We start from the raw sequence: 70,270 nt of genomic DNA on the forward strand, positions 1-70,270 counted from the left end.
GGATTCAGGCATTATGGGGGTCCCTGTCACCTGGCAGGATGAACCCAGGTAGTACCCTAGCCATTCCAGGGTTCTATGCTGCTGTGTGTGCAGGAATGCAGAAGGTCCCTTACAGAGATAAGCCCACCCATTCCAGCTGTCTTTCCTGCTACACTTCTGCGGGTGGGGAAGGGGAGGGGAGCAGGCAGGATTCTGTCTCCTTGCCCTTCCCTTCCCCCAATAAAACTTCCCACTTAAGTTCTATCTGCCTGGCCATGTTTGTCCCTTATCCATCATGGGGCCACCCACCAGGCTCCCTCTCATCACTAGGTTCATGTATTTGGTGCTGTATAGGAAAGCTAAGGGGCCTTTTAGGAGACAGGCACTTGCTGGAGGCACAGGGGATGCAAGTTTGAGGGCTTGGTCTCACCCCAGCCTGCTCTGTTTCCTGTGTGGATGAAAATGTCATTGGCCAGCTGCCTGCTCTTTTTTTTTGCCACAGCAGACTCCATCCCCCTGGATCTGTTATTTTGTCTTTTCCTGAAGCTAAGGACCGAACCCAGGGCCTTGCGCTTGCTAGGCAAGCGCTCTACCACTGAGCTAAATCCCCACCCCACCCCACCCCACCCCCCCGGATCTGTAAGGCAAAAATCAACCCTTTCTTCCTTGCTTTTGTGAGCGTGCTTTTTCAACAGAAAACTATGTAATCCAGCAGGAGTACACTGCTCTAATACATCTGACCATGTGGTGTTTATGCATTTGGAACTAATTTTATGGGAATTTGGATTCTAGGCAGAAAAAACTGCTTAAATGTTGGAAGCATAGATTAATGGGACATTCTGGTGGGAACTTGGAAGATAATACTCAAGAGAAACGTGGACAGCAGAGTCCTGGCTTTTGAGTTTGTTTTTTTTGGGGGGGGGGAGCTGGGTGGAAGGACTCTTAACCAGAAACTAGGGCTATGGGCCGGTATTTGATATTTTGGCAAAACTGCCTACATCCAGCCAGGTGATGGTGGCGCACGCCTTTAATCCCAGCACTCGGGAGGCAGAGGCAGGCGGATCTCTGTGAGTTCGGGACCAGCCTGGTCTACAGAGTTAGTTCCAGGACAGGCTCCAAAGCCACAGAGAAATCCTGTCTCGAAAAACCAAAAAAAAAAAAAAACACACACACACAAAACAACTGCCTACATCCTATCCACATCCTGAGAATTTACCTGAGGCTGAATTTTGAAGAATAACACATTTAAGACAGTGTAACACTGAGTCTATGGCTTGGCTATCCATGGTTACTCATGCAGGTCTACACAGCAAGGACAGAAAAAATAAAGGGTATGCCACTTGGAGAGGAACAGCTCACAATGCCTTATGCTGCAGCACAGTCCTGTGTCCAAGAGGCTATTACTTTCAGGTTATTGCCGGTATGGATGCCTGCTCTGCACCCACAAGACCATTCCCTAGCTCAGCCTCCGAGTGTGAGGAGGAAACAGTGGTTTTCTGCTCCTAGAAAGCAACTGCCTAGAGTAGTTTACCAGCTGCCATACAGAAGCTCCAATGGGTCAAGGCCCAGCCCCAGTTGGCCAGAACTGGGGGTATCATTAATGTGGGACTGCTGTGTGGCAGATTTCGAATTGGCAAAGCTAACACAGCACAACTGTTAGTGAAGCCTGGATGCATGAGACCACAAGATGGCGGAGATGCCAAAGCCATGGACATTTGACAGAAAACTGCATACAAGAAGTGGAGCCAGCCAGAGAGTTGTAGACAGTAAAGCTGGAAGGGCAGAGAGCCACCCAGACCCTTGAAACTGAAGCGTCCGTCGTTCCCTGGAGCTACAGGGCTGGGTGTTCATACTGCAGGGTTTTGGACTTTGGTCCAATCTTTCCTATGTCCCCATTCCTCTCTTTTGGGATGGAAATGTGCATTCTTAGATACATGTTGGAAGTATATAATCTTTTTTGATTTTAGGGGGTCAGTTAAGAATTTGCCTTAAAGTTAAGACCACTGGCTGCTCTTCCAGAGGACCAGGGTTTGACTCCCAGCATCTACAAGGCAGCTTACAACTGTAACTTTCAGTTCTCCCAGGGATCTGAAGCTCTCTTCTGGTCTCTGCAGGCACTAGGTGCATGCGTGCATGCGTGCGTAGGTGCATGCGTGCATGCGTGCGTGCGTGCATGCATGTGTGGCCAGGGCCAACAAGATGGTTTAGTAGGTAAAGGTTTTTACCCTTCAGCCTGATAAACTGAGTTTCATCTACGGAATCCACATGGTGGAAGCAAAGAATGGACTCCCAGTAGGCTCTTGACCACAACACATGGATCATGAAATGTACATATGCAAAATAAATAAAGACATTACAGCTCAAGGTTAGGAATAACAAACATTTATTGAGAAATGGAAAGTAATAAGCCCCTCCATCCTACAATGCCTTTCTCTCCTGAACAAGACACTAAGTAGTAATGCAAGGGAATGGGACATGAGGGTTGGCCCACCTTTTCTGTTTCCCAAGAGGACATTCTGAAATGCAGGAGGCCACCCCCACCCCACAACGTACCACACAGCCAGGAGGCTGAGGCTGACTCGGTTCAACTGTGCTGTACAGAACATGCCTGATTCAACAAGAGCAAGGAAACTGGGAAAGGCCTAGGCCATCCCTACTCTACACAAAGCAAAAGACATGCCAACTGTTCCGAGTAGCAGAGGCCCTAGTGTCTTGGTGTTCTCTTGGGCCAGGAAGGGCGAAACATGGGGGAATGTCTTCTAGTTATTGAGAAGAATTGAGTTTGTGCCCATTTAGAAGGATTTAAGAGAAGCAGACGTCTTTAAAGAGCAGAGTGCAGCACCCTAGATACCGTTGCTGGATTCCTTAGCTGGGCAATCTCAGAGCTGAAGGACTGATTTTGGCTCAAACTAGATCCTTCTAGATGCACAGATCTAACTCCAGGAGAACATGAATTAATTGAAGTCCTTTTTTCTGGGCTAGTTTTGAGAGGGTCATGGTGTCTCAGCTTCCTTTATTTCCTCAGCTTGTGCCTTTACAGCACAGCACATACTACTGGAATGAGTGCCCTTAGGATCCCGCTACAGCTATGACAGCTTAAAATGTCCTGTTCCCACTGTCAGAGGACTACTGACCAGCTTTGGAACGGTGCTGCCCAATCGTCGGCCCTGCCTAAGCTCCATAGTTCTGCACCAGTCTAGGAACACGCTGTAGGAAATAGCCCACCAGCTGTGGCAGTCGGCTCTACTCTCGGACCACTCACTCTAACAGAGACAATGCCATGGTGGCAGCTGCACTTTGGGCAACCCTGATTGCTGTTCTATAGATAACTGAAGCCAGAAAGGCACAGCCAGAGCCAGCCAACAGCTCCCATTCAATCAATCTCTCCCGAGTCCACTGTGCTGCAGCCTGTGGGTACAGCCTAGAAAAAGGCCCAACTAACTTGCAGCTGGAACCTGCACCAAAACCAGGCTGTGGTGTTGCCCTGTCAGTTGAGAGCCAAGAGGGCTAATGGCACAGGTTCCTTCCTGTGCTTCTATCTGGAAGCAGAGAGAACTGGGCCAGGGCCTTCGGCACAACTCTAACAAGGGTACATAAACTCTGGGAAATCCTTTTGGGTTGCCCAAGACAGCACAGGCAGCCAGGAGCTGGCAACATAGCCACCCTACCCGTCCCTGTCATAGAGCTCTGCACATTAGCAGTCAGGCTCAAGATAACAGTGGTGAGAAGACCAGAGGCCAGAGACCTGACCTGGTGACCACCGAATGGCAGGAGATCCCCATTCATTCTGTTTTGTTTGTAAAACTTCAACAGAACAAGAAAACTTCTGAAAACAAAAAAAGCAGTCTCTCTGACAGCCCTCGAGCCCTGTGTCCCATGGGGCCACAAGGCTACCCCAGGGAAACAGTGCACCATTCCTAGGGAAGAAATCAGCCTGAGGCCGAGGGTAGGGGAGGCACACAGACAAACACAGCCTACCTTGGCGATGAGCGGAGCAAAGAAGAAACACACTACAGAAATGTAACACACAGAAGGGCAAGGTGTGGAACAATATAGAAAGGTGGGTCCTGTCCAGTGAGGAAGCTCTCCCTGGTGCCTTGTCCCTTGCTCAGGGGGCTTCAGTCCGACGGCCCATTGGTCACAAGCTTTGCCTTGGGAAACAGAGCCACCCTCCTCTGCCCTGCTTCTGGCTCCCTCAATCCCCTCCTCAAAGTTTGATTTTGAATTCTGTGGGCTGTGTGGTCACAGAGGCCCCTGATGACTTGAAGAGAGCTTTGAGAATGGTGTCGGGGTCCACTTCGGCTGGAGGGTTGGAAGAGGAGGCAGGATTCCCCCGCCGAGGCAGCTCACTCTCCTTCTTCACTGAGGGGCTGTCACTCAGCCGCCTGTGAGAGCAGAGAACCAAATCCCTGTTAATTTCTCCTTAGGTGGGGCTGGGTCTCACCACTGTTGGGAGCTAGGCCTGGGGTGTAAGGCTCTCCATACCCTCTATCTGACTTCATCTTGTAGGAGACTTCTCTTTTTCTTATTTTCTACTAAACAAACGAAGACAACAAAAACCTAGCTGCAGCCCGCTGAGTGCCAGAGTTTCAAGTCTAGAAATACTGCATGTTCTTCTAGGTGGTCACACATTACACAAATATTTCAAAGTCTAATATAAATCAACTACAATAACTCTGGTTAGCCAATGACTTCCTAATTTATCACATCATAAAAACCTTCAATATTTTTTTAAAGACTGATTTATTTATTATGTATACAACATTCTGCCTCTATGTATACCCACACGCCAGAGGAGGGGGCTAGATCTCATTACAGATGGTTGTGAGCCACCATGTGGTTGCTGGGAATTGAACTCGGGACCTCTGGGAGAGCAGCCAGTGCTCTTAACCGCTGAGCCATCTCTTTAGTCCCCTTCTATACTTTTTAAATTTAAAATTATGTTTATATGTGTCTGTGCATGTGAGTGCTCACAGATGGTTTAGATGTCCAACATGGGGAACCAATCCTGTGTCCTCTGCAGGAGTAGCATGCACTCTTCTTTTTTTTTTTTAAAAGATTTTATTTATTTATTATATATACAACATTCTGCCTCCATGTATGCCCGCATGCCAGAAGAGGGCGCCAGATCTCATTACAGATGGCTGAGAGCCACCATGTGGTTGCTGGGAATTGAACTCAGGACCTCTGGAAGGGCAGCCAGTGCTCTTAACCACTGAGCCATCTCTCCAGCCCCCAGCATGCACTCTTATTACTGAGCTTTCTCTTCCCTTTCCAAAACACTTACTCCTGGGACAGTTTTACAGATCTGTCTAATCACTGTCTATTACCCAGGTTCAAATCCTGCCTCTGCATGTCCAAATCTATTCTAGGCCTGCCTGGCACAATTCCACCTACCTTGGCAATTCTCACCTTCTCCTTGGGTATTATTGCCCCTTTCAAGAAAATTCTATCCTGCCAGCCTCAACATTCTATGCACCTCAGGCTCCAAAAAGTCCTCAACAGTAAGCCAGGCACACGTGCCCAGGAGTGCTCCAGCACCAACTCAGCACAGTCAGTTACTTTTCACCTAGAAGTGTCAGTCACACAAAGGAGAGGAGACTGGTTTGCTTTCCACTCCCCTCAGAGTTCACTGTATTCAAACCTTGGAGACAGTCTGAGATAAACCGCTTGGTTCTAATTTGAGTGCCCCAATGACTGCTGAATATCAGAACAGAGATGGAATGGAGAACAAAAAAAAAGCTGTGATGAGGCTTTACCCCCAAGAACAGAAGAGGTGACTATGTAGAGCAAACAAGCAGAGAACTTTTCCCAGCTTGATCCCCTTGGCACTTACAGCAGGATGGGTTGGTCTGAGGTGATGACATTCCCATTCATATGAAGGTTGCACTTCATGGGTTGCCCTGGAAACCAAAAAAGAAAAAGGTTCCATCAAGAGACCTGTTCCTCATTAGAGGACAAAGGTCACCAACAGCATGACCAAGGGTCAAATCCTCCCACTAAAGCCAGACATTAGTTGCCCCAGCTCTGAAATCTAAGTATTGAGAGACTCATGCAGGAGGATTCCAAGTTTACACTCAGCCTGGGGTACCTCGTGCAGAACGAACAGAAGCTATCTAGCATGGAGATCTGGGGGCAGCTAACTGGCCATTTTCTGAATGTGTGTCCTACAGAGCTGGGAAGTCTGACCACTCTTTCACCCGCTAGACCCCTAAACTCCATCCTCGGAAAGTGATTTGAAAAGTCTGTCCCCATCTCCATGCTTACTCTTGCTAACAAACTCTTTGTCTTTTGTAAAATGTGTGATCGCTGAGTATGGTGTACTACGTGATGAGAATGGGCCTGGTTCAGTAAGTCCTCGCATAAGCCAAACCAATGCTAGTAGTACCTCTGAAAATCCCAAATGAACCTCTCTTTCCGGTATAAAGAATACAGCCTCAAATACTCATCACAGCAACAGAAAACACACTAACACATGTAGACACTAAGGAAACCTGAGAGTGTACGGGACCCTCAGTAATGAGATTAGGAAGCAAAAAGGTCAACTCTGCTTCACACTGGAGTCGGTGACTATGTAGGATGGGGATGGAACTATGTAGTGAGAAGCAGCTCAAATAAGTCTGTGAGACACACAGTAAGGAAAATTGGGACAATTCTGTCAATTATATTTTAAATAGACGCTGATTGGCCAGTAGCCAGGCAGGAAGTATAGGACAACCAAACAGGAAGTAGAGGTGGGTCAATGAGAACAGGAGAATTCTGGGAAGGAAGTCCTAGTCTGTACTCGTGACCCAGCCACAGAAGAAGCAAGATGTGACTGCCTCGCTGAATAAGGTAGCGAGCCACGTGGCTAACACAGACAAGAATAATGGGCTAATATAGTTATAAGAGTTAATAAGAAGCCTGAGCTAATGGGCCAATTAGTTTATAACTAATGTAGACCTCTGTGTGATTTCTTTGGGACTTAATGACTGTAAGAACTGGGCAGGACAAGAACTGGGTGGGACAAAAAACCTCAGACAACAAGAAATGTTCATACCATGACCCTACATGAAACAAATTTAAAGATGTATGTGAGACTCTCCCTGTCCAACAGGATCAAGCCCTGAGGCTGCACTCGCACAGTGAGTCACGGCGCAAAGGAACAGAGCTGTGTGAGAGCATTTCTGTACCAACCTGAAACAGGTTCTGACAGATTACCATGTGCGCTGCAAACCCTTGAGCAACCCTAAAGAAAAGTTCAAAATACACACTGAACTCATTGAAGGAACCAAAAATCTGATTATTTGTTGTGCATGTGGGTGGATCATTGAATCCACTTAAAGGAAAGCAAAGGTGAAACTGGACTGAATCCATATTGCTGACCCCAGGCCCTGTGCCATTCTCTGCATTACAGTGCCCTTGAGGGTTTATCCCCCCTTCCTTCCTTCAAACTGAAGGTTCCTGGTACCCCAAATGAATGAGGTTATCAGGGCCACTTCTGCAGGAGCAGTGCTAACTCTAAGTCTGTCACTTTTTTTTATTATTATTAATTTGTCTTTGATTTTTCAAGACAGGGTTTGTCTGTGTACCTTTGGAGTCTGTCCTGAAATTTGCTCTATAGACCAGGATGGCCTTGAACTCTGCTTGTTAGGATTAAAGGCATGTGTTACTGTTCCCTGGCCTCTGTCACATTTTGGTTATTCTGTACTGCCTGAAGCTGTCTCATTGTTATTACATCTGCTGTGTGATACAGTAAGATGCATCATCAGAAATGTGTGCCCTGGCTGCCCCACTGACTAGGCATTCCTGTCTCTTTCTAGCCTGCCTATCTTTGAAACATAATACTGAAATCAGACCAACTAATAACCTATATTTATAATGGATTTGTTTTGTTTGAACAAGGTCTAATTGTGTAGACTAGGCTGTCCTGAAACTACACAGTCCAGGCTAGATAGTCTCAGTTATGACGATTAGAAATGGTAACCTGGAAGGAAGGGCTGCATGTCTAGTTAATGCTGCTAAAGGCATAGGGCCAGAGGGGGACAGTGTTTACCAAGCACATGTGAGGCCTTTGGTTTAAACCCAAGCACTGAAAAAAAAATAAAACGAAGCTGTGCCTAGTGGAGAATGCTTGTAAACTATGCCCTTGGGAGGTAGAGGCAGGAATATTGCTTTGAGTTTGAGGCCAGACTGAGCTACGTGCGAGACCCTGTTGTTTGCAAACCAATAATATCACCCCATCAAGAAAAAGGAATAGGCTGATGGGAGATGCACAGACACAACACGCTGCAAAATAAATTTACCCACTCAAAGACCTGACCTAAAATTATATGAAGGACTCTTGTGCATGGTGTAAGGGTGAGCATGTGGAGGCCAGAGGTCAACATCAGTGTCTTCCTCTATTGCGTTTCACCTTATTATTCATTTAGTTGTTTACTCATTTAGTTACTTATTGTTTGAGGCAGAGTCTCTCACTGACTGGCTAGCAAACCTAAGGATCCACCTGTCCCTGTGCCAACAGTTGTGGTATTGCAGAAGCATGTAACCTTTTATATGGATGAGATGGGTAAGGGAACCTCAACTCAGGTCCTTATGCTATGCTTGCACTTAACCCACTGAGCTGCCTCCCTAGTCTTGTAATTACATCTTCTTTACAACTCAGGCTTGAGAGAGAGAATATGAATGAGAATGAGAATCCAGCCAGCACTGGATTCTCAGAGGCAGGTGGATCTCTGTGAGTTCAAGGCCAGCCTGGTCTACAGAGTGAGTTCCAGGACAGTCAAGGCTACACAGAGAAAGCCGGTTTCAAAAACCAAAAAAGAATCCAACTATAGACTTGGCAAAGACTGTATGGACATTTCTCTAGAAGATGCACACGTGGCAGACAAGCACATGCAAACCAGAGCACCTCCAAGGCTATTATTCTCTGCCTCCCTGATTCTAGTCCAGGGCCCTGGTCCTCAGCAGGTTCTCATCACATACACAATGAGCAACTAGAAAGTAGCATGGCACAAAGCTCCTCTCTACTATTTAGCTTGAGATATATATATAAAAAAAAAGTTGTTTACTCACTGGTAGATCTCACCCAGAAGACTACATATAGCCAAGATTCCAGGCCTCTGAGAAACCTGTGTCCTAGCAAGCCCAAATGAGAAGCTTGCTTTCCCAACAAGACCCTAAGATACTCATCCACAGGGATGCACTATGCACAGAGTGCATGTCACTGCCTCTTCCTGTTACCCTGAAGTCCCAGATGTCTACCCGGTGGTGGCTCCCTTCTAACTTACCGTCCAGACATCGGTTGTTGTACTTCTTGTAAGCAGTGATGGCATCATCCTTTTTCACAAAGACAACTTCTGCTACCCCAGGATGGACCAGCCGAGCACGTTTGAGGGCTCCACACACACAGAAAAGCTCCTGCAAAGGACAAGTGAGGTTGGGAAGAAACCCTGACTCCCTGCCATTCACACTCTCCAAGGACTGCTCTGCAGCCCTATGCCCAAGATTTCAGGGCAGATTCTTTTTTTTTGGTATTCTCTGCTTGAAGTGCTTGGGACATCCCATGAAGTCACCTCCAAGTTCTCTTTGTGCAGGTCAACAGTGTTTACAATTGTGGAATCTCGGAGAGCTCTGTGATAGAACTACAACATGGTGCACAAGTTCATTAAAAGCAGCTGCCAATGCATCCCAGGAAGGGGCTGTTGAAACTATGGATGCTCGTGTTCTACTGAGGGCAACTGAGAGTCATAGAGTGTTTGATGACAGAGGAGTTCCCAGGATTTGGCATGGTTCTCTGAGCACTAAAATCAAGCGAGTCCCAGCAAATTAGGCACAGAGAGTGGGTGCTGCCTTCTACCAGCTGAGTGATGACTTCTACTGGGCTGTGTGCTCTCCTAGACGGCTCCCTGCCCCAGCCTTTGGGGTGCTGTCTTTGCTCTAATCACCTTGCCTTAGAGAAGGAGGCAGAGGCCAGAGAGGGATAAGGAGACGTATGAGGGGTCAATCAGAACTTAAATCTATTTATTACATGCCATCATGTCTATAATGTTTTGAGACAAAAAGGCCATTGACAAGATCTCCAAAATGACTTCACTATGCACCCCTAGCTGTACTAAAACTCACTCCTTAAACTTAGAAGTCCACCTGCCTCTGCCTCGCAGGTGCAGGAATTAAAGGTATGCACCACCAAGCCTGCCCAACCCTACTGTTGTTCTTTTAATGTCACTTATCTACACAAAAAGTTGTAGTATTTATTACTGACAAAATATTCTGAGTTTTATTTTCCACTTGCATCTTTTCAAAGATCTTTCACACAAAGTATCTGGTAAACAGAAAGTGCTCGATAAGCTGTTATTCTACTGTTGTCGTGTTACCCAGGCTGGCCTTGAACTTCTGATACTTTTAGCTCGGTCTCCAGAATAGCTAGAATTATGAGTAGAGGCCATTTCAGCTCACGGTTACCTTTTTTTTGGGAGGGGGGGGGGACTTGTTTCTGGTTTTGAGACTGTGTTTCTCTGTGTAGCTTTGGCTGTCCTAGAACACACTCTGTAGAGCAGCCTAGAACTCAGACATCCACCAGCCCCTACCTCTCAAGAGCTGGAATTAGAGGTGTGTACCACCACACCCAAAAAAGTTTCAATTCTTTATAGCTTGCCAAGTCTTAACTAAAGCCAGAATGCTCTCAAGCTCTTGGGTGCACACTTGTGCATGTACTCTGAATGTTTGTCTATGTGTACTGCTTCTGCTAAAGAAGAAAGGGAGGCCTCTTAGTTCTAAAGCTGTCCACACAGCACTTTGGACTTCAGTTACCCAGCAAAAAATATGCTGGTCACAGGAGGAGCTGCGAGAACCTGAGATACGACTGCAGGGAGCAGCTGGACTCTCCAGCTGGACTCATTTTATGATCTGACAGTCCAAAGGGTGCTTGGGTTTCTAAATGAATGCCTCTGTTGTCTGCCTAATATCCACTGAGTGAAAAGAAAGTGCTGGCCGTTTCCAGGCTCACATTTACCAGGCACCTTAGCTATGCCCATGACTCTCAGAGTCAGGACAAGAAGGCAATCTACAGAGGTCACCTACCAAACCCTGCCAAGCTATCTTGCTCCTTCAGAAGATGGAATCACTAAACTCACAAAGGAGACAAGATGTTCCAAAGACTCGGGAAACACCAATCAGCAATGTTGTACAATGACAGTGGTCCCCATAAGCTCTTATGTTGGAATGCTTGGGCTGCAGTTAGTGGAACTGTTTGGGAAGGATTAGGAGGTATGGTCTTGTTGGAGGAGGTGTCATTGGCTTTGAGATTTCAAAACTCACCCTATTCCCAGTATTTGTTCTTTCTGCCTCCTACTTGTAGACCAAATTGTGAGTTCTCAACTGTTCCTGCTACCATGCCTTTGCTCCATCACTGTGGACTCTACCCTCTGAAACCCTAAGCCCCATATTAAATCCTTTCTTTTTAGTTGTTTTCCTCATGGTGTTTGGCCACAGAAAACAGCAAGAGGAACGTAACTAAGACAGGTATGACAGGGACCCTCCTAGCCCTGTCATGAAAGACATGCCATGATGTAGGCAGGCTGGACAGGAGGCTATTTAGAGGCCCCGTAGAAGAAAGCAAACAGTTGCACCAATGCTGTGCTCTCAAGGGCTGCCTCCAAGGCTCTTTCCTCATAAAGATCCCCTATCTCTGCCACCCCAGGACAGATCTGCTGAGCTCCCGTGAAGCCTCTGGCTGGTGCCCGAAACCTGGGCCTTCCAACTCTAAGAACTAACAAAGTAGCTCACCACACTGTACATAGTATGGCTTATAGTGAACACTTGCTTTATTTCTGCACAGTTATGGAATTCTGGTACATGCTAAGCACATGATGCCCAAGTGACTACCAGTCTCCAATGAAGCCCCGGACACTGAGTCTTTAAGTCGTTTGTTTCAAGTGTGATACTAACATGTTGGGGGGAATAAGTCCATCCTGTTACCCCACCAGAAGTCAGTATCTGTTTCCCTAACTGCACCTTTGGTGACTTGGCCCTGTATCCTGGGTGGTAAAAGATTTGCCCTGAGCCATGAGTATCCTCTGAGTTCCAGCAAATCCTTAATGATGTGGTCCTACAGACTTGTACTGCAGAAGCAGCCTGTGACCTAAAGGTCAGGCAGCTGTGACGGTACTTACAACAATGTCCTCCTCTGTGACTCGAGGGTGCAGATTATTCACAGTCATCTTGGTGCCTTCCAAGGGGCTGAGCGCAGGCTGCCAGAGACAAGAATGTGACAAGGAGTCAAAAGGCAGAATGTATAACACAAAATCACTCCAGGCACAGCAGAAACCCCATTCAGAGTCCATCTATCACACTGGGCCTCTTGGACTATAGAGGTCATCAGACTCCTGCTACTTCTTAGGTGTGCAGACCCATCAGACCCAAGCCTCTGCATGGAATGTTATCCATGCTCCCAGACTCAGTCAGCTCAGGCTTAGTAAAGGCATAGGCTTAAATTCCTAAGAGGCGCAACATGTTTCTTCAAGGTTCTCAGTAGCTTTCTTCTGGGACCCTCATGCCATGTCACTACACAGAGTGACCTCTCTCCAAGGGTCCTCACTGGCCAGCAAGCTCATTGAGGGTAAGGGTCTCCAGGTACTGGATTTTATTCACTTGCAGAAAGGGATGGCAAACATCCACTTCACAGGGGAGTTCTGAGGACCCGTGGGGTACACACAGCACAGTGACCACCCACACAGGCTGACTCTGGCTGGAATGGTAACTTTTACCTTACCTCAGCAGGTGGCAGCTCTTTGGGAGGCTCCTCCTTGTTCACTAGCGTCCGGGACATGTTGGTCAAGGCTTTGGTTCGAACAGAGGAGGGGAGAACAGGAGCTGTGTAGGCATCATTCTGAACCACTTTTGTGAGAGGGAGGGCCTTGGACATGGACAGCTTGGAACTGCTCAGTCCAGTCTACACAAACAGGCAGAAAGGAATCTGAGAAGCCAGAGACACAGTCTTTTTGTTTTGTTTTTAGAGACAGAGTTTCTCTGTGTAAACACCCTGGCTGTGCTGAAATTTATTTTGTAGAGCAGGCTGACCTCGAACTCACAGAGATCTGCCTGTCTCTGCCTCCTGAGTGCTGGAAGTAAAAGTGTGCCATGACTGCCAGGCCAAGACACAGACTACTGTCTGAAGGGCTAACAGCTAGCTAGAGCAAGACCCTCAAAACTTCCTAGTCCAAGCCTGAAGGGTGAGGTTATCAGTACTAGCAATATACACTGGGGTGTATGGATGTGTGTGTGTGTGTGTGTGTGTGCACATGCAGGCTCAAGATCGACAAGCGCATACAGCCCAAGCACTGACTGGAACCCTTGATGGGAGGGAGGCATAAAGAAGCCACTTTCCACAGGGGAAGAGGATTCCATACAGCTTTGAGCAAGAAATTCATCCAAGAGTCAGAGGCTCACCCACACTACTCAAACTTTTGGAAACCCTGCATTTACAGCTGATCAGAAGGCCAAAAGCCTGAGATCAAGCTCATTTCTAGATCAGCTTCTCATCAGCTTGCAGAATGGCTGGACACAGGAACTCTTTTTTAGTGATTAATTTTTATTTTCTATGCACTGATGTTTTGCCTGCATGCGTATTTGGAGCTGGAGCTGGTGTTAGAGACAGTTGTGAGCTCCAATGTAGGTGCTGGGAATTGAGCCTGAGTCCTCTGAAGAACAGTTAGTACTATTAACTACTGAGTCCCTAGGAACTCTGGTCCCTAGGAACTCTCCTAAGAAGGCATGGAACTCCTAGCTTCTGGTCTCTGACCTGGCAATACAGAGGCACCATGACTAGCCGTAGCCTCTGTGGCTCTAAGACTGTGAGGACAGGCTGGCAGAGCTAGTATGCACAGACCATTGGAATCAGTCCCCTCCTGAACGGAGGATATGGCCCCTTGGAAACAGAAACTCCTCATATTAACACGTCTAGAAAGATGCATGACACTAAAGCCAGGTGGTTTTGTGACTTAAGGTTTGCTGGCACCAAACAGGAAGAAAGGAGGGATTCCACAGCCAAAGAAGTAGATGAGAGTATGGGGTGGAGTCAGTTCACCAGGCTTCTAAGTACTGTTTTTCTGTTTGTTTTGTTTTTTTTTTCCTTTTTAAACTGGAATTAGCCAAAGACTAAGACAGGCAGACACCTCTAAACAGTCTAATTACTGAAAAGGCCTCTTCCCTTTATAATGAAATTAACTAGCATCACTCAACTTTACAACCACTATAAAAACTTAACTAGTAACCAGGAAATTACTTCACACTTGGGATCCTGGCCAAAGCTGAGTATTTGCAGCAGGACCCTCCTCAAGCTATCAAACACTGCTTTCTCACTTCTCTGCATGATGTCCAACCAGTACCCTTACCAGATACCGCCCAACTTTCTTGACTTGCTGGTAAACTTCGACTGCTTACAGTTTATCCAGCCTGCTGTACTGTTACAGTAGCAGAAAACAGACCAAGACAATTCCCTTCAAGTGTCTCAAACCCAACCCCTGGGAACTGCAGCTCATTTCATTTCACTGCTAAGGGATTTTTTTTAGACAGGGATTCTGTTTGGAGCCTGTCCTGGAACTTGCTCTGTAGAGCAGGCGGCCCTTGAACTCACAGAGATCTGCCTGTCTCTACCTCCCAAATGCACCAATACCACCCAGCTTGCTATGGGATCTTAAGCAAGTCCCAGACACCCCAGTCTCAGCAGTGGAGCTGGACAGTTAACGGCTCTAAAAAACTCACAGCATAATCAGTGAGAGGCCCTTTACTCTACAACTATACATCCACTGTAGAGTACCATACCATGTGGTGGACAAAGCTGCCTGTGGCTGCAAACTTCATCTGTTTAGGAACAGGTGCTGCAACGTCATCTTCTTCATCTAGGTCGTATAAGTTCTGAGAACAAAGAAACAGTAGTTGGGCTAGGGATGTTGCTTAATGATCCCTAGCACCCCAGAATAAACAAATCAGTCAGATTGATAAATACTAGTATGGCATGCAGGCCCACAACAAACATCTGAACCAAGAACAGAGAAACAGCTGCTGAAATGAACAAGGAACTAAGGAAGGAGGTGGACACATGAGTACAGGGGCCTGGAGAGACTTGGGATTCAAGTCCTTACAAAGTGACTCTTACCCACAGAACCCAACAAAAACTGTTTAAAACTACTGTGATTTATAGGTGCTTGGAAATTCTTTTTTGGAAGCCGGGCGGTGGTGTCACTCGGGAGGCAGAGGCAGGCGGATCTCTGTGAGTTCGTGACCAGCCTGGTCTACAGAGCTAGTTCCAGGACAGTCTCCAAAGCCACAGAGAAACCCTGTCTTGAAAAACCAAAAAAAAAAAAAATAATAATAATTCTTTTTTGGTAGAAATAATCCAGTAGTCCAGCCTGGCTTGAAACTCAATCCTCTTGTCCCCGGCCTCTCAGGTACAGAACACATGGCTAGAAATAACTTTTTTTGTTTGGTTTTGGTTTTTTTAAAACTTATCACAGTTATTTTTTTTAAAGATTTATTTATTTATTTATTTATTTATTTATTTATTTATTTATTTATTTATTTATTATGTATACAGTGTTCTGTTTGTAGGTATGTCTGCAGGCCAGAAGAGGGCACCAAATCTCATTACAGATGGTTGTGAGCCATCATGTGGTTGCTGGGAATTGAACTCAGGACCTCTAGAAGAGCAGCCAGCGCTCTTATCCTCTGAGCCATTTCTCCAGCCCTGGTTTTGTTTTGAGGCAGGATTTTTCTGTGTAGCTCTGGTTGGCTGTCCTGGATTTGGTTCCTAGTACACAAATGATGGGTTAAACTCCCGTTCCAGGTACCTTCTTCTGAACTCAGCGCCAGGCATACATGCAGTCCACACACAAACAAACACTGATACACATTTTAAAAACAAACTTAGAGAGGAGCTATAGCAGAACATCAACAGTTCCTGGCTTGGTGAGCAGGAACATGAAGGTATTTTTCTACATCAGGCACATGTAATGCTTATAACAATTTAGTAGTTTTCCTCTCTTCTACTGCCATTTATGCCTCTCCTTTCTCAGTAAGAAGCATCTTCCCAGAGGCTCAGGTGTAGGTGCTGAAATGGTACAATGTGTAGCACCATACACCAGGAGGCAGAGGCAGGAATGAACTAGAAACCAGCTTACATGAGACCCTGTCTCAAAAACAAAACAAAAAATGTTTCTATTTTTAGAGACAAGGTCTCCCTACATAGCCAAGGCTGTCCTAGCCCTTGTAATGCTCCTGACTCTGCCTCCCTGATTACACATATACCATACCTAGATTAAGACCGACCTTCCTTCCTTCCTTTTTTCGTTATTTGGTTTTGGTTTTTTGTTTGTTTTTTTGAGACAGGGTTTCTCTGTGCAGCTTTGGCTGTCCACTCACTCTGTAGACCAGGCTCTCTGGACTAAAGGTATGTGTCACCACCGCCTAGTTGTTTCATTTTAAAAAACAAAGTCTCATTCTATAATCCAGGCTGTCCTGAATTCACTATATATCCCAGGGCTCAAATTCATGGACTCTGGTCCAGCCTCCTAGTGCTGAGGTTAGAAATGTGAACCATCATGTCTCCAAAGAGGGTCTGCTTCTTTTTCTGCAATAGCATCTCATTACATAGACCAGGCTAGCCTCAAACTCACAGAGACTCAATTGCCTATGTTCCCTAAGCGCTAAGATTAAAGGTATGTGACATCACTCCTAACACAAGTTTCTTCTTAAAACTCACAAACTCTAAAGTGAAAACCTTGTAACACTTTGAAATAGGAGCCACAGGCCAGTCCTCAGTTGATTTACCCAAGCAGACCTCATCAAACTATATGCATGCATACACACTCAGGTGTGGGTACCACACACTCACACACCCACACCCACTCATTTTACCTGTTTGGCCTGGTGGTTATTGACAACATTGATCCTCATTCCAGCAGGATGAGCATGAAGTGGCACCATGGCCTTTTGCTGTGGAACCTAGAAACATCCAGTGGTCATAATCCATCCCAGAAGGTTCATGTGCATTCTAAGTGTAGGTCGACGAACTTGAAATATGTTGGCATGTACAAGGATCAGCCAAGGTCAAACAATAATAGGCCTGAAGAGCTTAATGAATTTGGTAAATAATTGGTGTTGCTACCCCTGTTTGAAACACTAACACATATTAAATGCAGTTTCCTTTCTTTCTGGAGCACTGGTTGTGTGGGGTGGCTGGGACATCGGACAAGCATTCTTACCTCCTGGGCACCTATCCTGTTCCTCCCATTGACTGGATGAGTGAATAATGCCAGATACACTAGTTCACGTTTCTTTCAGATTATTTTTTTTATATTTATTTATTTTGTATACAATATTCTGTCTGTGTGTATCTCTGCAAGCCAGAAGAGGGCACCAGATCTCATTACAGATGGTTGTGAGCCACCATGTGGTTGCTGGGAATTGAACTCAGGACCTTTGGAAGGGCAGGCAATGCTCTTAACTACTGAGCCATCTCTCAAGCCCCCAGACTATTATTTTTTAAAATAAAACTGAGGTAATTATTCTGAAGTTGAGTGAGGAACAAATAAGATAGAATTTGCTAAGTACCTGCCATAGCATGTGTACAACATGCTTTGTGTTCTCATTTTTTCTCTACTTTTGCCTCACTTTGGAAAGTCATTCATTCTTGTGGACCTTTCCTTTAAAAGACAATATTCTGTATGCTACAAGACTGTCTCTAATGTATTCTCCATGCCCTTTTCTAGGGCAGAAAGTGCTAAACCAACACTTGAAACAAAACCTTGCACTTTTCCATTCTCCAATGTTTCCTGCATACTTCTAGCTTACTTCCCAGGTTTCTGGAAATGTAGGCAGGAGCCAGAGCCTACCTGGATGGTTTTGGTGAGTTTCAGAGCAGGGGTCACTGTCCCAATGGGTGGGCTTGTGAAGGTAGCAGGGGATCTCCTTTTCAAGCTGATCTTCTCCCGGGCATCAGCCACCTGCCAGGGATTCTGGGGCACAGTGCTCTGCTGCTTTCGTGAGTTCAGCATCTCTCTGGCATCCTGTACCTTTCCTTTGATCCGAAACCGAGCATCTTTCTGCAAAAGCTTCTCTCGGGCATCTTTGACTCCAAGCTTCAGCCGAGCATCTGAGATACCAATCTTCTGCCGGGCATCAAATCTCTGCTGGAAGGTGGCTGTGCGAGTTGGCTGGCTAAGAAGACTATGTTGGATCCCAACTCGAGATCGGATGCCTCCAACTCCTGGTCTGGTGCTGAGCCTGCAAGTACAAAACTGTAACAGTAAATGGATCTGAAGACCAACAGGAGCCCATGGAGGAGAGCTAGAAACACTGCGCATAGAGCTTGCCCCATAACTCTCAAAACCCAAACATACCAACTTCTTTCTTTTTTTTTAATATTTATTTATTTATTTATGTGCGCAATATTCTGTCTGTGTGTATGTCTGTAGGCCAGAAAACGGCACCAGACCTCATTACAGATGGTTGTGAGCCACCATGTGGTTGCCAGGAGTTGAACTCAGGACCTTTGGAAGACTGAGCCATCTCTCCAGCCCACCAACTTCTTTCTTACCTCTGGCTTTTAACTTGCGTCATAAACAAAAAATTATGGCTAGTTCACAACAAGTTAAGACTGTTTCATCCCTGATCATGCTTTCAACCCTTTATGTACCTGGAGGTATTTGTTATTTCTGTTTTCTGTGTAGAAGGCAGTGAAGCTGCCTCTTAAAACAAATGGTGACACTATGTAGGCAGACACCTCTCACTAGGACTAAGGGAGCCAACATGTAGGTCTCAGCACTATAAAAACTAATAAAATGAAGATAAAGATTTAATAGCCATGCTGGATGGTGGTAGCACATGCCTTTAATCCCACGACTTGGGAAGCAGAAGCAGGTGGATCTCTGTGAGTTCAAGGCCAGCCCGGTCTACAAAGAGAGTTCCAGGACAGCTAGGGCCGCTACACAGAGAAACCCTGTCTTGAAAAATAAAAAAGACTTAATATCTAGGCATGGCAATGTTCATAACCACAGCATTCAGGAAGCTGAGGCAAGAAGACTGCTGCTGAGTTCAAGGATAGTCCGAGCTACATTGCAAGACACATCTTATATAATAAAATAATAATAATAATAATAATAATAATAATGGCCGGGCGGTGGTGGCGCACGCCTTTAATCCCAGCACTCGGGAAGCAGAGGCAGGCGGATCTCTGAGAGTTCGAGGCCAGCCTGGTTTACAAGAGCTAGTTCTAGGACAAGCTCCAAAGCTACAGAGAAACCCTGTCTCGAAAAAACAAAAACCAAAAAAACAGAAAACAAAAACAAAAATAAAAACCCACACAGGGGCTGGAGACAGAGCTCAGTGGGTAAAGGATTTTTTTTTTTTCTAACAGAGGACTTGGGTTGTTCCCAGCTCTGGCATGGTGGTTCACACCATCTGTAATTCTAGGTGATCCAATACCCTATTCTTCTGAGTTCTGAAGGGCACCAGGCTCATACATGGTACATGCACGCATTACATACATGCATGCAAAATGCTCATACACATAAGTAAAACTTAAAAAAAAAAAGAGTAACTCTGCAATAACAAGAACGCACAATTTCAACAACTCCTAAAGTTAGAAATGAAGGCTAGAGCAATGGTGAAGTGGTTAAAAGCTCTTGCTATATTCTTCCAGACCAGAGTTTGGTTACCAGCACCGGTGCCAGGAAGCTCACAACCAACTGCCTGTAACTCCAGCTACAGAAGATCTGATGCTCCTTGCTAGCCTTTTCAAGCACTGCACATAAACACATGTATACACATAAAAAAAAGATAAAACTATAACATTGTTTTTAAAAATTAGAAATGAGGGGCTGAAGAGAAGGCTCAGTGGTTTAGAGCGCTGGCTGCTCTTCCAGAGGACCTGGGTTCAATTCCCAGCACCCACATGACAGCTCACAACTCTCTGTAACTATAGTTTCAGGGGATCCAACACTCATACAGAATATATACAGGCAAAACACCAGTTCACATTGTAATAAGTCTGCACAAGAGGGTCCTTGGTGGCGGGGAGTCCGAACCAAAACCACGGTGAGTGAGAGACAAAGACTCCATACAGACAGAGCTTAAGAGTGGGAAGCTTTAGTGCAATAAAGGAAATGGGGGAAGGAAAGGGAAAGAGGGGGAAGGGGTGGCAGAGAGAGAAAGGGGAAGAGGAAGAAGAAAGAAGTAGGCAGAGTTTCGCCTTTTAAAGAGAGGGGATATGGCCTGCCCTGCATGATACACTCTGTCAGGTCCTCAAAATGCAGAACCAGGTTCATCCAAATGCTAGCACACATTAATCTTTAAAAACGAGAAACGAGGGCTGGAGAGATGGCTCAGTGGGTAAGAGCACTGACTGCTCTTCCAGAGGTCCTGAGTTCAATTCCCAGCAACCACATGGTGGCTCACAGCCATCTATAATGAGACCTGGCGCCCCCCTTCTGGCTTGTGGGCACACATGGAAGGAATGCTATACACATAATAAATAAATAAATGTTTAAAAAAAAAAAACGAGAAACGAGCCAGGCGGTGGCGGCGCACGCCTTTAATCCCAGCACTTGGGAGGCAGAGGCAGGCGGATCTCTATGAGTTCGAGACCAGCCTGATCTACAAGAGCTAGTTCCAGGACAGGCTCCAAAAAACCAAAACAAAAAACAAAAAAAAAAGAGAAATGAATTAAATTCCATTAAACAGGTCCCATTCCTGTGGTTTGAAAGTCAACACCTGGCCCTGCTGAGTAAAGTAAAGGATGGGAGTCTGCAGGTTTCTCCTGCCTGACCTACCTACTCTACCCACAGGCCTCTATCGATGCCAGCCAGTAAAAGCAACCATTCCTAAGGCGGGTATTCTGCCTTGAGATGTCTATGCCAATATCTCCTTTCTCAGAAACCCTCTCTGATTCTCCAACTTTCCTTTGTGTCTGTTACAGCTGTGCTTTCCTTGTTTTCTCCCCAACCCCTAAGCTGGAAGGAAGGGCAGAAGGGCATTTGACCTGCTTGCTTCAGATCAAGCTTATGTATCTCAGCATTTCCTACAAAGCCTCTGTCGGGCAGGCTGGCCCGCCTCTGTGACAAGGAGAAGAACAAAACAGCCCAGGAAAAAAACATATGTACTTAAAACAGGTAAGCTATTTCTAATTGAATATTTCATGGTGTAAAAGTGTTTATAATAAAACCAGCTAATATGATGCCCACACATGGAAAGGATAAAAGATCTCTGTTCAAAATCTCTCAATAATAATTCGAAAATCACAAGGTTTCGCTTTGTTTTGTCTTCTGGTTTTTCGAGAAAGGGTTGCTCTGTGTAACTTTGGAGTCTGTCCTGGAACTCGTTCTGTAGACCAGGCTGCCCTCAAACTCACAGAGATCTTCCTGCCTCTGCCTTCTGAGTGTTGGGATCAAAGGTGTGCGCCACCACTTGATTAATTTAAAATCTTCAAGAAAAGTTAATAGTTAAAAATTCATATTTAGGTCATCTCAATTTGCTCTAATATGCCATGTATAAACTCCTAAGGCTATAATGGTCTATTCATGCTAACAAAATCTGCCTTACAGATGGATGTCTTTGTCAGTGTTTAGTCTTCCCATGGACTATATCTATGGTTTAAAGTTTATACTAAAAGAGCTTCAACTCAAAAGTTGTAATTTTTAAAAAATTATTTATTTTATCTCATGTGTATTGGTAGTTTGCCTAAATGTGTGTCTGGGTAAGGCATTGGATCCTACAGTTACAGACAGTGAGCTGTCATGTGGGTGCTGGAAATTGAACCTGGGTTCTCTGGAAGAGCAGTCAGTGCTCTTAAACACTGAGCTATCTCTCCAACCCCCAAAATTATAATTTTTAAGACAAACTTAATGGAAAAAAATAAAATCTTAATTTTATAAAAATTACTTACTTTAAACAGTTAAAGATCACCAAGACATAGAAGTTAATGGTCAGTTACCTGATAAACGATCAAATTCTTTTTTAAAAAACATTTTTCATTTCTTTTCTTTTTTAAGATTTATTATGTATACAGTGTTCTGCCTGCATGTGTGCCTGCATACCAGAAGGGGCACCAGATCTTATTATAAATGGTTGTGAGCCAACATGCAGTTGTTAGGAACTGAACTCAGGACCTTTGGAAGAGCCGTTCCCTTGGATGGAGCACAAGCTGCATGCTTAGCCTCATTACAGGATAAGGATGCATGGGAAAGTAAGACCTGTCAATAGTCTTCTGCTCCTGTCTCTGGCTGTGTAGGCCAAACTAGAAAAGCCTCCTTATCTGTAGAGAAGATGAATTACTCCTCACTCTCACGTGACAGGGAAAGGAATTCTCTTGCCTGTGACATAATCTTCTTATTCAGTGTGAAGTGCTATTCTTGATTGGTTTAGGAAAAAGCTAAATGGCCAATAGCCTGGCAGGATTTCCAGGCACAAAGGGTGCTGGAAAAAAGATGGGCAGTCACAGGAAACGTGGAGGAAGCATGACATGTAGATGAGGTAACAAGGCATGAACCACATAGCAGCATGTAAATTAATAAAAATGGGTTAGGTTATAAGAGCTAGTTAGAAACAAGCCTAAGCTATTGGCCGAGCTTTCATAATTAACAAGAGGTCTCTGTGTCGTTATTGGGGAGGTGACTGTCCTGAAAAAGGAAGTCCAACTACAGAAAATAGCAACTGTTTTGCCCTCAAAGTCTCCAGAACAGACGTACGAGGATGCTGTGAACAAGTGAGCCTGCACCTAAGCCTACCATCTGACTGTACAGGATCTGTACACCATTTCAGTTGGTTGGGTCCTTTACCCTGGCTTTCCATTCTTCCTCTTAGTAAAAGCTAATTCTAGGGCCCACACCCTAACCACCCATGTGCCTGGTTAAAGAAGGCTGCCAGATATTCTGCCACCACACTCACAGTTGTGGACATTTATCCAGACTATCCGAGTGATGTCTGTAAAAACTGCCAGATAATCCTATAAAATGGCTCAATAGGGTTCTAGTTCTCTTTTAAATTGCCAATTAGATGCTGAATTTAACTAAATTTAAAGCTTCTTTTACAAAGCTTCCAGGTGCTTGTTTCTTATGTGGGAGTTTGGTGTAACTGCTAATTATAGTTACCTTCTCCTTCTTCAGAACTCTGGTACACAATCTGGCCAGTTGACAATTGTATTTATCTTACTGAACAAAACTGATGTTAGACTTGCCTCTAATGTTCCTACAAAGTTGTACAGTTATTACCTCCTGCAGTTTTCTGGATCTGTTACCATCTGTCGAATTTCACTGTGGTCCCTTGGAAGGACCCTCCTCCGAGGCGCTCTGACTACTGCCCTTTCCACATTGTCCCTTTTGTCAGCTCAAAGAGAAATCTGCACCCTAAACTCCTAAAAACAGTTTGGGTGACCTCTGAAGGGGGATCCAATTCCATCCAACTGTCCCTCTTTTTGTCACTCTGAACAGTTTTTGGCCCTCAGAACTAGAACAACCAGACTAAAGTCTTCCTAGATCAATTAAACTGTTTTACCAGCTCCTAAAAGCCCAAGAAACATTTCAGATCAGTTTAACACCCAACCTGGTTCTTTGGCTGCTGCAGTATTCTGTGACTAGGCCTGGCTCCAGGTTGAGATGGGATCTGTGCCCTCCTCTGAAAACGATGCTGCTTCCACACCAACAGATCCTAACTGGTTTGAGATGTGGCCCAAAGACACAGGGACCAAACAAAAATTCCACCACAAGCTTCTATGTATGTGTGGGCCTCTAGTTCCCTCCCATTCTGCTCCTACCCTGATCACTTCTTCCATCCTTATTATTATCCTCATAGTCACATTTTTACCCTCTTTTAAGTGTTTACCCTCTGAACTTCCCCTATATCTATCTAAAAGGTTCCATGTAAGCTATCCCAATGGCTCTCACCCTACAAGGGATGGGGCGCCAACACTTACAACATGGCCAACTGACCAATCAGATTAAGGGAGACCTGACCTTGGTACAACACATTATTAGGCACTTTACAACATCAAATAGATTCCCTGGCTATGGGGGTCCTCCAAAACCGCAGAGGACGTAATGACTGCCAACAGGGGGCACCTGTGCCTTCCTAGAGGCAGGATGCTGTTTTCACAGGAACCAATCTGGCCTAGTATGGGAAAATGCTAAACAATTAGAATCACAGAGAAAGGACACCTGACTACTTGGGGACCACAGACTGCCCCCTTGGCAGGCCCAGTCACTATGATTGTGCTAACTTTACTCAATGGTCCCTGACCTTTCAACTGTCTCACCAAGTTTCTCCAACAAAGACTATAAGCTACTATCCCCAGGAAGAGTATCTCTTAGGGCTCTAGTCTTGCTCAGAGACAGAGCACACTGTGCTACTGATCAGGTGAGAATGCACAGGAACAACACCTGACAAAGTCCTCAGCTGGTCACATATAAGTCACCAAGACAATCTGGACTGACATTTTAATCTATAGCAATGCCTTACTTGGTGACAGGGATACACTGAGAAAGAAACAGCTTAGCACTGCCATGTCACATAACCCCAGGGGCCACCTCCATGTATGTCACTTTTATCTGTACAGCAAGGGTGCATTTGTGGAAGAAAGGCTCTGGCAGTTAGGGATACAGGCACTGCTCCTGCTGGGAGTAGCTCTCTGCAATCTGATGCATTCATCCCCTGATTACAGGCATTCATTCAACTCTTTTCACAGCTTTGGGGACTTCTGTGTTCCAGCTTTTTATAATCACATCTCCTCTCCTGCATGAAAAGACAGTTATTCATCCCAGCAGGCAGCAGCACTGGTTACAAGGCAGGCGTTAGTCATCAGGGATTCTTCAAACACAACTGCTGGGTGGGGGCAGGTCTCTAACCAGAGTCAATTATGTTACCTGCCCCAGAACTGCTGAAGGCTCTCTCAAAGCCTCACATCCCATTGTAGGGACAACTGAGTTTCCTAAACACATTCTGTACATTTATCCTCGGAAAGGTGGAGGGCGGCTTTGAGCAAGACTCGTAGCTGCCCCGCCCTAGATAACATCAGTACTGCAACTGCGCAAGGGCTCCAAGCACCCCCAGGCACGCCTTGAGATCATGGGAAGAGCACTGCAGGCCAAGAAGAGGTACAGATGCCACTGGACCCTTCTCTCTCCTAGTCTCCAACTAGAACCTAGCATACTCTAAGGGTGTGTGGGGACTAGGAATGCCTTGCCTTCCTGATTCTGTGGAAGACAGAGCCAAGACCAGCTCCAGCGGTCATGAAGGTAGCCCCATGGGTTACATAAAGTGGATTTAAATACAGGAAGGGGAGTTGGGTTAGAGTATATGTGTGTTGACATAATTAAAAAAAAAAAGAACAAAATAATTATTTGTGTGTGTGGCCGGCCACGTGTGCAGCAGAATACAAATGTAGGGATCAGATGACAACTTTCACTGTGTTCTCTCCCTCTACAAAAGAGGTCTGGGGATAGAACTCGGTTGCTAGGCTTGGTGACAAGCTTTTTTACCTACTGAGCAACCTCGTTGGCCCTGATCACTTGGGGAGGGGGTCTCTTATTGTTGTTTTCTAGAGATTTTATTCATTTTTTAAATTTATATGTTTGATTAAACGTGCATATCTGTGTATTATGTGCACAGGGAGGCCAAATGAGGATATCAGATCCCTGGGTACTACAGTTACAAAGGGTTGTGTAGGGCCATGTGGGTGCTTGGAATTGAACCCAGATCCACTGGAAAAATAGCCAGTGCTCTTAACCTCTGAGCCAGCCCTGAGGTCATTTTTATACAAAGAAAACAAATAGAGTTTAACCCAAATTAGTAGCAAGACAAGATACTACGAAACATTTCTTTTTGTTTTGTTTTGGTTTTGTTTTTTTTTTTTTTCGAGACAGGGTTTCTCTGTGGTTTTGGAGCCTGTCCTGGAACTAGCTCTTGTAGACCAGGCTGGTCTCGAACTCACAGAGATCCACCTGCCTCTGCCTCCCGAGTGCTGGGATTAAAGGCGTGCGCCACCACCGCCCGGCTAGGAAACATTTCTTTACTGAAGTATTTTCAGACATTTCACTTGAAAGCCTCTTTCTTCCATCTTGGTTCATGTGTGGAGCTACATTTCCTTCAGTTTATCTCAACAAGGAGTAACAGTGAGGAGCAGACGTAGACCTAACTTCACTTTCCTCCCACCCACTGTGGCTCCAAGGACTCCTCAGGCATGATGTGCAGCTCTCAGCTGATCAGCTCCAGCACACTAACGGCAGTGATCCCAAGAACTAGACTAACCAGACTGAAGATTCTCACGTCTACGGCGGAAGTCAACAGGGCACAGCCAGCACTACGGGGCTGAGGGTCCTTCACACTGGAAACACTAGAGACAAGTGTGTGTAGGACAGCAGAGTCTACCAAGAAATGAATCAAGGGCCACTCAGACCACTCTGACTACTCCACAAACACCCACTCATCAAAGTGTCTTTCGTGATTAACCGGGGACCCAGATAATACTGTCCTTTCTATGAGAAGTTGCTCTGGAAGACACTTGACCACAAATGCAGTTGGTGCTGGGCTCTCCAGCTCCTGCTCGGACTGCTCCCCAAGGTCCTGACTGCAAGAAGGGCTAACAGGCAGGTGGGCTTACGGAGGCTGTTTTCCCTGGCAGCTTCTGGCTTTTGTTATATCCACTAGGAGGAGAGAGGCTGCCCCAGGAGCCACACACTCTTTCCAAGTTACTAAACACAAGACTCTTCTCAGGAGAGCTTTGCAGCATGAAAATCGAAGTTGCCAGAATAGTGATTCCTTCTAAAAACTATTACACAATATATTTATTGTGGGAAATGACATCACAGATATGGAGCCTACAGTTTGTTGACTGTGCAAGTGAAATGGAATTTCAACGAGTTTTAACCCTTGCACCGCCTTCTAGTCTTCCAGAATACTCCTGTCCCAATCCAATCTTCACATAAAAGCATAATTCTCACACTGAAAATCAGTTTATTTTTCTTCTTTAAGCCTTCAACAGTGACAGTGAAGAAAGCCACCACCTAGTGAGCACTTGGCCTGGGGAAACAGGCGTTACTTGTGTTTTAGACATTGGAGAGAGAGGACAGTAAAGCAACTTACATAGGATCACACGGGAAAGAGAAGCAGAAGTAAACCGTGGTCTCCGAGTGCAGACCTTCTTGCCTATCCTTTCCCCATGCAGTGAGTTCCCTGCTTCTCTTCCATGACACCTCCCACCACATCATGACAAAGTCTATTTGCCGTTTTCTGAGACAGGGTCTAACTAGCTCGGGCTGGATAACAATTGTCCTACCTGAGCCGTCCTAGTGCTGGGATGGCAGGCATGCTCCACCACCCTCAGCTCTAACATGGTAGGAACTTAAAAAGAAAATTATGGTTCAGATCTAGAATGTTCTCCAGAGAATTCATTGTGGAAGGGTTGGTTTCCAGCTGGACGTGCTATTTGGGGGTGGGGTGGGGTGGGGAGTGGACAGGGTTGTCTGTGTAGCTCTGGCTGTCTGGAACTCCACGTAGATCGGGCTAGCCTTGAACTCTGAACTCAGAGATCCACCTGGGACTACAGGTGTGTACCATCAGACCTGGTGGTACTAAGAAACAACTGCATCAGGAAAGATTAGCCTTACCAATGGATTACTCCACTAAATGGGCAGCTAGGGGGTGGGGCCCAAAAGCCGGAAGCAGATCACCTTCAAAGGGTGTATGTTTTGTCCTTTCCCCTCTCTCCTCCACTCTCCCCTCCTGCTTCTTGGCTGCCATTAGGTGAACACCTCCTGCTACTGCACTATTCGGCCCAGTAATTCTTTTCTCTGTTAGTTTACTATCTCAAGAATTATCATGCCAATGTCACAGCTAACAAGCTGCCAGGAAGACCATTATGAGAACACTGCCCTGTCACCACCTCCCAGCTGGACTCTCAAAACTTTTAATTGGCTTTCCATCGTGGCTGTCAATGACTATCTCCTATGGGTCATTTCATTATGGCCCAGAAGGCAGCGTTGACTGGGCGGTGATGGAAGCAGTAATGCTGAGATTAGAGGGAAGTACAGTTCAGTGTGGGAGACGAAAGTGTTCACTAGACACAAGCATGGGGAAGGATGAGCGTTCACGAAGCAGATCAATGTCTGGGAAACAGAACCTAACATTTCTACAGCAGGGTGTTTACAAACTCAACAATCTATAAATGTGTTGAACCACTAGCCAATATCACGTCTTCACATGGCAAATTTAAGCCACTGAAGGGCCCAGGGTAAGTCTGAACAATAGTCCACCTACCCAGCTTGTTCTACTTGCCCTATATACTCAGTCACAAGGAGAGCAGACGGTTAAAAATTATGACAATACCCCAGCTGTGTTCAGAACCATGTTAAGATAACCACAGATGTGTGTACGCAAACCCCCGTTAAGCTTACACAAACACTATGTTATCACAAGTGGTAAATTACAAAAAGCACTCCCCTCAAAGCCTAACCTCAAGAGTATGAAAATTCCTTTTACTCCCCTTCCTTGACTCCCTACCCTGCGTTTTTTTGTTGTTGTTGTTGTTGTTTTTAAGAAGCTGATGGCCTCTTCTCAGGGTCACAGACACACCCCAACCTACCTGTGGCCCTAACTTGTTAGGAGTTCTGGTAGCCCGTGGTGATGGACTAAAGTTACTTCTGCTCATCTAATTTTGGTAGCCTCGGCTTCAATATCTGCACGATTCCCAGACCCACAGTCCTAAAAGCTAGAGATGGTTACCAATATTTAAGAGTCTACTGAGTCTTAAAAACTCCAAGACATCCATCAGTGAACACCACCAATGCACCCTGTCGTTTTCCTTCCTTCTCCGTGGCCAACTCAGGCAGCAGTTAAAACTCTGAGCACTCTGTGGCTTGCCTTCTCGCAGGCTCTAGCTTCCCACCTGTGAAACGGGTAAAAAGTAAATCAACAGTACTAGCCGGGTGTTCGTAGCGCACGCCTTTATTCCGAGCACTCAGGAGGCAGAGGCAGGTGGATCTCTGTGAGTTCAAGGTCAGCCTGGTCTAGAAGAGCTAGTTCCAGGGCAGGATCCAAAGCTACAGAGAAATTTTGTCTCGAAAAACCAGAAATAAAATAAAATAAATAGCACGGGAGTGCCTGGAGCCCCAGTTACTCAGGAGGCTGAGGCAGGAGGACCAATAGAGTTCAGGAGTTCGAAACCAGCCTGGGCAACACGGAGGACGCCAGCTTCTCAAAACAGAAACTCGCCTGTCATCCCAGCACTTGGGAAATGAAAGCGGGAGGATCGAGGCATTTAAGGCCAATCTCTACGACACACCGAGTTGGCGGCCTGCTCCCGCTATGTGAGACCCCTGTCTCACGAAAACGGAGAAACAAAGCAAACCAAACAAAAAAAAATTACAGACACTATAGTGCCAGGAACAAGGCACAATGAATCTGAAAGCTATACACCGCCTCTCAGCGGGCCCGGGTTAACGACAGCGGCTAGAGAGAACCTGCAGAACTGGGCATCCCAACTCTGGGCTAGGGTCACGATGGCTCAACTTCCGTCCTCTTCACGCCGCGGGTCACAAAGCGCGAGCAGAGACTGCGCCACCGCGGTCCCCGGACCCAGTCGCCGAGTCGGAAAGGCCGGCCCTGCCCAGCCCTAGGCCCGCCCGCGGCCGGGCCTCCCGGGCCCGGTAACCAGTGGGCTGGCAAGCGGATAGGCCCGCGCGGCCCGGCCAATAAGGAGCGCGGCGGACGCAGGGGGGCGGGCGCAAGCGGCTTCTCGCGTCGCGCCCCGGGCTGCTCCCTCCTCCGCCCCCGAATCCCGCGAAGCAGCGGGCCCCACGAGCCCCTAACAGAGGAGAAAGCCGCTCACCGTCCCTTGGTCGCCGTTCCGCGCTTCCGGATGAGCTCATCCAGCGAGATGTCGGCCATCTTGCGCCGCCAAACCTAGCGGAGAACGGAGAAGCCGTCAGCAGCGAGCCCGCCCCTTGGCCACTCACGGAACGACGAGCAGCTTCCGACACCCTGACAACCAACTCTCGCGACAGTTCTAACGACGCTCGGAACGGGAGGGGATTGGGCCGCTCCCCGTGAGCCTTTGCGGTGCCCACTTCTAATCTGCATATAGAAGGCCGGAGCGTGGTAGATTCTTTTTTCCTCCTTTTACAAAGGAAGAGATAAAAGGATGCAAATTGAAACCATTAGAAAACTTTCGCGTAAATAAGTTTATGAGTTAGGCGGTCTGGAACTCACCACATTTGTGATGAGAATATAATTCCTTACCCCTGAGGCGCGACGGTTTACCTCTCATGCCTTAAACTTATGAGTAAGGAAAATAACGATTCGGGGTGACGCCCGAGTCCTCACTGCTAATGTGAGAAGAATTTTTGCGCGGGTAAAGGTTCCCCCCTAAGGCGACCCGCCTACTTTGCGGGATGCCTGGGAGAGGCAATCTGCCCGACCCCTACAGGCCAAAGAAAGTTAAAAAGATGACGAACTGCTCGGGGGTGAAGCTGTTGTAACCCGCTGTCCCGCGGACTTTGTTAAGGCTTTGATTTTAGCTGGAGAAACCACACTTCTGACACTCGAACCCGCAGTCCCGCTGCAAGAAGCAAGTGTCACCCTGTTAGGAATTCCGAACCCGCAGTCCCCGCTGTAAGAAGCAAGTGCCACCCTGTTAGGAATTCCTTTCCTTTTGACGAGTTCCTGATGTGTTTGGAGCGAATCGATTTTCCCCACCAATTCCATCTGCTAGGGATCAACACTTGAGCAAAGGGGCCTCAAGTGTTGGAAGAGCAGAGACTCGCTAGCCCATATGGTGGGAAACCAAGACAGAAAAGGTCCCGGCCCGGTCTAGCACATCTCTTGTTCTCGGAGAATAAGACCAGATCCCTTTCAAATCCCTCACTCCCTAATTTCGCATCCTCAGGCATCAGACAACACAGACATAACCTGTAGGGCCTGAGATTCCAGGTGAAGCACGCAAGATGTGCAGTTCCAGGGACATACTGGGACAGGTGATAGGAGGGGCTGCCCTGTGTCCCCTGCTCACTCGTCCTGGCTCCACTCTGGCCTTACTAGCTGAAGGCAGGTGGGGGTGTGTTTGTGGTTTCTTGTGTCTAGCCCCACCCACTACCATTTCCTGTCCCTTCCAGCCACCTGTATTCTTTTATAAGTATGTGTTCATTTACCAACTGTGCACATGCTAGGTGTCTTTCCCCCTCTCCCGACCTTATTATTTCTTTTAAGATTTATTATGCATATAGTGTTCTGCCCGCATGTATGCCTGTAGGCCAGAAGAGGGCACCAGATCTCATTATGAATGATTGTGAGCCATCTTGTGGTTGCTGGGAATTGAACTCAGGACCTCTGGTGCTCTTAACCTCTGGCTCATCTCTCCACCACTTCCCAGTGCTGGAATTACCAACACACACAAAAAGCTCCCCAGCCCCTCCAGACACCTGCTTTTCTTGATGTTTCTGGGAGCTGCCTCTGCCAGCCATATACCCTCAAACTCGTTTTCACTGTCTGAACTGCTGCCCCTGTGGGAGCAGGTATTGACATCCAGCGATCTCAACAGTGGTGGCTTTCCTGTCACCCAGTTGTAAGAGCGGCACTCACTCCCAACTGATCTGTCTCCAAGTGACTGTCTTCCCAATGTTACCAGTCCAGCATCTTACCCCATTGGATCCAGAGCTGGAGATCAGGGAAAGGCAATAAATAGCAGAGGCATCACAAGGAAGTCTCAACATGGGACAGTGAACCAGGAAAGAGCACAGATGAGCCCCCCACTCTGCACCTTCCACAGGGTTGTCCTGACCTGGAAGTGACTGTCATCAGTAAGGCGACAGGCCAAGGGTGGGCTTCCCATCTACTTTTCCCAGTTTCCAAACTCAGAACAGGCAATGCAAATGCATATCTGAAATAAAATACATGTCTATCCCACATGGCCCTCCTGCCCCTCCCTGGCAATCCCCATGCAGACTCCAGAAGGGTCAGTATTAGCAAAGTTTTATTTCAACTCTTTTCTGCCCATAAATGACTAAAAAAAGCCAGTGTGCAGGAGGCGATGCCACCTGCTGGAGGCAGCGCCAGGCACCGAGTCTGTCTCCAAGATAAGAGGCACTGCTCAGAGGCCCACCCCCAGGCTGGGGACCAGGCAGGAGCGAGGTTTGGGACGGAGGAACAAGCCAGCATGGTGGCTCCAGCCCGAGCCGGAGATCCCAAGGTCTACCACACTCTGGTGGGCTGACAACTTAGGGCACCTGAGGCTGTAAGGAGCGGGCATGAGGTTTCAGAAGGATCCATGTACTGTCCCAGGAACTCTTGGTCAGCAGATGGGGGGTGGAGGAAGTAGCCTGTCACTGCCAGACACCCTCCTAAGAGAACCTCTGGGTGTGGCTGTATAATGTAGTGTGAGGGGCACAGGCCACGCCATGGCCTGAGGCAGGTAGGTGGATGGATATAGGTGTAGACATGGGTCCTGGGACTGTGGCTGTTACCCTTCCCTTTTCTAGACTGTGATCCATGACAATGGGTAGACATGGTACCGACAGCTCTGTGTGTGTGTGTGTGTGTGTGTGTGTGTGTGTGTGTGTGTCTGTCTGTCTGTCTGTCTGTCTGTCTGTGTCTGTGATGTGTGTCTAAGGGCGTCATGAGACATTTCTGATAATGGCTAGTTAGTGCCAAACAGGAGCCTATGCAGAAAGTGGTCAACAAGGGCCACCTGATACAAAGTCCTGATCCCAAAGGGGCCCCTCAGGGGCCAGTACAGCTGGATGACCAGGGCTGGGCAGACCAGGCTGAACCCAGGCCCCAGTATGGATGTGAGCTTATGTTAGGTGTGGGACAGTAGTGGGGAAGGAAAGGGTGGACAGGTAGCTATGGTGAATACATGAGCAGCAGGCATGGTAGTGGCCAGCGTCCAGCCATCAGAAGGTAAAGCATCGCTCCTTGGGGTGGCCCACACGCTCCAGGTTTGGCAAACAGGCAAACTGGATCATGGGTGGAGGTCCACACATCAGTATCAGCGTCTCCTCCCCGGGAGGTGGGAGGTGGTCCCTGATCATCTCCTCATTCACGAAGCCCTGGCTGTAGCTCCAGTCTGCAGAACAAGAGAGCAGCTCAGTCAGGATGGAATCCCTGTCTGTCTGTCCTCTCCCAGATGCTATTCATTCCTAAACCCACCAGCTGCTGACAGCCTGCCACCAAAACACAAGGCCTTCCCGCTTGCCCTCGCCCACTCTACAATCTGGAACCCTGCCCGTGGCCCCCACAACTATCTAGGATTATTTAGTGCAGTGCTAGAATGGAGTTGGGCCCATGCATGCTAAACAAGTGTCCCGCCCAGGATATGGCATATGAGTTTCATTTTATAGAAACAGATGCCCAGAGGAGCCAGAACTGTTCATGGCTACACCCTCGTCTCCCTAAGGAGGTGCCCAGCCCAGGTTGGTCAGAGTGGTATTCTCGACACCTTGGACCCCAGCTGCAAGCTCACCGCCTGACTCCTCTGCCACCTCGGAGTCAGCCCACAAGAAGTAGGGTCTGGTTCACAGATGGATTCTGGTCCCTGACCTGAAACTGTTACTAAGTAAATGATGCATAGGCCAGGACTGAAATCCCAGCACTTGAGAGAGACAAGGAAAGGGAGGACGTGAGTTCAAGGCCAGTTTGAGGACTGGAGAGTGAGACTGTCTCACCATAAGTAAACAAAAGACTCCCGTAGATGGGGTGGCAAGTAAGAAGGGTCCGGGGTCCGATACTGGTGAGGCCAGGACAGACCCTGCCTGGGCTCTGGGCGGCAGCTGCTCCTTCCAGGTCCTGCCACCACCTCCCTCTTTCCTGGGCCTGTGTACACACTACTTATACATCCTTCCCATCCCTCATAATAGGTAATGCGGCAAAGGGAAGCCGGCACACGGTGGCTGGGGTGGGCTCTGGTTCAGTGTTGACTTTTAAGGACTGGCTGGTTCCGGATGCTCAGAACAATTCTGATACCTCCCGGTCCACCTGAAGGTACCTGCTCTGGGCCAGTCCCGGAGCTGTGCCCCAGAGGCACAGACACCCTCTAGATTGGTTTCAGAGGTGGCCAGGTGGAGGCAGCGGCCAAGCAGAGGGATGCTGGGCCACTGACACCTGCGACTGAGGCTGCCTCTGAGACTCAGGGCTCCTCCAGGCCCCTCATGGCCATCACTCAGCATTGTCTCTTGTTTGTCTCCGGCCTCTGAAACCCAGAGGAGCTTCCTCAAAGCCTTCAGCACCAACAGAAACAACACAGAAGCTCAAGGTGAAAAAGGCACGGGGGCCAGGGAGATGACCCAGTGGGTAAAGGCACTTGCTGTGCACGCTGAGCCTGGAGACCCAAGTTCGATTCCCAGAACTCAACTCCACAAACTTGTCCTCTAACCTTCACACGCGTGCTGTGGATGCAACCTGCACACGCACACACAATTACAACGTTAATAATGTTTTCAGAAGGCACTGAGTGACAGGGAGGCATCGCCTTCTGATATCTCCTCTAAGGGTCTCCAGGTGCTGGAGGCACCAGTACCGTCCCAGGAGACTCTAGGACTGGGAAGAATCCACTGGGTTTGATCAATCATGTCTTCCAGCTCATGGATACCGTGAGCTAAGTAACTGAACACAAGTATTTCCCTCTGCACCCTGGCTTCTGAGAATGCCAGGGTGACACACAAGGCCCACTGCGGCAGACATGCATCACGGCCAGTGTTTCTGTGTGAGCCTCATCCCTGACTCCACTTAGGCCAGCCCTTGTTTTTCTCCCATTTCTACATTCCGTTTGTACCCCTCTGACTCAGTGTGTGAGTCACTGTAAGCTTCCTAGGATTCCTCTGGAACAAGGAGTGGTGCAGCCAGACAGCTGCCTGGGAACGCGCCATCGGACAGTGCAGACGGGAACAGAGCAGAAGCTCACAGACATTTTTTGCAAGGTGTTTCCTATTCCAGGTCCCAAAGGCCCTGGGGAAACCTAGCATTTGCCACACGTGTGGGCTGCTGGTCCTGTGTCTGGGTCCTAAGGGCCTGCTGCTGCTTCCCTATGGGTCAGGATGGTACTGAAGAAATGGAAAACACTGGCTCATTACCCAGCTCTTACCCTACCTGGCCTTGTTATGAAAACCAGCCCCGCGAGGTGGTCTGCATTTCCACAGACCACCATGAGGGGGCAGCTCTGGCCCTGACCCCCTCTGGAGGGTGGTTGCCAGTTAGCAGCTCCCAGGCAAGCCCACCTCCCACAGGCACTTTCTTTATAGAAGAAAAGAAGCTGTTCAGACACCCACACCCAGTGCCCCACTGACTCACACACACGTGGTATTGAGCAGCTGTTTCTTCCCACTGAAACTCCTTCCTGCCCCGGGGTGGACAGAGGAGGCCAAGGCTCATAAAACTCTATAGGAATTTGGGAGACTCACTGGAGCCTCCCTGGGGTTACAAAAGGCAGGAAAGTGGTCTATGGAAGGGGAGTCTTCAGTGGAGCTGCCTGCAAGCTGCACTGGGATGGAAGGAATCATTCCATTGTTCTCTCTCTCTCTCTCTCTCTCTCTCTCTCTCTCTCTTTCTCTCTCTCTCTCTCTAACCAAGATAAATACAACAGTCTAACTTTTTGCCCTCCCCACCCCGGGTTAATAGAAACAGTCTATCTTTTTGCCCTCTCCACCCTGGATTAATAGAAACAGTCTATCTTTGATCTCTCTCTGCCAGGGGGGACTAGAAACAGTTTATCTTTGCAATCTTTTCCAGAGGGGACTAGAAGGGGGGGGGGCAGACAGTAGCGCTAGTTGCTGTTGTTTTAAGGAGTTAGGGTCCCAAGTGGCCCAGATTGGCCTTGAACTTGCTATGTGGTTGAGAATGATGAACTTCTGGTCCTCTTGCCCCACCTTCTCCTGAACACTGAGATTGTAAGCATATGCCACCAGGTCCAGCCTGTGTTATGTTGTAGGTCAGACCCAGGGCTGCCTGACTGCAGTGAGCCCACGCCAACATTGATGTGAGCTCTTAGCCCCTCGTTTTTCACTCAAAGCAGGAAACGAAGGACAGCTCAGTTCGCAGAGAGCAGGCTCACGGGACTTTGGGGGCCTCGTTCCCTCCTTCCAGCATGGGCCTGGCTCCTCCACAGCCCCTCTCCAGAGTGAGTGACCAGAGAAAATACATACAAAGACTGTTCTGATTACAAACCACACAGAAGCTGTCACCCAACCCCTCAGCACTGGCCCAAGGAGATATAGTGTGGGCTTCTCTGTCCAGTGGGGCGGCGTGGAGAGGGCAGGGCTGCCCTGTTCTGCTGCTCCCTAGCTGTGGGATGTGGTCACTTACTTTCCCTCTCTGGGAGCTGGTTCCTCCACAGCCATAATAGGCCATGGGTGCTGAAGGAGCCCGGTGAAGGCTCAGGGCTAAAGGTGGGTGCCTCCCACTCGACCTGGGGCTCCCTGTGCTCACCGTCCGGGGCTTTGTCCACTGTGTACCAGAGTTTGAAGCGAGCGGAATGTTCGTTCCTCAACTCCTCCAGCTCAGGCCGCAGCAGGATGTCTTTCTCGGACTACAGGAGACAGACCGCCAGTCAGGAAAAGTGACAGATACCTCAACAGGGACAGACCCAGGAGTGGGTCGTCATGTCCCTGTGGACCACACTCAGCAGCTCGGAGGCAGATGCTGAAGCTCACTAGAATCCTTGCCTGCAGGGCCCCTCAAAACAGCTGGCCAAACGGACCTTATAAATGGGGCCTGTGAGCCAGGTATGGAGACACATGCTTATAATTCCAGCATCTAAAGGCAGAAGCAGGAAGACCATGAGTTCAGGACCAGCCTCCACTTGTGGGTTTACAGTCCACTTAAGCTTTCTCTCTCTTCCTGGCCTAGGCAAGGTTTCCATGTAGGTATCAAGGTGTTTTTGACAGCTGTGCAGGGACCAAGACTTAGGACGGTTGAGACTAGACCGGAGACAGGACATGCTTCCCCTGGGTTACTGTGCCTGACACACGGGCAGTGCCGAGCTGGCCCTGATGGGTCCTGGGGACAAGATGACCTGAATCATATCTGGGAAGCACAAAGTCCCAGGGTCTGGCCTCTACACTGCTGCGACAGGTGGGACTCGGCCCGGTCTCCCCAGAGACATCACGAGAGTTCATATTCAGCCACAAAACAAAGGAAAGTCGCCAGCCTAGTCTACCAGTGAGAAGTGTAGGCTACACAGCAGGTCACAAAAGCCAGGCTTCCGCCATGCTCAAAGGCCTGTGTCATGGGCATCTCACCTCCGTCTCTGCCCAGGCCAGTGTTCTCCCTCTCCACCAGAATTCCAAGGTGAACTCTGCCCAGGGTGAAGGCAGCACCCAGTGTGCAGGAAGGAGTTTAGGAGTAGGGAGATGCCTCAGGGCTCCCTCTTTAGCAGCCCCCCCACACCTGCTGCCACCAGAATGTCTGCCCTAGCCCTCATTCCAGACATCCTCGGCACCTCTGCAGAGCCCTGGCCATGCCCAGAGCCTGCCTGTGCTGGGGACTGTTCACTGACCTGGTTGGCGAAGAGCAGGTAGCACACGGTGTGGTCGTTTGGGTCCTTCATGACAGCGCGGATCACTTGAAGCATTGGGGTGATGCCTATAAAACAAGGTCCCCACACACCGAGTGATGCCTGCTAGGGCACACTGGTCACCCAAGCAGGGAGAAGCGTGGGACACCGAGGCCCGGCCTCAGACCTGCCTCCCCCATCCTCACATCCTGACCCACCACAACTCAGCCGGGGCTCCAACCCTTACCTGTCCCTCCTGCAATCATGCCTACAGACTTCACCGTCCTTACAACAGGGTTGGACTTCTTGTCTGCGCGGATGGCAAACTTCCCTAGGAAGGGAAAGATGGGTGATTGAAGCAGCTGAGCCCTGTGGGGTCCAGCGCAGGGAGAAGACCACACAGCCCCAGCCAGAATGGTTCTGTGCAAATGAGTCCTCTCATAAGAAGGAGAGAGCACAGTGGGGCGGAGTGGAAGATACCCACTCATACACTGGCTGGCTGGTTTGAGGGCACCGAGTAAGCAAAGCAAGCCAGTCTGTAACTGAGCCTGGTCCCCGAAGCACGGCCGGGGCAGCCCCTGAGCAGGCCACTTACCCTCCAAACAGCCAATGACCAAGGTAGGGAGAATACCACTTGTCCCCATCTCCCAGCTTTCCCAGATACAGAACCCCCAGCTCTCCAGTTCCCAGGGATGCCCACTCCAATCACCTTTGCCCTGGTAAACCAGCAGCCCATTGGGGCCCCGGAATTCAATGGTGTCTCCGATATTCATGTTTTCCAGGTACTGGGACATCTTCCCTCCAGCAGGAAACTTGGGATGGGTGTCCTTGAAGTAAACCTGCAAGCCACACAGGTATCTCTAAGTCCCCACCCAGCCTTGGGGTACCCCAGCCTCTCCTAAGGTCCCATCCACCCAAACTTAAGCCTTCTACTCCTCACTTCACAAAGGCAAAGCTTCCACCTGCCCCGCAGGGCTACTAGCGGGAGGGCCATGCTGCACCAGCTGAGGTTCTATGTCCACATCTCCACATCTGCCAGCACAGTGAGGCTCTGGGTATCAGCTCAGCCCCGCCCCTCCCTCCTGGTACACTCTTCAGTAGTCACACAAACATCGCCCCCGACAACTTCCTTCTGGGCCCCTGTGGGATTACTGGCTTGGGAAAGGGGAGGCCTATGATACAAATGGCCTAAGAATATGGACACAGAGGAGCAGCAGTACCCCTGTCAGGGCTGGGCCATCTTCCCAGGGGCTGACAGGGAAGGGGAGAAGTGGGCAGAACACTGTCATAGGCTTACTGGTTGCACAGAGGGCTGACGGTGATCTGTAAGTTTTTTTCCCTTTAAATAAATACCACCCTATTAATCATAATTCCAAACTGGTGTGGCATTGTTTATGACTTACGCCTTCACTGGTACATCCAGGGCCAGCAGGAGCCATGGAGACTCAGGAGGGGCCAGTCAACAGCTTTTTGTTTTTATCCTCCCCCCCAGACTCCCCCACCTCCCTGCACTCTTTTTATCTGACCAGAGATTCCAACCCAGATGCTAGGTCCACGACCATTTCCTTTGTTTTTAGACAAAGTCCCAAACCGGACTGGGGCATATAGGACCCTGTCTAGTTCTATGGATGTCCCCACCTTTTATCCACCCCTCAAGGCTCTGCTTAGCACATTTTTTTCCTTTTTTCTGAGACAGGATTTCTTTGTGTAACTGCCTTGACTGCCCTGGAACTCACTCTGTAGATCAGGTTGGCCTTGAACCCACAGAGATCCACCTGCCTCCTCCTCCCCCCACCCCCCACTAAGAGCAGGCATTAAAGGTGCACACCACCATGGCCTGGTTCTGTTCAGCACCTGTCAGCTCTCGAGTCCTCGGACTTCAGAGCCTTTACACCTGGAAGGCAACACCCACTCCGCTAGAGGTTTTTCCCTTCTCTGCCACCTGAATAGGAAGTAGGTCTCCACACCCCGCCCTCCCACCTGCAGTCATACCCTGGGGACCCTACCTTGACCACCAAGTCCACGAAGCCCTTATCGTCATCGCTAGAGACGGGAGTGTAGGGCCTAATGACCAAGTTCCCATCGATCCTACTGGAGAGGTAGATGTGCTGGCCTGTAAGGCAGGGAGGGGTCATTTGGGGTCACGCACCATCCCCCCAGGTGCTTTTCTTCCCATAACCCTACACCTGTTTCACAATCAAACTCTGGCCCAGCCTTGGCTACCACTGCTCCCTCCCACCTCAGAGGGATTCCCAGCATGCCTCGGCACTGGTCTTAAAACCAATGCTGGTGCCACTGTAGGGGACACAGGCCCCCTCCCCCACTGGACTTTAGGGAGGAGATGAGCTAGGTTGAGCAGACTCACCAATGGGAAGGCCCAGGATGTGCTGAGGCGAAGGCAGGGCGAAGCGGAAGCGCCGTGTGTCGTGACTGATGATCTGTAAAGAGGCAGAGCTGCTGGACCTCAGAGGTCCCCACGGCAATCCCTCAGCAGTGACAGTGACGTCACCAGCACACATACTGGGGGGGGGGACAGTCACATGTCTGGCGGGCCTCTGCTTTTGCAGAGGCCACATAACAGGGGGGTAAAAGGAAGAATGAACATGTGGTCCCAAAGGGGGATAACAGACAATCCAGAAAATTCCACATGGTGGTGGGAAGGATCCTCCTCTACTCTCAGCTGGAGCCTAAGGTAACACGGGACTAAAAAGGAGCAGAGCTGAGACAGAACCATTATGTGCCAAACCTGGCAGCGGAAGGTTCTACAAGTCACTGCAGCCAAGAGCCCACAAGGAGTGAGTGGCTGAGGCTGAGCTATGTAGAGCCAGGAGCCATAGCAACCTCTACTGCCTGGGAGGTCCTGGGGTTGGCCACAGCCAAGAGCCCAAAGTCAGGCCTCCACCCTCCACAGACTGGGCACTAGGGCAGAGTCAACAGCTGGACTGTGGAGGCCACTTCCCCTCCAGGGATGGCCGCGGATGCTTAAGAGCCGAAGGAAAGGACTGAGAGACCTCCTGAGACCCCTGTGGGAAGATCAAGCAGTCTGCCAGTGAGTTCTAGCCAGAGCTGACTGTGGATCCTCTCCTGGCACCCAAGCTGGCTCGAGGAAGAGCCAGCATCTGCAGGGCCACACCCACAGGGGAAGCATCCACAAACGGCCGCAGCACTAACACCGTGTGTATGTGTGTGTGTGTGTGTGTGTGTGTGTGTGTGTGTGTGTGTAAAAGGCAGGTGTCCCCATCTTAGGTCAGACTGAGAAAGAAGGCCTTGGTCCTCAGGAAGAAGTCAGCACAAGGAGGAGGTTGTTGGGCAGGGGAAACCCCACCCTGCACATTTGAGCAGAGGAAACTTTGGAGAAGGCTCTCTGGGCACCACTACTCAGGGAAAGCTGTGGGCCACCTGCCTCCCAGAACCTTTGGGCTCAGTCAAATGAGGCCTCAAGCTGACTGGGAGCAGAGTCCAGCAATACTGACTGGGCCTAAGGGCCAACGGCAGACACCACCCTCTAGAGATTTTGGGGGGAGAAAGTACAGATAACTACTAAGACAGTGTCTTGCAAGACAGGTTGGCAGGACCACAAAGCAGGTTCACCTGCTGACAGGGAGGGGCAGCAGCAGGCTGTGGAGGGGGAGGGGAAGAAGCTGAACTCCAGAAACGCCAAGTGCCCATTCAGTGGGGACAGGAGGGTTCCCATTGTGCGGACTTGCGTCCTCATAAAGCATATAGACAGTCTCAGAAAACAAGCAAACAAACCAAACAGAAGAAACCAGTTTTGGATTCATGGAAACCCATCTGCATTGTGTGGGCAAAATGGAAGCAGGCTTCAGGCTTCCAAAACAGACTACTGGGCCATCCATGGGTGGGGAGGGGAAGCCCCACCGCACAAGCAGAAGTTTCACAGTGACACACAAATCATTAAATTAACATACAGCAAAGAGGGGAGGTGAAAATGAAAAACAAAAACAGGTAAAGAGGGCTGAGGTGAGGGGCAGAGCTCTGAGCACCTTGCTTAAAGCCTTGGGTTCCATGCTCAGTAACACAACAAGCCAAGAACCTGACAAACAGGGGCGGCTAAAAGCACTGTTCTTCCAGAGGACCTGGGTTCAATTCCTAGCACCCACATGGTGGCTAACAACTGTCTGTAACTCCAAGATCAGACAAACATGCAGGCAAAATACAAGTGCACATAAAATAAAAAATAAATAAGTTACTTTAAAAAGAAAGAACCTGACAAACAAGGTTTAAAAACGTGAGGGCCCGAGAGATGGCTCAGTGGTTGGGAGGACTGACTGTTCTTCCAGAGGACCCAGGTTCAATTCTCAGCACCCACATGGCAGTTCACAACTATCTGTAACTCCAGTTCCAGGGGATCCAACACACTTACAGATGCAGATGTAGGCAAAACACAAAAAATGCACATAAAAATAAAAATAATTAAATTATTAAAACATGCTGGCTGGGTGTGGCACACACCTTTAATCTCAACCCTTGGGCGGCATCTCTGAGTTCAAGGCCAGCTTGATACAGAGTTAGTTCCAGAATAGCCAAGGCTACACAGAGAAGCCCTGTCTTGAAAAACCAAAGGGGAAAAAAACAAACAAACAAACAAACAAAACAAGATGCTGGGTCTGGTGGCACTTGGGCAGTGCTCACCTTTAGTCCTAGCACTCAGGCAGAGGCAGGGGCATTTCTGTGAATTCCAGGCCAGCCTCACTTACTGTAGTAAAACCTTGTCTCAAAAAGAAACAAATAAAAACATGAGAACTCCACTTTGGTAAGAAAAAAAAAGTATGCATGTGTCTACACATATGTACAAGTCTTACTGAGAGGCCACAGAGGTCTCAGTAGAAGAGGATTTGTTTATCTTGAATTTTCCCTTCTGTCTCCTCTACAACACTGAGAACACTACAGACTTGCATCTGTGAGCACCATCAGTTCCCCACGGAGATAATCAATTCCATGGTCACACATTCCAAGCGGAGACCCGGGTCCAGGGCCTGAAGCCAAGGTTCCACCGCTCCTCTAGGCTTTGACTCTCTGCTCCCTGACTCAGTTTTCCTGCCACACCCCTCTGGAAGCAACAAGGGGAAGCCAGGAATAGAACAGGGAGGGCCTTGAGGAAAAGGGAGGGCATCTAGGCAGGAGGGGGAGCAGCTCAGCCTGGGTCCTGACCAGAGGAGTGGTCTGGTACAGACGTGGTTCACAGAGGCAGCGAGAGGAAGACATCCAGGCTAATGAAAACCAGGCTGCACCTACCACTCGGGCAGGGGAAGGGAGCTCTTATCTCCGAGGGGCAGGGTGCTCAGCCTCACACCCTGCTCCCCAGGCTAAGTAGGGGTGTGTACCCAGAAGTCCCAAAGGGCCTCTTCCACTCTCAATCTCCATGGACAGTGAACATAATGGGAGGCGGCCAGAGGGTGTTACACTACCCCGCAGTAAAACAGCTACTGTCTTCACCAGAGCACCCCCAGATTCTACGACTGTCCCCCACAGAAGGGAAAGGATGGGCTGGGGAGGGTCAGGGGACTCCCACCTGAGATTCCGACCACTCCCTTCTGCACCTCCCATCAGCTGGGGTCAGCTGTGGCTCCGCCCTAACTGCCTGGGTCTAGGGGCCTCCGGGAGGTGCTACAGTGCACAGGGTTAACTCAAGGGGCCCTCCACCTAAGCCATGTGGGGAAATCCATCATCCATGTCGGGGTGAGGCTTTCCGGTAGTGTGGCTGCTTCAGGGTCACCCATGCTTTGAAAGTAAGTCCAATAAACTCACTGGTTCCCCAGGGTGGCTTGTGGTAGACTGGTACTTTGGTTTGTCACTGTGCCCTATGGGGAGGGAACAGACGTCTGTTTCACCCTCCCCAGGGAAGGAGTCCACACAACAGAGAGCAGGGTCTGAGTCCCTCTGTCACTTCTCCGTGCCATTGTAAAAGGGGCAGGTGACGGGGTGATGAGGTCCCCAGGAGCCACAGGGATGCTGGGACGTGGGGTGGGGCAGTCACCTCCTTGTCGATGAGCCGCAGCGGGTACTTGATGTCAGGGTTCTCGAGGGTGATGGCCGGTGAAGAGCGCTGGAACAGCTTCATGAAGAGGCTGTAGAGGAACCAGACCGGAGAGAGCACCACGTGGCTCAACTGCAAGGACAGAGTGGGCCCCAGGTCAACGGCTACCCCCTTACAGGTGACAGGTCTCCAGCACCCCCAAGCCTTTTTTTCCTCCTGGGACTTTCTTTCTCCAGTCTTGTCCAGGGAACTCCATTTGGCAGCCCACTAGAAGAACCACCAAAACCAGACTCACGACGCCAACTACCAAAACCAGACTCACGATGCCAACTACCAAAACCAGACTCACGACGCCAACTACCAAAACCAGACTCACGACGCCAACTACCAAAACCCAGACTCACAACGGCTACCACATCTCTCAGCCATCTGTGCCCAGCGCCACGAGAAAAGTTTTGAAAAACTTTGAACTTGTGATCCTCCTGATTCCACCTCCCGACAGTGGAGATTACAGGCATAATGTGTCCTGCTTGCTGGGCAAGGACTCTACTGACTGAGTCAAATCCCAGGCCCAAGTTCCAGTTCTTAGCCCCATTCAGAATCCACCTCTGGGCTAGAGAGATGGCTCGGCGGTTAAGAGCACTGGCTGCTCTTCCAGAGGTCCTGAGTTCAATTCCCAGCAACCACATGGTGGCTCACAACCATCTGTAATGAGATCTGGTGCCCTCTTCTGGCATGCGGGCATACATGGAGGCAGAATGTTGCAGACATAATAAATAAATGAAATCTTAAAAAAAAAAAAAAGAATCCACCTCAGAGCCCTGTGCTGAAGACAGACCTCCAAGCATCTATGAACCAGAATCCTAGGGGTCATTGACCCCACACTTTCTCCTCCTTCCTTCCCCTCAGAGCCAAGGAAACAAGCCAGGGAGGGAGGTCGGAGAAGTTGAGTCACTCCCCATAAATAATGACCCCCCCAGTCTCTCCCTGGTGCTGTGCCTTCAGCAATGGGCTGGGCACTGCTCCTCACTGGCTGAGTAGCCCTGGGCAGCTGTTTTTGGAAGTTGGGCTCAGCTCAAAGTGAGTCACTGGATCTGGCCCAGGCCCTTTCTCGGCTTCCTGGTTAGCCGGGATGTGAACAGCCTCAAGCACAGGCTCCTACTTCTACTGCCATGACCGCCCCTCTACTGGCAGACTGAAATCACAAGCCAAAAGCTCTCTCCTCTCTATTTCTATCAGCCATTTGGATCACAGGAGAAGGGCTCTTACCCACTGAGCCATTTGGTTAGCCCTGTTGTAGCCCCTAAGGAAGGATATTCTGGCTCTCCAGCCCCTGTCCCTTCTCTCCGCACCCAGCAGCAGCTCAGAGAGCACTCTGCAGTAAACACGAAGACTCACTGTGAGGCCTTCCTCCTAAGGAGCCGTGAGCTAAGCTGAGGGCTCCCCTGATTCCCAGAGGGGTGTGCAACCTAAGAAGTGGAGGGACCATAAACCTGACACACTCTTCACCCCCAAACCGGTTCTGCAGGTTCCAGCAGCCCCAGCAGTCAAGGGCCCTTTGTTGGGTTCAGAACAAACTGCCTCTCTCCTAACCAACGCCAAACCCCATGGGCCCCTGGTATGTGACCCATAGGGTCTAAAAAAGGTCAAAGGCTGGACCACACCCACTTAGTGAGCACTACTATGCCCAGCATCATACAAGCACCTTTTCTGACCCAAGGCTCACTGAAGGACCAAGTTGGCATGAGTGTAAGCTCAAAGAGATACAGGTTTTTGTTTTGGGTTTTTTTATTTGTTTGTTTTATGTTGTTATTGTTTCATTTTGGGGTTTTTGTTTTATTTTGTTTTTGTTTCTCGAGACAGGGTTTCTCTGTGTAGCCCTGGTTGTCCCAAAACTCTCTTTGTAGACCAGGCTGGCCTCGAACTCACAGAGATCCACCTGCCTCTGTCTCCCAAGTGCTGTGATTAAAGACCTGCCTAGCGAGACACAGTTTTGAGGTCCTATCCAGAACTCAGAAAGGGTCCCCTAGGGCTTGGGGCTCTGGAGAAAGTGAATGAGGTTTCCAAAGGCCATGCACAGAGGAAATACCAGCCATGAACCCTGAGTTGGCACTGCTCCAAGGTCAAGGCCATGTGTCCCTGGGCTCACCCCACTTCAGCCCTTGACTGTAAGTCTAGTGGCTACTCCAAGTCACAGAGGGGAACCAGGCTTGCCAGAGTCACACCAAAGTCTCAGGATCATATCCATGTCACCATCTGCCAGCTTACTCAGAGTAAGCAAGTGGCTGGCTACGGGGACAAAACCAAATAAGAATGAGACTGCAATTTGACCTCAGGGCTTTTCAGTCCCATCTTGTTCCTGAGTCAACTCTGGGGACAGGTCCTGCTGTACTCACATCACTGTCCACAGCCCAGATCCAGACACCAAGCCCCTACAGAAGCCCCAAGCATATTTCCAACCCCAGCCTCCCAAACCAACATGCTGCTCCACTCCCCTTCAACGCACCTGTTCTGTGGCTCCAACATGGGCCTCCCCTCCCTGCTCCCTCCACAACTTACCTTGCTCCAGCCTTTGCACACTTTCCTTTCTGCCCCCAAAGCCCTGCCTCTAGATGCATCTGACCAGCTTCTCCTATGAATCTTTCAGAACCCAACCCAAATGTTAAAGCTTTCCTGGGGAGCCATACCTAGCTCTCCTGGTGACTTGGCACAGCCTTAATTTCTCTGTAAGCTCTCTGGAGATGGGAACCATTCTGGAAGTTTTTCTTCTACTAGATGGTTCCATAGCATGCAGTAAAACCACATCCAGAAACTACCACTGTTGGGAGTCCTGGGGATGAGCACCAATCTGCACAACTGAACCTATGCCTGGCATACCCTGTTCTATCTCCCCCAGCAGGACTGTTCGGAGTACACAGGTTCACTAGCTGGAGTCCCCTTGGCCTGTGGGCCTGTGGCCTGGGGGCCTCCCAGGGCCTGCCACACACCTGAATCGTGCCTGACCCTCTACTATGGGCTCCTGTTGTGGTTTAAATGGGTGAATATCCCCCATAAGCTCATGGATTTGAATATCTGGTCCTGAGTTCATGGTGCTATTTAGTGATGTCCTAGAACCTTTAGGAGGTACAGCCTTGCTGGAAGAAGGGCTGGGGACAGACCAGCTATCTCTGCTTCCTGTGCGTGGTTGATGTGATCCCCCAGCTGCCTGCTCCTGCTGCCATGCCTTCCCCGCCATAGTGGACTCTAGCCCTCTGAAACCATGAGCCAAAACAAACTCTTCCTTAGGTTGCCTTCGGTCACGGTGCTTTATACAATAGAAAAACAGCTACCACAGAGTGCAGCTGTCACCACATCCCCATTTAACAAAGGAGGCTCGGAAGGGCCCAACATGGAATTCAGATTTGGTTCCATGTGTAGACCAGCCCACAATCCTCCTTCATCCTAAACCAACCAATACCCAGCAGTTTTGAGGGCAGTGTCTACAAAAACACCCCTGTGTCAGGACTCTGGGTGGCCTCCACCAGTCCTGGGTTCAGAATGGCCCACCTCTCCGTTCTCCAGGTAACTTATGGTTGCCTGGTTACCACTAACCCAGCATTTATTTGGTGCAGGAGGCACTCAGCAAATACTTGTGCAATTGCCGAAAGGACAGCATCCCTCTCTTCTGACCCTCATGCGTCTCTGACTTCTTGTGTTGTCTAGAAAGCTCCCTAATGAGGGAAGGGTGATCCTATCCTATTGCCTTTACAAACCTCAGGCTTAACATAGGTTGTAGAGGGAATCAGGCCACTTGCCTCTTGCCTTGGAGCATGCTCAGAAGGTGCAGGTCTCAAGAGCCAGGCCCTGCCTCCTGGCTGCTCCCAATAGGCACTGTCCTCTTACCTCAACCCTCAGGCTGCATCTGGGAGGTGCTCTCGGTCACTCTCAATTCAGATAAGAAAACAGGCGCTTAGGTGACAAGTCTGAGTCCAGGGACACTTCTGGACACTAGGAAGGGGGAGGTGAACCTTCTCTAAGGTAAAAATTCCTACCTAGAAAGGTAGCTGTGACAAGCCATCCTAGCTGCCATTCATTAAGTCAACAACCCCGGCAGGCACTCCTGTGTCTAAAGTAGGTGTGTATGTGTGTGGCCCAGGCCTAAACCCCACACCCAAGGAGCTCAAACTACAGGGGGAGACAGGCCCAGTCACAGGGCAGGTGCATTAAGTCCAGGAGCAGAAGAGTTAAGGCTTGATCTCTGACAGTGAGAGGCCCAATCAGACTCTCTCACCAGGCACTGGATGTATTCTGTCCTCACTGGCACCAGGTAAACAGGCTCCTCACCCCTTCATGGCACCACCCTAGTCCCAGCAGCAGTGGCCAAGTAAACAGGAGGCAGATGGCTGAGGCCAAGTCACTGCCCCAGTTCCTCCTCAGCTGTGTGCACGCATGCACATACACACACACACACACACACATACACGCACACACACGCACACGCACACACACAAACCTTACCCCAACCAGTTTCAAGTCCTTGGGAGCAGCTGCTTCCCAGACCTTCACACTCCGGCCATACCGTGTACCAAGAAACCCACCCCTTCTTCTCCTTGCTCTGACAGCAAAGAGGGGTAAAGAAAAATGAGTGCCAGTGTCCAAGAAGGGAACCCTGAACATCATAGCTAAGGGTGCTGCTCACTCTGGCATTCTCCCCTCCAGGACCCTGGAATCCACTCTGCCTAGGCTGGATAGGAAGAATGGGCAGAGAGCCTAGCCCTACCCTCCCTTCCCTGCAAGTGCCAGGTCCCTAACCTGGGGCTTAAACAAACCAGTCACTGACTTGCTTACCTGCCCACCGCCCACTCGCCTGCTGTCCTGCCAGATCTAGTGACCACAGCCCTCCTGGTCTTGTTCTAAGTGGGAGGAAGTGGGAGGAGATGGAGGAAGTTCTGAAGCGGGGGGCTCTGGGCTGGGCTCCAGACTCTGGGGGAAGGGAGCCCAGGAGGAAGAACAGGTGGTTAGTGGAGCCACCCTCTGAAGATTCCAAGCCACCAACCAGGCTCGGGTTGCCAGGAGCCAGTGGGAAGGCCTTATCAACTCTACAAGAGGAATGGGTCTGTCAGGGCTCATGGGAACTCACGGACAGGCAGAGAGGCAGTCCAGAACAGCATGCCAAGCCCGCAATGTTTTCCGGACGGATAGCTGACTTGAGTGCCGTCCTCTGGGCTGGAGCCCCCAATATATGCAGGAGGCCTCCCACAGGGCCTGCATGGCCCAGATAAGACATCTGGTACACCCGATGCCCAGCAGCCACCCACAGAGCACATGGCCTCCAGGACAAGAGGCTGGACTGTGTATACTGTAGGCATCAGACACTATGTGGGACCCCCAGTTGGTCCCCTAGGTCAAGGGCAACACCAAGCAACTCTTGGACAGATGAGGCCAGGGTAAGGGTCTCCTGATAATTCGGCAAGGAACTATTGTCGACTTAGTATGAATGGATGCAACAGCCAGGAACTGGGGTGCTGTGACAAACCCACCAACATGGTCCAGAAGGTGGGGAGGACAGGGGAGCAAAGGCAGTCTTTGGGGAAACTGGTCTGAATGTCACTGTGAGGTGATGTCACTCTGGGGTGATGCCACAGGTTTGCCTTGGGCCAGACTGCTCCTTGAATGGACCATTCTAGATTGACCACTCTCTCAAGAGCAAATGCCAGGCCAAGAAGCCAATTGCCTGTCTTCACCAGAAGTCTTGGGTCTCACAGAGAGAAGGACAACATCCATGACAGATGCTGGCCTAATTTTTCCCACATCCAAAGAGCTGGGCACCTCAAGGTTAGGGTGTGTTTATGTGGTTGGGGCTGGGCACACTTCACATGGATGCTCTTAAGATATAAGGAAGAGAAGGAGGTCTCCAGTTGCCAAGGGGGGGGGGCTCAGTCAACTCAGAGGGAGAGCAGGAGGGTAGATTTATTGATATTAGAAGGTCCCAGAATCGTTAGTGCTCTGGGCTGGTGGCCAAGTCTAAGTGACACTTCAGTGACAACATAGCTGTGTGAGTAACAGGAATGGATGGCCAAGGTCTGCATGTGACAGCAGCAAAGAGACAGACAGCAGGAAAGATCCTGGCCAGCCACCAGCCTCGTTTATGGCAAGAAGATGCACCCAACCCCTGCTTTACAAATATGCTACACACTTGTCCATGCACACATGCACCCCAAAGTGCTCACTCTAGCCCATGCCAGCTCACACGTGTCCACTATTCACACATGCGTGTCTTCACGCCCACGCCTTCATTCTCACACACTTGGACACCCACAGCACACTGCCTCAGCACAAAACCCTCAGGTGCGCACTCATTACAGATGCATGCGGTTCACATTCTCACGGGCTGGGCTCAGCCGCTCCAACTTTCTCAAGCTCACAAGTCACGCCCACTCACGCGGCCACACACGTCACTCATTCCCTGTCACGTTCGTGCACACCCAGGAGGGTCCCCCAATGTCCGCCCCGCGCCCAGGCCCCTCTGGCCTGCGGCAGAGCCGGCGTGGCGCGGTCACTAGCTAGGGCGTGAGTCATGATCCGCAAGGGGCCGGGTGGGGTGCGGTGCGCGTGAACGGATGCTGGATGTCCCGGATCGTACCGGGTCCCCACGGTGCGCGCCTGGCGACCCCTGACCCCTGCCACCTACCGTGCTCAGCTGGGACCCCATGGTGGCGGAGAAGACTGTAGCTGCGCCGCTCTGCACCCGCTACTCGGCCGGCCGCTCCCCCAACGACCCACCCCAGCCGCAACACCTCGGAGGCGGAGCCGCTAGGCGGAACCAGTCAGGAGAACGGTGGTGGGCGGGTTGGGGCGGGGCTCCTGGTGTTCCGGCCCACGACTTCCGCCCTGAGAGGAATGGAGTGCGTTCTGAGTGGCTGTCTGCGCTGCACAGAAGGGGCTCGGCGGAGCTTTGCAGCCTCGGGCGGTAGCTGGTGGCCTCTGGGCCTGCTTTGTACGGGTGTGGAGAACAAGATGCCCCCCTGCCCTCCCTACCCCTGCCCCCGATGATAAGCTCTCAAATTCGGAACCTTCGGTCCTGTAAGTTTGCAGGAGCTGACTATGCTGGCCAGGACACAAATCGCACCTCAGGGCATGTTGCCAACACCTCTGACCACCGAGTTCAGGCCACAGTTCTGCCCTGCCCTTCAAGCCTTTGAACCGGTCGGTCGCTCCTGAACAAATTTCCCAGTGTACTGAGGCCAGCTCCGGATTAAAGTTCAGATGTCATCTCTTCAATCAGGCTGGTTCTGCCCCTGCGCTCCCTGGAGGGACCCACCTGGTGCCGACTGGCCTTTGTAGTGCTTTACCCCGCCTGCTGGTTCACGATGCTCTGCGTCCTCGTCTCCATCCCGCTTCCCCAGGCTGACTCTGCAGTCAGCCCTCTGTGTGCCTGGAACCCAGAACCGAGTTTAGAACGTAGGTACTTTATAAACACTTCCTGAATCTGTGACCTAGTGGGGAAGTGAATGAGTCCCTGGTATTCCGGAATATTCTCCACTGTGGTACAGGCCAGATAGGAAAGGAAAGACCGCTTTGAGAGCACCCAGAACCTGCAGAGCCTGGATGTGGGGACAAAGCGGGAGATTCAGAAGGTGGGAGAGGCTAGAGAGGGCTGAGACGGGGAGGGGGGGAGCGCGGGCGGGGGGGGGGGCTGCTTGCCCTCAGTAATGTGAGACCCGGATGAGTGTGGGAACTTGGAGGGTTGAGTGAGGGAGTGAGGAAGGGATTGCTCCATGAAAATAGGGAACTAGGAGGCCGGGCGGTGGTGGCGCATGCCTTTAATCCCAGCACTCAGGAGGCAGAGGCAGGTGGATCTCTGCGAGTTCTAGGCCAGCCTGGCCTACAAGAGCAAGTTCCAGGACAGGCTCCAAAGCTACAGAGAAACCCTGTCTCGAAAAACTAAAAAAAAAAAAAAAAAAGAAAGAAAATAGGGAACTAGGGCCTGTTGTGACCCAAGTATTCAGTACTGAAAGAGGCAAGTGGATCTCTGTGAGTTCCAGGCTACACAGTGAGACGGGATCAAGTACGTGTTTGTTCTGTGACAAAACACCATGACCAAAGGCAGATTTCGTAGGAGTTTATTTTAGCTTCCAGTTCCAGAGGGGTAAGGCGTCCGCTATGGGGACGGGAGGGGGGGGGGCATGGCCACAAGCAGCAGGTGAGCATGGCTGCTGGAGGAGTCCAATGCTGAGAGATAACATCTGGGCCTTAAAGGTAACAGAGATAGAACCAGCAGGGCCAAGTATATAAGCCCTCAAAGCCCAGCCCCAGTGACAGTACTTCCTCCAGCAAGACCACACCTCCTGAACATCCCTAAACAGCAACACAAATTGGGGACCAAACGTTCAAATACCTGAGCCCTGTGAGGAACAGTTCTTAGTCAAACCACCCCAGAAACCTTGTCTCAAATAATACAATTTGATTAAATAAATAAGGAACAATGGCTGCCACATCTGCAGTTCCAGAACTTGGATAGTGGAGGCAGGCATAAGGGGTTCAAGGTTATCCTTGGCTACGCACTGAGTTGAGGTTAGCCTATGCTACATGAAACCCAAAGAAATAAGCATAGGAGGGGCACATACTACCCTGGAATATGAGAGTGGATTGGATGTCAGTTAAGTATGTTCTCCTTTTTAGCACTTTTGAGGCTGAGGCAGGAGGATCACAAACTGAGGCCAGTCTGTTCTGCAGAGTAAAACCTTGTCTCAAAAGGGCAAGTAAGTGTGGGTGTGAGGCTCTTCTTATACCTAAAAGTAATTAGCTGGGAAATGTGTACGGGAGACTAGAACTCTGGTCTTCATGCCAGCGCAGGAAGCCCCGTTCCTCTTAATCCTCTAAGCTGTCTCCCCAGCCCTCACTGTTGCCTTCCTTAGTTCCTTAGGATCATTATGGACTGTCCATCTCTTTCCTCTCTGCCTGAAGCTCTTTGCGGTTGTTCCTCTTCCTGAGCGTAAGGTGGGTCATAGATCACAGTCAACTTTCCAGACTGTCTGCACTCATACTTAAGCCTCTGGCAGTCTTTCTTCTCTTCTCTTCTCTTCTCTTCTCTTCTCTTCTCTTCTCTTCTCTCTCTCTCTCTCTCTCTCTCTCTCCCTCTTTCTTTCTTTCTTTCTTTGGTTTTTCGAGACAGGGTTTCTCTGTGTAAAAGCCCTAGCTGTCTTGGAACTCGCTTTGTAGACCAGGCTGGTCTCCTCATAGAGATCTACCTGCCTCTGCCTCTGACTCTCTAGTGGATATCACACCAGGTGTCATTCTAGCATGGCGCCCTGACCTCTGACCTGAGGAGACAGAGCTGATATCAAAGTGGAGAATAGTGGAAGCTGATGCCAACCTCTGGACAGATCTTGTCAGCTTTGGGGAGGGAAGAGTCATGTGGTCAGGAAAGTGACTGTGACTGCAGGACGGTAGAGAGGAAGAGTCACAAACTGGAGAGATGACTCAGAGGTTAAGAGCCTGTGCTATTCTTCCAGAGGTCCTGAGTTTAGTTCCCAGCTCACCTAGCCACCTCAGCGCTAGCTCTAGGGCAGTGGTTCTCAACTCCAAAAGACCATCAGAAATCACAGATGTTTACATTATGATCCATAACAGTAGCAAAGTTATAATTATAAAGTAGCAATGAAAATTTTATGATTGTCACCATATGAGGAACTGTATTAAAGGATCACAGCATTAGGAAGGTTGAGAAGCTTCAGGGGAACCAAATGGCCTCTCCTGTCCTCCATGAGAAACTTCGCACATGTGCACATACACAGACATAAATAAAATACAATAATTTTTTAAAGATTTATTTATTTATTAAGCATACAATGTACTGCTGGCAAGGAAAGCACCAGGTCTCATTACAGATGGTTGTGAGCCACCATGTGGTTGCTGGGAATTGAACTCAGGACCTTTGGAAGAGCAGCCAGTGCTCTTACCCTCTGAGCCATCTCTCCAGCCCCCATTATTTTTTTTTTTAAAAAAAAGCCGGTCATAGCGGGGGCTGGAGAGATGGCTCAGAGGTTAAGAGCACTGCCTGCTCTTCCAAAGGTCCTGAGTTCAATTCCCAGCAACCACATGGTGGCTCACAACCATCTGTAATGAAGTCTGGTGCCCTCTTCTGGCCTGCAGGCATACACACAGAATAATGTATACATAATAAATAAATAAATATTAAAAAAAAAAAGCCGGTCATAGTACACACAACTTTAATCCCAGCACTTGGGAGGCAGAGGCAGGTGGAGCTCTGAGTTCAAGGCCAGACTAGATTACGGAGCAAGTTCCAGGACAGCAGGGGCTTCAGAGAGAATCCCTGTCTCAAAAAAACCAGAAGAAAAAAAAAGCCACCTGAGATACTCTGCTTTCCCCACTCTCCAGCTGGCTGGGTCCCAAGGCCTACTAACCGAGCGCTTGGCGGCCTCCAGCCCTGGTGAGAACTGAACTCCAACACAGAATGTGGCAAAGCTGTCTGAGTTGGTGCCTGTTTAAAGACAGTGTCTTTCTCATTATGTAGGCCAAGCTAGCTTCCAACTCCCAGTGATCCTTCTGCCTCTGCCTCCTGAGTCTTGGATCACAAGCTTGTCCCACTATTCCTGTCTTGTTCTGTTTGATTACTGAGCTAGCTCTCATCAACAAATTCTCTTTGGGGGGTTGTGGGGGGGGCCCCTCAGATCTATATGCAGTGGTTGGACTCCGCCCAGAAGTTGCTGATTTTCAGGGGGATGTTGTGCCTCTTCTTGTGACCTTTCCTCTGAGCCCCAGCCTACTCCCCACTCTGTCAGATCCAGGCTTCAGCTCAGGTAGGGATGTTGCTCCAGGAATGGTATAAGCTAAGCAGGCTGAGGGAGGCTGGGGTCCAGTGTTTTTGGATAGATTTCTTCCCAGGCTCTTGTGAGGAACTGGCAATAAGGCTATGCTGGGGCATCAGGGAGAGAAAGTGGGTAACATTAGGAACAGTTAGCATTACAACTGTTGTTTTCTCTTCCTTCCTTTTTGTTGTTGTTGTTTGTTTCTTCAAGACAGGGCTTCTCTGTGTAGCCCTGGCTGTCCAGGAGCTCACTCTGTAGACCAGGCTGGCCTGGAGCTCCCTGCCTTTGCTTCCCAAGAGCTAGGACTAAAAGTGTACCAACACCGCAGCCTTTTTTCTTTCTATGCAGATCCATCTTCTGTCTTTCCCAGACTTTCAGTTCATCCCCTGGGTGACCCAGCATCCCTGTTACAGTTCTTTCATGGTTTGGTTTGTTCTTTACAATTTTATTACTTTTTTTTTTTTGGAGACAGGGTCTCACTAGGATTGCAAACTTGCGGCTGCACCCAGCGTCAGCTGCTCTTGCTTCTCCCACCAGCTTTCCAGCCAGGCAGCATGGTGACAGATAAAATCTGTGCGGTGTCAGCTTTCACCACTGTTCATGGCACCTGGCACTCGCCAGATCTTCCCAGGGTAAGGCGATCCTCCCGTGTGAATGTCTCAATCCCCAGTGACTTCATCCCAGGTTTCAGTGTCCTCAGTGTTCCTTGACTGGAATGGCTGTCACTGAAGTGGTTTAGAAACTGCTTTAGGGGAAAGAAAAGACCTATGACCTAATCAACCCCTCAAGGCCCTGCTGTGACCTAAGACCAGAATTTCCCTGTCACTCAATTTCCTTCAGGCTTTGGCAGAGAATCCCCGACCCACCCAGACCCTGATCCTCAAAAAAGCCTTACATTCTTCTATTTGGTATAGGAGTGAGCCATGGCCCAGAGAGAACAGAGAATTGATTTTTAATTTATGTGTTTGTTTGTTTGTATTTATGTAGACATGAGTGTTCATGTGCTACCATGCATGTGGAGGTCAGAAGGCAATCCATAAGAACCAGTTCTCAGATCTCTGTGAGTTCGAGGCCAGCCTGGTGTGAAGAGTGAGTTCCAGGACTGTTACACAGAGAAACCCTGTCTCAAAAAACAAAACAAAAACAAAACAAAAAAAGGGAAACAATTTCCCAGAGAACAAACTCAGGTCATCAGTCTTGGAGTCACCTGGCTAGCCACTTCAGGGGATTGAATCTGCAGTCCCGAGGGACTCTGTACTCTAGTCCCTCCATGGATTGGTGAGGATTTGGATAAAGGCTCCTAGGCAGAGTTCAGGGGCAGATTTGAAGTCCCTAGGTTGGAGTAAAACTGTCCCAGAGGTACCCTGGGTGCTACTTAGAGACCCAGGGTCATGCTATTATATTACTGTGTAAAAAATGCATATGTATGAAAATGAATGAAATTCATGTATATAAATATCATAGTTAAATTCTTGCATCACATCTAAATATTGCCTGGGATATACTTACAGTAAAACTGTAGGACTTCGGATATCTTAGTTGCTTGCCTTGGACCAGGTAAAATATAAATCCAAATTTCAGGCAAACAGGGTAACTTTCTACTCAAATGTGCTGAACAAAATATGTGGGGCAGGTACTATTGGATATAAGAAGGGGTTGGGGCTGCCAGGGCAATGAGACAGACAAGGTATTATGAGAGTAGCTGTTAGCCTTGGGCAGGGGACTTGAACTTGGAGAGCCGGCCATGGACAGACCATTCTAAAAGTGCTCTGTGAACCAGGCCTGGAGTACACACCTGGGTTCTCAACACCCAGGAAATGGAAGTGGAAAATCAGGAGTTCAAGATCATGTTTGGCTACATAATGAGTTCAAGGCCAGCCTGAGATACATAAGGCCCTGTCTGGAGTACAGCACACCACACTGTACCCTGCACAAACAGAGACCCCTCAAAACTCATGCCACAGCAAAGCATAAGATCTCCCTGTGGCTGGGCAATGGTGGTACACGCTTTTAATGCCAGCAGATTGGGAGGCAGCGGCCAAAATGGTCTACAGAGTTAGTTCCAGGACAGCTAGGGCTGTTACACAAAGAAGCCTGTCTCGAAACACCCCCCCCCCCCAAAAAAAATCTCCCTGTGGCTCGAGGGAAGGCTGAGTAAGGGACGCAGCCAGGGAGTGACTGCAGTGACTAGCAACATTCCAGGCTCAGGCCCTTGGTCAGAGAATTCCGAACTCTCAGGCTCAGGGTTCACCAGCTAGGAAGACCAGCCCAGAGCCACTGGATTGAGCAAGATGTTGGTCAGAGGCCTGGCATGAGAGACAAGTAGGCTCTGAGGGGCAGCAGGGGAACATATGGAAAGTGTAGGAAATGCTTGAGTTCACCTGTGGAATGAAGGGGCTCCGGGGCCGGGGGGGGGCGCCAAGGAGGGGGACAGTAAGGTGAGCCCTGGAGAGATGCTGGAGTGGGGTGCTGAGCTGCAAGGAAGTCTCTGGAAGGAGAGATGTTTCCCACTATGTCCTTTCTGCTTCAGGAAGCCCCCAGATGGGTAGGGAGGGTAGGGTCTCCACCCCCTGGGAGGGGAAGCAAGAGCTCATCACGTAGACACCTAACCCCTCCAACTAGATCCCTGCAGGGCCTGATAAATGTTCCACTGTGCACTAAGACATAATCCCTGGGCTCTTACAGTGTGAAGGAGATTATGTTTCAAAGTTTTTACAAAGGAAAGGGGAGCTGGGGATCCTCCAATGAAGAAAAGGTAAATACAGGCCGGTAGAAACCACAGGAAACTTCCTGTGGGGTGTGGGAAAGACCCTCAGTAGGGAGGGGGCACTGGGGTGATGATCTTGATTCTCATCTCACCAAAGCCACCCCTGATCCAGCACCATCCTTGAGCAATCTCTAAGCAAGCAGGGCTGGTCCTGTTGAAACAGGCATTGTCACCCCTGTGTGGTGTGGTAATCCTCTCAGGAAGTCACCCAAGTCCACACAATACCTCCCAGCCAGGAGGATCCATTACCTGAGGGGGGCGGGGGAGAAGAACCTGGACTGGTCCCCCAGAGAGCAAGTAACCCCTAACCCAGAGCTGCTGTCTGACACAAGGCCAAGGCTCAGAGATGCAGAATTTTGCCTGAGGTCACACAGCCAGACTTGGGACTAAACTAGAATTCGCAGCTTGCAATCTGCTTGCTTCTGAGCTGGCTTTCCCTACCACCTCCTGCCTCTGGAATTAGGCACCTCTCTTTCCACTTTAATGTCTACCTCGGATGCATTAGGGTGGGTGGTCAGAGGTTTACATGCTGCTGGAGCATGGAAGGGGGATTCTGTGTCCCTCTACCCATACTGCCAGGAAATTTCAAATCTTGGCTGTGACCTTAAATGAATCACTCCTCTCTCCCAGGCTCTGTTTCCTTATCCATTAAGTGAGGGATAATCTGAACCTAGAAAGACCAAGGATTAGCTGGGTCTGGTGGTATATGTACTTGGGAAGTAGAGGCAAGAATATTGATGGAGGAAGGACATTGGTTAAAAAATAAACTGCCTTGGCCCATTTTATTGGTTAGAACATAGGTGGGTGGAGTAAACAGAACAGAATGCTGGGAGGAAGAGGAAGTGAGCTCAGAGACGCCATGCTCCCCGCTCCCGGGCAGACTCAATAGCTCTGCTTTCTGAGGCAGATGCATGAAGCTCAGACCCATGATGGACGTAGCCTAGAATCTTTCCCAGTAAGACTGATGCTACACAGATTATTAGAGATGGGTTGATCAGGATATGAGAATTAGCCTGTAAGGGCTAGAGTTAATGGGACAAGCAGTGTTTAAAAGAATACAGTGTCCGTGTAATTATTTTGAGGCATAGCTAGCAGGCGGCCGGGGTACTGGGGATGCAGCCTTGCCGCTCCTATTACAACAGAATATCATTAGTTCAAGCAGGGTGGTGGTGGCACATGCTTTTAATCCCAGCTCTCAGGCAGCAGGGGCAGGCTGGTTGATCTCTGTGAGTTCAAGGCCAGCCTGGTCTACAGAGTGAGTTCCAGGACTGACTCCATAGCTACTGTGAAACCCTGTCTCAAAAAACAAAAACAACAACAACAAAAAAAATCAATTCAGAAATAGCAAGTTTGAGGTGACTCAGTAGCTAACAGCATCTTCCAGATGACCAGAGTTCAGTTCCCAGCACCCACAAAGATGCTCATAACCATCTTTTACTCTAGTTCCAGGGGATCAGACATCCTCTTCTGACCTCTGAGGGCCCATATACACAAGGGCACAGACATACTTGAAACATAAGATAAAAACATATCTTTAAAAAAAAAAAAGCAAGTTTGAGCCCCTAGCCCTGAGCTATTTGACACCCAGTCTCAAAACTGCTTTAAAAAAAGAAGAGAGATGAAGGAAGAGGAAAGGAGGGGAAAATATGCATATACTATCAAGGAAGAGCAGGGCTAGGGTAAGCAGGAAAGCTTTCTACGGTGGGGACATTTGAAACAGGCCTGGGGAAGGTGTGTGAACAAATCTAGTCGATAAATGGGGAAGAGCTTTCCTGACCATCTACAGAGTGAGGTCCAGGACAGCCAGAGCTGTTACACAGAGATACCCTGTCTCGAAAAAGCCAAAAAAAGAAAAAAATTAAACAAACCATACATGTGTTCTCTCTTTGCCCAAACATTTCTGTCTGAGGAAGTCACCTGACAGTACAGATTTGTCCATTCCAGGGTGTTCCCTGGTTTCTATTCAAAATGATGAAAAATTGGTAAAGAGTAGAGCTACCACTGGCAAGCTTGGTCACATGAGTGGCAACGCCTCCGCATGTAGGAGCAGCAGGCCCCATTATGTTGGCTTCCAAAGAGGTGAAATGCTCACACAGAGAAAAATAGTTGAGTAACCTATGAGATGGGAAGCCAAAGCCACATCCTTACAAGCTGGGTTCATTCTATTGGCTGAGCAGTCACAGAGCTCAAGGGGAGGACACAGCGGTCACCTCTCTATGGTAGAACATCAAAGAGTGTACAGATGTTTTGGGGTTTTTGAGACAAGATCTTTTTTTTTTTTTTTCGAGACAGGGTTTCTCTGTAGTTTTTGATTTTTTTTTTTTGTTTTGTTTTTTTTTTTTTTTTTGTTTTTCGAGACAGGGTTTCTCTGTGGTTTTGGAGCCTGTCCTAGAACTAGCTCTTGTGGACCAGGCTGGTCTCGAACTCACAGAGATCCGCCTGCCTCTGCCTCCCAAGTGCTGGGATTAAAGGCTGTTCTTTTTTTTTTAAGTTTTATTTTCTGTGTATGAATGTTTTGCTTGTGTGTATGTCTGTGTATCACGTATGTGACTGTTACCCATCAACATCAGAGAGAGAGAGTCAGATCCTCTCGAACTGAAATTAAACATGCTCTTATTCCCAGGTATCCGGAGCCAGAAGAAGGAAGATCTCTTACATCCTCCCCTTGAGTTGTTTCCTTGACTCTGTGATGGGTACCTATTTATATTGGGATCTAATAACCATCAGCTAATGGTACCCAGACAGGAATTATCATTTAGTTAAGGCAGTAGTGGTGCAAGAGCCAACGATTGGCTGAAGCAGAAGGGCCACTGATGGGGGAGAGTCTTCTGTTTTGTGTTAATTTCATTGGTTAAATAAAGAGACTGCCTTGGCCCTGATAGGACAGAAAATTAGGTAGGTGGAGTAGACAGACAGAATGCTGGGAGAAAGAAGCCAAGTCAGTCAGTCAGTCGCCATGATTCTCCTACTCCAGACAGACGCAGGTTAAGATATTTCCTGGTAAGCCAGCTCGTGGTGCTACACAGAATATTAGAAATGGGTTAGATCAATATGTAAGAGCTAGCCAATAAGAGGTTATAACTAATGGGCCAAGCAGTGTTTAAAAAAGTACAGTTTCCGTGTAATTATTTCGGGTGTAAAGCTAGCTAGACGGGTGGCTGAACACAGCCCGCCGCTCCTCAACAGGCCACAGGCCCTGTGATGGCTGACATCAGAGCTACTATCTAGAAGGACCTGGAAATGAGAATGGGGACCAGTTATTTATTTCCTCTCAGGTCCCCTTTGCAACAGTTTTTTTCCCTAGTACAGACAGACTATTTCTAATGATTCCTGAATGGTTTATATAGAAACAGCTTTCTCTTAAAGCTGTACAATAACCCCTCTGTTTTACATAGAGCAGGTCGAGTGCCCTATCACAGCTCTGTAGAACTATTTCAGGTAGTGACTACTCCTGTTGATAGATCTGGGTCTAGTTGGTTTTAACAGGTACCTTGCCTGGTATTCCTAAGAGCACTATAGGTAGCTATTTTGTCCCCTATGCTAAGGAGTTTCCTTTTGATCTAACATTCTAACCTGTTGGGGGGACAAGAGGCAGCAGACTCTTCTGTAACTACTTCTTGCTAAAACAAGGATGTTGTTGTCAGGGCCCAGGAGACTGGAATCAGGCAATGGGGCATTCATCAGAAGCGCCTGGTTCCCTGACCCAGCTGTAGAGACCGAGAGCCTTATGGAAATCTACCGAAACAAATATAGATGAGAGACAGAAGTTAAAATTTAGAAACTTACATCTTAAATCACTTTCTGAGGCCTCCAGAACTCACATAGACTCTCACAGGCTCAGACCTTTATATACCTTAGAACATTTTCTTAGACCCTCAAAACTTGCATTGACGCAGGGCGATGGTGGCGCACGCCTTTAATCCCAGCACTCGGGAGGCAGGGGCAGGCGGATCTCTGTGAGTTCAAGACCAGCCTGGTCTACAGAGCTAGTTCCAGGACAGGCTCCAAAGCCACAGAGAAACCCTGTCTCGAAAAAAACAAAAAAAAAAAAAACCCCCCAAAAAAACTTGCATTGACTTCAACACTTTTTTTCCCCATCTAATCATTTACCAGAGACACAAGTAATTATTACTGAGAAGAATTATTACAAATCATGTTCCTTTTGTGGAAAGTTACACCTGAAACCTGTTTATCTTTTAATATGAAGCCTATTAGCAAGGCAAACTTGTCTACCTTTTCTCTATAGGAGACTTAGTAGCTGCAGAAAAAGCAAGCCTTGATTTTTACATATGAAATGAGATAGTATGGTGACCAAAGCTTTGGGGGAAAGGACCTGGTTCCCTGCTGCTGCTAAGCTGACAATGTTACAGTTAGGCTAGCCATCAATGCCGTCAGAGACGTGAGAAGGATAAATTATAACATGAAGTATAATCCAAATGGCCCATGTACCAGCTAAAAATGACAGAGACTAATCCATTACCTAGAAAATCATCCCAGGCTCCTGTGTTCTCCATGGAGTCAGGGGCAGAGTACCAGGACAACATCAGACTTTGGCTGCCAGGCCCAGAAAGTAAGAGGTTTTCCTGTGGAAGAAGAACGTGGGGGAGACTGACCTTTCTTTGTCTAGGTAAAATGGGGCAGTTGGCTCTCAGGCGTCCTGCTTGTCCACAGTTTGGGCCTGGGCCTGGTGGCAGGTGCAGCAGTAGGCATTCTTGCCCAGTGGTTAGTGTTACCACGATCCAAGTGCGGTTATCATGGTACCCTGTCATTATCTGTGGAGACTTTGGGGTCACAGATAGAAGCTGGAGAGTCTCTGTCACGGGAAGCTTTTTCATTAAACATTTTAAATGCAATATTATTCAGCTCTCCGACACATTTGAGGACCATTATCTATTAAGTTTATCTGAGTTAAACAAATCTTGGCTTAACCTTTAAAACACATATAGGCTAAATAAAGCTTTTTCCTATAATTTATCACATTAATATGTAGCATGACTACAGTACAGTTCTGAACATATGAAAGAATTTGATCATTTATAAGGTGGCTGACTAATTAACTTGTATTCCTTAATAATCCTTAACAGCTTACAATAACTTATTAACTTTCATTAGACTAACACTTGCACTGGGAAGGGTTGTGAGCCTGGACCGAGGGAGTCTAGAGGCTAGCATTGTCCTTGACAAGTTAATAGGCACCACAGCCACGAGTCAATGAAAGGGCCACAAGTTCATTTTGATAGAGATAAGGAAAATGATTCCCTTTTTTACAAACAGGAACTTTCTTCAAGCTCCTGAGGAAATGGAGGCTTTTGTCTAAATGCCTGAACTTGGGAACGACTTTATAGTTTTATCTCTGTTAAGTCTGAACTTTAAAAAACAACTTCCGATCCAGGCAGTGGTGGCGTACACTTTTAATCCCAGCATTCATTCGGGAGGCAGAGACAGGTGGATCTCTGTGAGTTCAAGGCCAGCCTGGTCTACAAAGCAAGTTCCAAGACAGGCTTCAAAGCTACAGAGAAACCCTGTCTCAAAAAACAAAACAAACAAAAAACACACCAAACAAACAAACAAACAAAACCCCACAATTTCTGAACTAAAGCTCCTTTAGTATCAAAATAAGACTTTTAACTCATAAACATAGCCCACTGAGAGACCAGGAAGTTTCCTGATCATTTTACAGTGCACCATTACAGACTATAACAGTTTTTTATATGACTCGGCTTATCAAAATAGCTTAAGCTTAATAAAGTTAGCAAAGACAAGTAGTCCAGACATACATTCTCAAGCATGAATAGACCTTAGTTAGGTAAGGAGAGACATTTCTAAGCCAGCGGTTCTCAACCTTCCCAATGCTTAGACCCTTAATTACAATTCCCCATGTTGTGAAGACACCCAACCACAACTGCCATTTTGCCATTGTTATGAATCTCAATGCAAACATCCGACATGCAGGTGGTCCAAGACTACCCCTGTAAAAAGGTAAAAAGGTCTTTCAACCCCCAAAGGATGGAGACTGAGACTGATAGGCTGAGAAGCTGCTCTAAGCCCTTTGCCAGACAACTTAGGTCATTGTCTTGCTGCATTATAAGATAGGAACAGCTCAGCCTCTGGTATTTGGTGCTCATAGCCGTGGCCCTAATTTTTAACCTTTTTACTTATTTTTAAGTTCAAATGTTAATATAGAACATTTTATAAACTTAAAATGCCCCATAGCCTTATAAATGTAAATATTTTAAAAGCTGTTCCTTGCTCTCTCCTTTTGCAGCCGTCACTGGATCGCCCCCACCAAATGAAGTTCCATCCCTTTCTGACGCCTGACCGAAGTAAGAACCGCAAACAGCATTTCAATGCACCTTCTCTCATTCAGAGGAAGATCGTGTTTTCCCCCTTTCCAAAGAGCTGAGTCAGAAGTACAATGTTTGATCTATGCCCGTGCAAAAGGATGAAGGTCAGGTTGTCCGAGGACAGTACAAAGGCCAGCTTACTGGCAAAGTGGTCCAAGTGTCAGAAAGAAATATGCCTGCATTATTTCATATTCCACATTGAACAAGGGCAGCGAGGAAAGGCTAACGGCACAACTGTCCGAGTGGGCAGCCACCCCAGGAAGGTGGTTATCATCACCGGGTTAAAACTGTGCAGAGACCGCAAAAAGATTCTGGAAAGGAAAGCCAAGTCTCGGCAAGTGGTACTCGCTGCCCCTCATGGCCCACTGCAGCCACTTGGGAACTGCCCCTACCTGGGACTGACTACTCTGGGGACCCGCTGCCCACTGCCGCCACTTGGGGACCTGCAGCTTTTCTGCCTCAGCAGCCACTCTGAGATCTGAAGCATTTTTACTTTTACCATTACAGAGCTATATGGATAAATCTATGGGTTTTAACAGAGGAGAGGATTCATAAGTTCACATAATTTTGTGATTTCAAGATTTAAAATAAAAAAGCAAGGATATTAAAAATCGGCATGGCTATGCCCGCCTGAGCTTGTGGCCTCACACGGCAGCCTCAGAGCCGCTGCAATGGCAGACACCTGGGAGCCTGTAAATTAACAGCAGCCTCTAACACTGGCCTCTGCCAGGTCTGTTACAGCATGGCCTATGCCGGGGCACAGCAGGCAATGAGGGACGGGCACCTCCTGGTCCCAAATCCCCCAACTGCCAAGTGGAGAGCACGGCTTGTGCCCACTGTGCAGCCCAGCTTCAGCTATGATCCCAGCCTGACCTGACAGCCAAGCTGCAAGAGTAGCTTTTAGGAAACGGCAGCTTCCCGAGAATTGTGGATGGTAGGGGTATGGATTTCCAGGAGATGTTGAGAGCTTCTGACATGAGCTCCCTGACCCTGGGAATGAAGGCTGGCCCACGGTCTGTCTGGATGGTTCGTGAGACACCAAACCGAGGAATGATGTGGTCCAGGAGTACCTGAGCCACCATATCCACTGTTTCCCTGGAGGCCGGAAACACTTCTATTCATCCTGTAAAGGTGTCCACAAGTCTTAAGAGATAACAGTTTTTGTGAGTAGGCAAATGAGTGAAATCAACCTGCCAATCTTCACCCGGTTGGTGGCCATGAAGCTGGTGTAGAGACTGACGTATGTGGGAAGCCCCCTGTGGGTTGGCCTGGGCATGTCTGGCAAGAGGAGTGAACCTGTAAAATAGAATCTTGAAGATAGATGGGGTCAAAAGGGGGCTCCAAGAAGCAGAACAAAGCTTTGGGGCCTATGTGTAAGGTCTGGTGGATGTCTGGAATGATTGACAGTGCCTGGTCTTGAGGGAGGATGAGATGGTTATTTAAACAGAACCATCGGTCCTTTGTTTTTGCGGCCCCCCTTTTTATAAGCTCGTCCCTCTCTTTAGGTTGGTAACAGGACTGATAGGAGGAAGTTGAGAACAAAATATGTTCTGTGGAGTCCGAGGAGCTGGAGGCCAGCCCTGGGGCCACTGAGTCAGCCTTGGCGCTGCCTAAGGCCACTGGGTCCTTGGAGGATTGATGTCCCCGACAGTGAATAATGGATACTTCTGCAGGGAGCTGGAGGGCCTCCAGGAGGTTGGCTATAAGGGGTCCGTTAATATGGGAGTACCCTTGGTAGTGAGGAAGCCCCTTTCCTTCCAGAGTGCAGAATGGGTATGGGCTATTAAGAAGGCATATTTAGAGTCAGTGTAGATATTAGCCCATTGGCCCTTAGCTATTTGGAGCGCCCTAGTCAAGGCAACTAATTCAGCCTTTTGTGAGGAGGCTCCCATTGTCAGGCAGGTCGCTTCTACTATGTCAGTGGGAGTGACCATTGCATATGCTGCCTGGTGGTTTCCTGATTTATCTATAAGGGAACTTCTGTCAACAAACAGGGTGAGTTGGGGATCTGGAAGTGGCTGGTCCAGGAGACCCGGCTGGGGTGAGGTTAAAACCTCTATAGCCTCTGGGCAAGAGTGAGAGGAGGTACCAGAGGGGGAGGGAACAGGAAGGAGAGTTGCAGGGCTTAGGGCAGGACTGGAAGCCAAAGTAATTTGGGGGTTTTCTAGATACAGTAAGTGAAAAGCCTGGACTCATGGAGGCCCAAGGAGGGAGAGAGAGGAGGCGGGGTTTGGAGAGAGACAGGAATGGGGGCCTTCTGCAGGGGGGGACACAGAGGTTCCAACCAAATACACACAAGTGACACAAAAAGCTGTCTGGGTCAAGCGTGGTGGCGTGTGTTTGTAAGTCCAGCACTTGAGAGACTGCCATGAAAGTGCTAGGAATTGAACCTGGGCCCTCTGGAAGAGAAGACAGTGCTCTAACCACTGAGCCAGCTCTTCAGCCCCCCCCCCCGTTCCTTTTGGGGTTCTTAGTCTCATCAATAAACGAATTTAGCAACAGACTCAAAAGGAAGCACAAGGACAGTTTTCTTAGACTTTAAAAGTCTAACAATATAAATAACAGGGCCGGTAAGTGTAAATCTCAGCAGATACCTGAAGGGAAATGTAAAAAAAAAAAAAGCCATGCCAATTTTGATGGAGATTGACAAGTAGACACAAAGCAAAAGGAGAAGGGGCCTTCAGAGAAAGAGTGGAGAAGCCCAGAGTGCCTTGGAAAACACATTCCTGCCGGTATCCATCTAGAAGAAAGAGAAGCAAATAAAAAGAATAAAGGAAAGGTCTGAAGACGCAGAAAGTGGAACCGTACAGGGCAGGCGCCTGCCTGGAGAAGGGACTTCTGGGCAGGAAAGGTGCATTATCTCCCAAGGGGACCATTACTCCTCTCAGCTCCTCTGGGGAAACTTAAAATGCCAGGTCTCTACCAGGTGGAACTTAGAACAAAACCCAGATACTCCCCACCTTTATACAAGACGATTTAAATGTCAAGGGAAGTCTAAGCTGATGTTTACCTTTCTGGGGTTACCAGGGGAACAGGAGGTGGGACCTACTGTAGCAACTGGACCTCTTTATCCCTCCCTCTTCTCAAAGTGACACACAGTCGCCATTCTCTGCTTTCCACTAGTCTGTAGCTGTTTTTCAGGTTTTTTTTTTTAACTATTTGCTCTCTGGGGGCCAGCCACTCAGCTTCCAAATAAATACTTAGAGATTGTTTCTTACTTATGAATGCCTGAACTTAGCTTGACTTGTTTCTAGCCAGTTTTTCGTAAATTATCCAGTCTACTTTTTGCCTCTGGGCTTTTACCTTATTCTATTTCTTTTTCTTTTCTTTCTTCTTTTTTTCTTTTCCTTCCTTCCTTCCTTCCTTCCTTCCTTCCTTCCTTCCTTCCTTCCTTCCTTTCTTTCTTTTGAGACAGAGTTTCTCTGTGCAACAGTTCTATCTGTCCTGAACTTGCCTTGTAGACCAGGATGGCCTCAATCTCCCAGAGATCCACCTCCTCTGCTTCCCTAAATGCTGGAATTAAAGGTGTGCACCACCACTGCTTGGCTACCTTTTTCTATTTCTGTAAATCTTTTCTTTACTTCTTACTCCATGTCTGGCTGTGTGGCTGAGTGGCTGGCCCCCGGTGTCCTCTCCCTCCTCCTTTTCTCATTTCTGGATCTTCTCTTCCCAGATTTCTCCTTCTATTTATTCTCTCTGCCTGCCAGCCCCACCTATCCTTTCTTCTGCCTAGCTATTGGCCATTCAGCTCTTTATATATGCCTGTTTTAGGCAGGCAAAGTAGCACAGCTTCACAGAGTTAAACAAATGTAACATAAAAGAATGTGACACAGCCGGGCGGTGGTGGCGCACGCCTTTAATCCCAGCACTCGGGAGGCAGAGGCAGGCGGATCTCTGCGAGTTCGAGACCCGCCTGGTCTACAAGAGCTAGTTCCAGGACAGGCTCCAAAACCACAGAGAAACCCTGTCTCGAAAAACCAAAAAAAAAAAAAAAAAAAAAAAGAATGTGACACATCTTTGCATCATTAAACAAATCTTCCACAGTATAAACAAATTAGCACATCATAAAATAATATTCCACAACACTATTCCTTGCCACTATAATTGGCCCATTGAGGACAGGGGATATGTAGCTGAGCCTAGCTTGTTAGAACTGTCAGGACACATGACACTAAAACCCCAGCCACTCTCCTCCTCCTACTCTTCTTCCTCTCTCTGTCTCTCTCTGTCTCTGTGTATGTGTGTGTGTCTCTCTGTCTTTCTCTGAACTGAACCTGGTTGTGGTTGTGCTGACACTTGAGGCTGAGGCACCCAAGCCATCTCTTAGAAGACAGGAGCTGTTTCTTGGCATAAAATCCACACCTAGCACACACATGAGACATGAACCCTCCTGCAGCTCTCACAGGCTTAGCCCTGCCTTGTAGATAGAAGGATTCAGAGATAGGAGTCTGCTCAAGTCACACAGCCTCCCAGCAGGGGAGGAACGTACCAGCTGACCGTCACCCTCCCCTCCCATTTCTTAATCCATATTTAACCCCTGTTGCGCTGTCCACTCCTTTCCCCCCTCCCCCTTCATTCACTCTTCTTTGCTTGGTTGGGTTTCTCTGTGATGCTTTGGAGCCTGTCCTGGATTTTGTTCTGTAGACCAGGCTGGCCTCAGACTCACTGAGATCCGCCTGCCTCTGCCTCCTGAGTGCTGGGATTAAAGGCGTGCGCCACCACCACCCGGTCTCTTTTCTCAAGTTTAATTTTAACATGTATGGATGATCTGCCTGTACACCATGTACCTGCCTGATGCTCATCAGAGGCCAGATGTAGTTATAGGAGGTTGTGGGTTGACATGTAGGTGCTGGGGATTGAAGCCGACTCCTTTGGAAGGGCAATGGGTGTCTTTTCAGAGCCATCTTTCCAGCCCCTCTTTCACCGTTTCTAACTTGTTATTGAAGTACCAGTAACACTCCTCACAGCCTGGTAAGAGTCTAAAACACACAGCAAGGAGCTGGCCAGACACAACAGGATGAGACCAGCTGGGAAGACCTGAAAGTGCCCTTGGCTAACTGTGTGACCTAGATTGTCTGACGTGGTACTTGGGCTCTCTGTGACTCAGTTTCCCCATTTGTAAAATGGGGATAATTATGGTGAGTTCTTGACAGGCTCCGCTTTGGTGTACTTTGGAAGTAGCTAGAGTGTGCAGCCAGCCACACCTGCGAACAAGAAATAGGGCTGGGCCATGGTGGCTCACACCTTTAATCCTAACACTCAGGAGGCAAAGGCAGGTGGATCTCTTTTTGTTTGTTTGTTTGTTTGTTTTTTTGTTTTTTTTTTTTTGGTTTTTCGAGACAGGGTTTCTCTGTGGCTTTGGAGCCTGTCCTGGAACTCACTCTGTAGACCAGGCTGGTCTCGAACTCACAGAGATCCACCTGCCTCTGCCTCCCGAGTGCTGGGATTAAAGGCGTGCGCCACCATCGCCCGGCTTGCGCCACCATCGCCCGGCTCACACAAGCTTTATTCAAATATCCACTTATGGTTTTGGCTTGGCATGACTGCATTCATCTTAAATTATAATGGCCAGGATTGTCCCATGTTAGCCCTGCAACCAGACATGGTGCTGTGTGCACTCAGAATGCAGAGGCAAGGGATCCACATCTCCCCACCCTCTTCCCTGCTTCGTGCCTGGGAATCCAAGAGTCTGACTGCAAATTATTTATTTTGCCAGACGGTTGTGCCACACGCCTTTAAACCCAGCACTCAAGAGGCAGAGGCAGGTGGATCTCTGAGTTTGAGGCCAGCCTGGTTTATAGAGTTCCAGAACAGCCAGGGCTACAGAGAAAACCTGTCTTGAAAGAATAAAAAAAAATTATGTATATGAGTGTTTTGTCTATGTCTATGTATGTCTATGCACCATGCATGTAGTGCCCACAGAGGCCAGAAGAGGGTGTCAGATCTTTAATAGGCCTTCAGAACTTAGCACAACTGACTCCATGATGGAAGTGCCATTCAGGTTGTCAAACTCAGAAGTGGATACCTGCCAGAAATGCAAACACCTGATCTATCGAAGTCCATAGTTCTGGGAAAGTCTCTCATTGCACTAATCTTGCTTTTTGGCTTCTGTTCTGCTTCTGGCTAACTCTTCTTCTTAACTGATAGGTGTCAATCAGGATATGGATTTTGTGTTTAAAAGCTCACCCTGAGAAAGACTCCGGACTGCACTGGGATCCTGAACACTTAGTGTAGTCACCAGACGGCTAATAAAGACTTTCTATTGGCTGAGACCTGGGTCTGAGCAGTCTTCTCCGGTGGATACCCCACAACAGAATCTCCTCCAGTTGTAAGCACCATGTGGGTGCTAGGAACTGTACCTGGGTCCTCTGGGAGAACAGCCAGCTCTGAACTTCTGAGTCATCTCTCAGCCCCTGACTGAAGGCTCTTAATGTGAACTTCATCCATCATCAAAAGGTATGGAGGAGGTAGCTGGGAAGTGGTGGCCCACACCTGTAATCCCAGCACTTGGAAGCCAAGGCAGGTGGGTCTCTGAGTTTAAGGCTAGCCTGGTCTACAGAGCGAGTTACAGGACAGCCAGGGCTACACAGAGAAATCCTGTCTTGAACTCTCCACATTAAAAAAAAAAAGGTATAGAAGAGACCCCTCCTCTCGTCTCTGAGCTCTGATTCTCTTCAGAGACCCCACCATGCTGTTGGCCTTCTGTCTGTCTGTCTGTCTGTCTGTCATGACATTAATAACTCTAATAGACTCCTTAGTTCTCAGTAATGTGTAAGTGTCCCCATCTAAAACTGATTCCATCAGGCAAGGGGGACAGTGTCACGCACCTTTAATCCCAGAACTCTGGAGGCAAAGGCAGACAGGTCTCGA

The 70,270-nt window shown here is 48.7% G+C and overlaps 2 protein-coding genes, 1 long non-coding RNA gene and 1 other non-coding gene across 5 annotated transcripts in view; 2 read left to right on the forward strand and 2 right to left on the reverse strand.

Moving 5' to 3' along the window:
- Window positions 1-2,345: 2,345 nt before the first annotated feature.
- On the reverse strand, window positions 2,346-29,992 carry Poldip3 (DNA polymerase delta interacting protein 3). Its single transcript, XM_075960151.1, has 9 exons — window positions 29,831-29,992; window positions 17,850-18,240; window positions 16,873-16,959; window positions 14,782-14,874; window positions 12,731-12,910; window positions 12,132-12,209; window positions 9,249-9,378; window positions 5,816-5,882; window positions 2,346-4,364 (listed from the first exon to the last, which is right to left on the reverse strand). Exons 1-9 carry the CDS (start codon window positions 29,887-29,889, stop codon window positions 4,187-4,189), a joined length of 1,263 nt encoding a protein of 420 aa, XP_075816266.1. The 5' UTR covers window positions 29,890-29,992; the 3' UTR covers window positions 2,346-4,186.
- A 274-nt stretch (window positions 29,993-30,266) lies between these two features.
- Window positions 30,267-30,417, forward strand: LOC142845349 (U12 minor spliceosomal RNA). Its single transcript, XR_012909898.1, has one exon. It is a non-coding gene; the product is annotated as a U12 minor spliceosomal RNA (small nuclear RNA).
- Window positions 30,418-31,952: 1,535 nt separating this feature from the next.
- Window positions 31,953-50,289, reverse strand: Cyb5r3 (cytochrome b5 reductase 3). 2 transcript variants are annotated; one of them, XM_075960152.1, is made up of 9 exons: window positions 50,149-50,289; window positions 43,479-43,610; window positions 39,846-39,918; window positions 39,487-39,593; window positions 38,190-38,319; window positions 37,728-37,811; window positions 37,484-37,569; window positions 36,415-36,514; window positions 31,953-33,061 (listed from the first exon to the last, which is right to left on the reverse strand). In XM_075960152.1, the coding sequence occupies exons 1-9, from the start codon at window positions 50,167-50,169 to the stop codon at window positions 32,889-32,891; spliced, it is 906 nt and encodes a 301-aa protein (XP_075816267.1). In that variant the 5' UTR covers window positions 50,170-50,289; the 3' UTR covers window positions 31,953-32,888. The 2 variants fall into 2 exon arrangements, with proteins under 2 accessions (XP_075816267.1, XP_075816269.1); XM_075960154.1 differs by lacking the exon at window positions 50,149-50,289 and adding an exon at window positions 48,306-48,368.
- Window positions 50,290-69,568: 19,279 nt separating this feature from the next.
- The window catches only part of LOC142844705 (uncharacterized), a 2,894-nt gene continuing 2,192 nt past the window's right edge, over window positions 69,569-70,270 (forward strand). The window contains exon 1 of the long non-coding RNA XR_012909767.1: window positions 69,569-69,856. This is a non-coding gene — a long non-coding RNA (uncharacterized LOC142844705). The remainder of the gene's footprint in view (window positions 69,857-70,270) is intronic.

Source organism: Microtus pennsylvanicus, chromosome 2 (genome assembly GCF_037038515.1).
Source record: "Microtus pennsylvanicus isolate mMicPen1 chromosome 2, mMicPen1.hap1, whole genome shotgun sequence".
Taxonomy (NCBI): domain Eukaryota; kingdom Metazoa; phylum Chordata; class Mammalia; order Rodentia; family Cricetidae; genus Microtus; species Microtus pennsylvanicus.

Bases quoted from the DNA above. Each gene is read 5' to 3' on its own strand.
- Cyb5r3 (XM_075960152.1), bottom strand. From the start codon at position 50,169: ATGGGGTCCCAGCTGAGCACG. The intron at 38,320-39,486 runs GTAGGGTCCCCA...TGTGGCTTGCAG, and splicing joins TCGTGGACTTGGTGGTCAAG to GTTTACTTCAAGGACACCCA. The intron at 33,062-36,414 runs GTGAGCACAGGG...CTTGTTCTGCAG, and splicing joins AGTGGACAAAGCCCCGGACG to ACTGGAGCTACAGCCAGGGC.
- Poldip3 (XM_075960151.1), bottom strand. From the start codon at position 29,889: ATGGCCGACATCTCGCTGGATGAGCTCATCCGGAAGCGCGGAACGGCG. The intron at 16,960-17,849 runs GTAGGCTCTGGC...GGATGTTTCTAG, and splicing joins AACTCACCAAAACCATCCAG to GTTCCACAGCAAAAGGCCAT. The intron at 4,365-5,815 runs GTAAGTGCCAAG...CTGCTCTCACAG, and splicing joins TCAGACCAACCCATCCTGCT to GCGGCTGAGTGACAGCCCCT.